The sequence below is a fragment of the Leptodactylus fuscus genome, chromosome 11, assembly GCF_031893055.1.
Source record: "Leptodactylus fuscus isolate aLepFus1 chromosome 11, aLepFus1.hap2, whole genome shotgun sequence".
In the NCBI taxonomy this organism is placed as follows: domain Eukaryota; kingdom Metazoa; phylum Chordata; class Amphibia; order Anura; family Leptodactylidae; genus Leptodactylus; species Leptodactylus fuscus.
In genome coordinates, this window is record NC_134275.1 from 5,080,477 (window position 1) to 5,140,034 (window position 59,558).

At 45.4% G+C, this 59,558-nt stretch overlaps 3 protein-coding genes across 4 annotated transcripts; 1 reads left to right on the forward strand and 2 right to left on the reverse strand.

Moving 5' to 3' along the window:
* Positions 1-4,217: 4,217 nt before the first annotated feature.
* On the reverse strand, positions 4,218-22,375 carry SLC25A43 (solute carrier family 25 member 43). Its single transcript, XM_075259459.1, has 5 exons — positions 22,102-22,375; positions 19,875-20,116; positions 16,463-16,635; positions 8,031-8,165; positions 4,218-6,668 (listed from the first exon to the last, which is right to left on the reverse strand). The coding sequence occupies exons 1-5, from the start codon at positions 22,371-22,373 to the stop codon at positions 6,462-6,464; spliced, it is 1,029 nt and encodes a 342-aa protein (XP_075115560.1). The 5' UTR covers positions 22,374-22,375; the 3' UTR covers positions 4,218-6,461.
* A 6,193-nt stretch (positions 22,376-28,568) lies between these two features.
* PGRMC1 (progesterone receptor membrane component 1) lies at positions 28,569-38,425 on the forward strand. 2 transcript variants are annotated; one of them, XM_075258854.1, is made up of 4 exons: positions 28,569-28,645; positions 29,530-29,848; positions 35,183-35,338; positions 36,009-38,425. In XM_075258854.1, exons 2-4 carry the CDS (start codon positions 29,578-29,580, stop codon positions 36,113-36,115), a joined length of 534 nt encoding a protein of 177 aa, XP_075114955.1. In that variant the 5' UTR covers positions 28,569-28,645; positions 29,530-29,577; the 3' UTR covers positions 36,116-38,425. The 2 variants fall into 2 exon arrangements, with proteins under 2 accessions (XP_075114955.1, XP_075114956.1); XM_075258855.1 differs by lacking the exon at positions 28,569-28,645 and adding an exon at positions 28,703-28,723.
* A 3,068-nt stretch (positions 38,426-41,493) lies between these two features.
* On the reverse strand, positions 41,494-46,648 carry LOC142184257 (A-kinase anchor protein 17B-like). Its single transcript, XM_075259025.1, has 4 exons — positions 45,893-46,648; positions 44,801-44,925; positions 44,042-44,273; positions 41,494-43,086 (listed from the first exon to the last, which is right to left on the reverse strand). Exons 1-4 carry the CDS (start codon positions 46,646-46,648, stop codon positions 41,494-41,496), a joined length of 2,706 nt encoding a protein of 901 aa, XP_075115126.1.
* Between the last annotated feature and the right edge of the window lie 12,910 nt (positions 46,649-59,558).

The following is a 59,558-nucleotide window of genomic DNA, read 5'->3' on the forward strand; positions in this document are numbered from 1 at the left end:
CCCTGTAGGCCGGACACAAGGCAGCTGTGCGGGGCCCCCTGTAGGCCGGACACACGGCAGCAGTGCGGGGCCCTCTGTAGGCCGGATACAAGGCAACTGTGCGGGGCCCTCTGTAGGCCGGACACAAGGCTGCTGTGCGGGGCCCTTTGTAGGCCGGACACAAGGCAGCTGTGCGGGGCCCTCTGTACGCCGGACACAAGGCAGCTGTGCGGGGCCCTCTGTAGGCCGGACACAAGGCAGCAGTGCGGGGCCCCCTGTAGGCCGGACACAAGGCAGCTGTGCGGGGCCCTCTGTAGGCCGGACACAAAGCAGCTGTGCGGGGCCCCCTGTAGGCCGGACACAAGGCAGCTGTGCGGGGCCCCCTGTAGGCCGGACACAAGGCAGCTGTGCGGGGCCCTCTGTAGGTCGGACACAAGGCTGCTGTGCGGGGCCCTCTGTAGGTCGGACACAAGGCAGCTGTGCGGGGCCCTCTGTAGGTCGGACACAAGGCAGCTGTGCGGGGCCCCCTGTAGGCCGGACACAAGGCAGCTGTGCGGGGCCCCCTGTAGGCCGGACACAAGGCAGCTGTGCGGGGCCCCCTGTAGGCCGGACACAAGGCAGCTGTGCGGGGCCCTCTGTAGGCCGGACACAACGCAGCTGTGCAGGGCCCTCTGTTGGCCGGACACAAGGCTGATGTGCGGGGCCCTCTGTAGGTCGGACACAAGGCAGCTGTGCGGGGCCCTCTGTAGGCCGGACACAAGGCAGCTGTGCGGGGCCCTCTGTAGGCCGGACACAAGGCAGCTGTGCGGGGCCCTCTGTAGGCCGGACACAAGGCAGCTGTGCAGGGCCCCCTGTAGGCCGGACACAAGGCAGCTGTGCGGGGCCCTCTGTAGGTCGGACACAAGGCAGCTGTGCGGGGCCCTCTGTAGGTCGGACACAAGGCAGCTGTGCGGGGCCCTCTGTAGGCCGGACACAAGGCAGCTGTGCGGGGCCCTCTGTAGGCCGGACACAAGGCAGCTGTGCGGGGCCCTCTGTAGGCCGGACACAAGGCAGCTGTGCGGGGCCCTCACTGTAGGCCGGACACAAGGCAGCTGTGCGGGGCCCTCTGTAGGCCGGACACAAGGCAGCTGTGCGGGGCCCTCTCTGTAGGCCGGACACAAGGCTGCTGTGCGGGGCCCTCTGTAGGCCGGACACAAGGCTGATGTGCGGGGCCCTCTGTAGGCCGGACACAAGGCAGCTGTGCGGGGCCCTCTGTAGGTCGGACACAAGGCAGCTGTGCGGGGCCCTCTGTAGGCCGGACACAAGGCAGCTGTGCGGGGCCCTCTGTAGGCCGGACACAAGGCAGCTGTGCGGGGCCCTCTGTAGGTCGGACACAAGGCAGCTGTGCGGGGCCCTCTGTAGGCCGGACACAAGGCAGCTGTGCGGGGCCCTCTGTAGGCCGGACACAAGGCAGCTGTGCGGGGCCCTCTGTAGGTCGGACACAAGGCAGCTGCGCGGGGCCCTCTGTAGGCCGGACACAAGGCAGCTGTGCGGGGCCCTCTGTAGGCCGGACACAAGGCAGCTGTGCGGGGCCCTCTCTGTAGGCCGGACACAAGGCTGCTGTGCGGGGCCCTCTGTAGGCCGGACACAAAGCAGCTGTGCGGGGCCCTCGCTGTAGGCCGGACACAAGGCAGCTGTGCGGGGCCCTCGCTGTAGGCCGGACACAAGGCAGCTGTGCGGGGCCCTCGCTGTAGGCCGGACACAAGGCAGCTGTGCGGGGCCCTCGCTGTAGGCCGGACACAAGGCAGCTGTGCGGGGCCCTCGCTGTAGGCCGGACACAAAGCAGCTGTGCGGGGCCCTCTGTAGGCCGGACACTAAGCTGCTGTGCGGGGCCCTCTGTAGGCCGGACACAAAGCAGCTGTGCGGGGCCCTCGCTGTAGGCCAGACACTAAGCTGCTGTGCGGGGCCCTCTGTAGGCCGGACACAAAGCAGCTGTGCGGGGCCCTCTGTAGGCCAGACACTAAGCTGCTGTGCGGGGCCCTCTGTAGGCCAGACACTAAGCTGCTGTGCGGGGCCCTCTGTAGGCCGGACACAAAGCAGCTGTGCGGGGCCCTCTGTAGGCCGGACACAAGGCAGCTGTGCGGGGCCCTCTGTAGGCCGGACACAAGGCAGCTGTGCGGGGCCCTCTGTAGGCCAGACACTAAGCTGCTGTGCGGGGCCCTCTGTAGGCCAGACACTAAGCTGCTGTGCGGGGCCCTCTGTAGGCCGGACACTAAGCTGCTGTGTGGGGCCCTCTGTAGGCCGGACACAAAGCAGCTGTGTGGGGCCCTCTGTAGGCCGGACACTAAGCTGCTGTGCGGGGCCCTCTGTAGGCCGGACACAAAGCAGCTGTGCGGGGCCCTCGCTGTAGGCCAGACACTAAGCTGCTGTGCGGGGCCCTCTGTAGGCCGGACACAAAGCAGCTGTGTGGGGCCCTCTGTAGGCCGGACACAAGGCAGCTGTGCGGGGCCCTCTGTAGGCCGGACACAGGGCAGCTGTGCGGGGCCCTCTGTAGGCCGGACACAAGGCAGCTGTGCGGGGCCCTCATTGGCCCATACTCTTGAATGAAGGGGTAGAGATGTTAATATAGTCAGGGTTAGGCCGTGCTCGAGTATTCTGTGGCCCAGTCCCTCAGTCACAAAATCTACGGCCGTGAGCATGAGCCCATAGAAAATGATGGGTTTGTATAGATTGCAGATAATATGTGGCCGGGAGCTGCGGCCGTGTCTGAGGCTTCACTGAACAGAAATGTCCTGGCGTAATTGTTGTATTCGGCGATTTCTAATGAAAACAGTGACTGAGACTTAACTGAGACTCCAAAGCCAATGTGAACATAACCCTAGGGGTACAACTAGGTATTGGATTCAATTCTATGACAAAACATACTAGGCCCAAGTTGGGTATAAGCTGGGTACAGTCTACTCCTGAGGACAAAGGACAGGGTTCTGACATTGCTCCAGGGCCAGATGTGAAGAGAACTGGATCCTGTTTTGAACCCTAGAACATGTCTGTTTGGGGTGCGGGTCCTTCACACGTTTATGGACAGTCCTGTTTTCAGCACAGTTATTAAGGGGGTTGTTGGTTTCATAGTTATTTTATTTAATACAGCCGCTATTGGGGCCATAAGCACAACAAGGCGCAGCTCATCTCTGCCATAGGCCTCTGTATTGAAAAAAACGCAAGGAGAACCTCATAGAGTTACTAACCACTTACTGACCACCCAAAATCATTGCAAAGTGGGCAGCAACATGGAGACTGTGCATCATCGGTATGGGGGAAAACCCGCACAGAGAGGGCAGAGACTGTTTATTACTATCCTCAGTGCTGCATGGACAACATGTGTATACGGGTCATGCTCCGGTCCTGGTGGTCACATGATGGACAGGGAGCTGCAGAATTGGAGAGTCTAAACCGAGATCTCACAAATTTGCATTTCCCCGCTAAGGGCCGTAATCGCAGCGCTAAAGCTCTGTGAAAAGAACCGCAGTGTGAACGCACTGCGGTTCTTTCTGCAGCGCTTTCAACAGAAAGTTCGCGGAGTTTTCCTCTGCGGACTTTCTGTTACAATTATATCTATGGGAAAGCCACTGGCGTTTCTGTAGATATAATTGACATGCTGCGATTTCTTCCGCAAAATGGGCATGGGATTCGCATGAGTCCCATCCCCTTTGCTTGCACTGTAAACCGCCGTGAATTTTCCCGCAGCGGAGATTGGGGTGTTTACGTCCCGTGGGGCCCCGGGCCTAAGGGCGGGTTCACACCTGCGCCCGTGTCCACTTCAGTCATTCCGGCAGGTTTCTGTCTTCTGCCCCGAGAAACTGGACAGGGGATTGAAACACGGCGGCAAGTTTTCAAACCTATTCACTTGAAAGTGACCGCCCGTGAGCGTTTTGTGCCTGTCCGCGGCGGACATGCAGGACTTTGTGTCCAGTTAAAAAAAAACAAAACGGTTTCACCGGACAGGCACAAAACGCTCACGGGTGGCACAACTGCATGTACCAAAATCTACGTGTCTGGTGCTGTGGGGGTGGGGAATGGCCTAGTCTTAGACTGGTCAGTATTACAGACACTTCATTGTAGTGCACAAACGCTCTCAATCCCCCCGGACAAATCTGAAAATAAAAGCAGTGACCTGACGGCTTGTTCTGGACAATAGAACTCACTCCCAACAAAGACGCAAAGACAACGCTCAAGTTGTGTTATAAAAATAATTTATTAGTGTTATTTACATAGCACAGCGGGGATTTAGTGGACGCGTAACATTACATATACTACAATTTGTACATCATTTGGCAATTGTCACATATCAACCATTGTCTGCCAAACACATATATAAATATACATATATCTCTATGTGTGTGTCTGTATAGACTATTCCGAGCTGTAACGTTCAATCAGTGGTAGAGTTTACACACCGTATACATGGAATAAACACAACTATATAGAATGTAGGAGACCAATGCAGAATACTGCTATAGTGGCAGATTGTAAACATTGCACAGTCAATACAGGTTGTGTATACTATACATAAGAACAAGTGCAGAGATACAATCCAGCAGGTTTACTCAGGATGCATAGTAGACAAGATGGCTGCTGTAACCTCATACTACAAAGTAAGAGGAACAGATATAGCGAATATAAAAGGTTGTTTACTCCTGGCAGCACCATTTACAATCCCAAATTAGGACTTGTTAAAGGGATTTGTGCACACAGATTGTTCTCACCAGTATTTATTGTCTTACCCTGATAGAACAACAATAGGCCAGGATTCTGAAGTGAGAGCCCCCCACCATTATCAGATAGGAATAAGGCTACCCAGGAAATGGACAGGTAGAATTGACCTGCTGCGATTTCCAAATCTGCATCAGTTTTGGAAGTCACGGTGTGTCGGCTGTGTGTACTTTTCGGCAGTCACTATATTCCCATCCGCTATATGTAGGGACTGTAGAGCGCTGCATTTTTTTCTGGGGAGTTTCTGTCGAGGCCAAATCACAGCGTTCACGCCACGTGGGGCTCAGGCCATCAAAATAAATCAGCCTACCTGGATTGAGGCTCCACATTGTTGCAGATTTTGCTGCATATCTGAGCCAAAGCCAAGAATGGCTAACTCCTGGTTTTGGCTCAAAAAACCGCAGCAAAATCTGCAACAATAAAGCTGCACTTCCACAATGTGGGGCCGAAGACTTAAGGTGCTTTTATTGGAGGTCAACCAAATTCTTATTTGCCTGCCAGCTATTCCTATAGTGCTGTTATGATGCTTGGTAATGTGCAGTATGACCTTTATCCTTTGCCACTAGCTGTAAAGGAACGTTAGACCTGGGAAATGCACAGAGAAATAATACAATCTCCCAGCCCTTCCTCCATTAATCTCTCCTTCCCCTTGGATTTATTTTGTCTCATGCATAAGTTGGTCTTGATGGACTGATGTCTTCATCCAACCTCATCTACTATGTAACTATGTGGTAGTTAAAAACTGAGAGATATACAATATAAGGGAAGGGTCACACTGCTGTTATCTAATGTCCGTTGCTCTCATCTGTCACCGTTGGGTGTCCCGTCTGCATTCACTGCAAGTCAAAAACATGATGGAAGGTTTCTTCTGTTCTGTTTTTTACTTTTCTGATGGAAGAGAAGGTCCTGCATGCAGGACCTTTTCCTCTATTACAAAAATAAACAAACATGATGGAAGACAGCACCAGACATGGATATAACATCATAGTCATTGGGAACGGACACAAATAGAGGGGGCTCTGCCTGCACCTGTTACTCTATTACCGTTTATGTCCGCAGCTGTCACCCTAGAACAGATGACAGAAATGGATTGTGATAAGAGTAGTGACTAAGGCCTGTGCATGGGTTTCCGTTCAGGGGACCACTTGGGAGACCCCCAAACAGAAACCTAATCCTCATAAAAAAGTGTTTACCTGAGAAGCCCGCTGACCTCAGACTATAATGGGGTTCGTGTGTTTTCCACTCGAGAGAGAAATCTGCAGCTTGCAGGACTTTTCTCTCCACATTTTTCATGCAGAGAGGGGAACGGAATGGGCCGAGCGCAGATGTGACCCGGGCCAAAGATGGAGCCGCCCAACAGGACATTCCCAGCTTTGTTCTCTGCAGCCTTTCCAGACGACTTGAGGATCGTGGAGAACATTCTCTGGACTGACTAGTGACTGAAGAGTGAGGGCTACCATATACTGTATCTTCTGGACTTTTAGCGTCCCTTTAATAGACACACAATCCTAACACATAATATGGCAGCCGATACTGCAATTGTATGAAAATAGAGCAAAGCCGTAGTAGTTTTGTGTTACAGGGGTCAGCCATGATATTTGACTAGAACGCAGTCTAATCGGCAGTGCCGTCTTATTGCCAGTTATTAAGAAAATAGAATATGAGTAAGAGTCCGGTGCTAGTCCAATAACAGTCCTCTATTATATATTCCGTTTGTTTCCTCTCCTACATACTCAGCTTTTTAGAGATGGATTCCCGTTTGCAAAATTTTTACGTCTTAAAAACTTGCGCAACTCTTCTAGTTCTCGGGGCGCAAGGCTCTGATCCACGCCAGGCGTCAGCTGATTACTCAGCGGGGAGACAATGTAACCGTTGCGATATAGAAAGAACCGCTTGCTGCACTCAAACGTGGTGAACATCAGACCGAAATAAGGCACGACCTGTCGGTACAAAGAATAATGGGCGTTAGTAGGCGGCACAGCTCGAAGTGTACAGAAACTTGTGCAAGAACAACATACGGGCCTGCTGCTTCTGAAACGTCCTAATTTTTTTTTCTACTAAGGAATTGTGAGCCATTGAATTCAGTTCCTCAGTACTTGCAACATAATTAGGCCCTGTTCACATTTGCGTTGACGTCTCTGTATGGAGACTCTGTCGCAGTTTGTGTCCAAAATTGCTGCAAGTCCAACTCTTCCATCTTCTGGTTTCAGTTTAAAAGAAGGGACACCTGATGGATCCCATTATAGTTACTATATGTGACCAATGTTGGTAGCCGTCCGCCTACCCGTTGTTCTGCTCCTCTGACGGATCAGAACAACGGATAGATCGATGCTAATGTGATACGGTAAGGCTGGTCATACTCATCCATTTTTCGTTGGCAATTGTGACAAGTCCCAGACCCCAGAAAGTTCCTGCATTCATAGTCGTATCCATAAGTAACTGATGGAGACAAAAGATGTCACCACTAAGATAGTTAGAGAAAATCTTTAAAACCTTGCAAAATTTTTAGTTTTGCACTGGGTTTTCGCAACCTGGGGCCCCGTCCTTAGACCGCTTTCACATGGTGCAGTTGGAAGACGTTAAAAGGATTCTACCACTAAAACCTTTTTTTTTGTGGATAAGACGTCGGAATAGTCTTTAGAAAGTCTATTCGTCTCTTACCTTTAGACGTGGTCTCCGCTGCGCCGTTCCTTAGAAATACCGGTTTTTACCGGAATGCAAATGAGTTCTCTCGCAGCGATGGGGGCGGGCCCGAGCGCTGCCAGAAAAGCCTCTCCAGCACTGCCTTCTTCTGCGTCAGCAGCGTCATCTTCAATATCTTCTTCCGGCGCAGGCTCGTAACTTCTGAGCAGAGCAGACTGCGCAGATGCACAGGCCACGGGAAAATGGCCACTAACAATACTGTGCAAGCAGCCATTTTCCCGTGGCCTGTGCAGTCTGCTCTGCTCAAGGCCCGAGGCCTAGAAGTTACGAGCCTGCGCCGGTAGAAGACATTGAAGATGACGCAGCGGACGCAGGAGAAGGCGGCACTGGAGACGCTTCTCTGGCAGCGGTGGGGACACCCCCATCGCTGTGGGAGAACTCATTTGCATACCGGTAAAAACCAGTATTTCTAAGGAACGGCACAGCCGAGATCACGTCTAAAGGTAAGAGACGAATAGACTTTTTAAAGGTTATTCCGACGTCTTATCCACAAAAAAAAAAAAAAAAAAAAAAAAGGTTTTAATGGTAGAATCCCTTTAACACTTATTATAACCTATGAAATGAAGATGACACCGGCCATAAGAAGCCATTAAAGTTACCTTAAGCAGATTCGCAGTCAGTCCACTCCACAGACTGTGTAAACCTTTTGTTTTCACTATTTGCCTAAAGCAATCCAGCATGCCATTGAAGTGGACGTCAACTCCCCCACAATGGGGAAGGATCTGACTCTGCGCCTGTGAAAATAGAAAGATAAGAACATTTACCATCATGAAAGACAAAAGGTCCTCAATGTAAATACTCAAATTACAGCAATGATGTGATGCAAATGGTCAAGGATCTTCTCATCTCACTTGTGAACATTCCCATGGGAGCAACTCAAGTGATCACAGTGGACTGGATCTCCAAGGTTCAAAGCAGATCACTGAAGAAACGTGAGAAACCTGACAAACCATCATATACCTGGTGTCAGTTCCCACTAGTGTTTGTCTTTCTGTCCACAGTCCAGTCATATTAAGGTCATATTTTGACGTCAACGTTAAATAACCAATGGCAGGAGGCGTGTGTCATCAGCCATCTGGGAGCACTCATCATTGTGGAAGGCACGATGGATCAGCACCAGTATGCATCTATCCTTGCGGACCATGTTCACCCCCTACATGCGAATTGTTTTTCCTCAGGATGATGGCATCTACCAGAAGGACAATGTGACGTGTCATAAAGCTCGCAGTGTACGTGCGTGGTGCGAGGAGCACCAGGATGAGTTTACCATACTCCCTTGGCCAGCAAATTCCCCGGACTTGAACCCAATGGAGAATCTGTGGGACCACCTCAATCAGGTTCTTCGTGCCATGGGTGCTCAACCACATAACCTAGCGCAGCTGGCCACGGCACTGGAGTCGGCATCGCTCAATATCCCAGTGACATCAGCACAACATCCCCTCTCGTCCTGCAGGTCTCGCAGCAGTCCGCTCTGCCAAAGGGGGTTATTCTGGATTGTGACAGGTGGTCCCATTAATGTGACTGGACTGTGTATACAGAGTCTCATCAGAGATTTTCTATAAAATGATAGCCAGCAGACATAGGCCTCATTTAACTCTCCCAAACAGTGTATTAAACATGGGGAGCCCATTGAACGCAGCCTAGCGATATAATATAGCCTCTACACGTTTCACTCCACCTAATATTAGGGGGGCATATCAGGAGACGGGTAGGCAGATATTACAGATAGGCCCCATCCAATCCTCTATGTGACTGCCATCATTTTTGTGGTCCATTGACCCTGATCTAATAGCTGGTTATGCCTTTCTGGTTATGTTTAGGTGTCATGTACATTTTGCACACTGCCACTCAAGAACAAACCTGATGGCGGCCTGTATAGTACAGACAAGGTAATGCCGCACAGAGCTCGGCTCCACTGCATAGTCTCCGGCTTGTGCGATAGATCTGGTTCTTCTTCTACACCCAGAACAGGTAATTCCAGTTTCTATCCAGAAGGACACAACTGCATATACAGGCCCAGATAACAGCCCTGGGAGTGAAACTAAGACGTCCAGCAAGGTGAACAGTCAGCAGGAAAGTGAGGAGTAGACGGAGCTCTGCAAGCTATAATAAGTACAGATAATACATACCTAGGCTAAGGTCGCAAGACCAGTTTGCTCTCTCACAATGAGCCATGATAGTACAAGAGTAAATAAACTAACACGGGTACTGAATGTCCCCAAGCCGCAAGGATGGCCAGCACAGGGGTTAGTACAGCTGCCTTATAGCACTGGGGTCCTGGGTTCAAATCCAATCCAGGGCAACATCTGCATGGAGTTTGTGTGTCCTCCCCGTATTCGCCTGGGTTTCTCCCACAAAAATATATGAACAAGTGACCTTTGTGGGTATTGGGGATGAGAGCCCGTACCCTGTTACAGCAGCCATTAACCCCACAGCGCTCCTTGTGCTTTGTCTCAGTGACAAGAGCGCATTACAAGGGTTTGTCATTTTCATTGGATGGTCCTGAAATCCCAAGGTGAATACATAGGGTAGTATATACAGTTGGGTGACCGATACCGCCCCTATACAGTAGGTAGCAGCTATTGAAAGATACTTAGAGCTGGTGCAGAAAGGTCCTTTATAAGTGGAAGCCATGAAAGGTGACCCAAGGTTGTTTTATTAAGGAGACCCAGTAGTGCGGTATAAATTAGCCTTTGCGTCCAGCAGGTGATTTTTTTTTTATGTCTGAAAACTTTATGTATCCAGGGTGTGGCATGAATGTTCATTCCAAACTGACATTCGGTGTAGACAAGTCTGTAGTGACATAAGCAGAATAGAAGACTAAGTACAATATCAATGTATCTGATGGAATATATACACAAGGGTTTGTAGGTTTAGGAGGAACTACAAAACAAACATAGCAGCTAAGTATAGGTTAAAATAAAAGATACACGGGATATACTCCCCTTACCGAACCCTACAAATCCCCTTTAAGCTGCAACCCCAACACAGACTGGTGCAGCGGTCAAATGTGCATGCTGGGTAACACTGCTGGCGGCATCTAAGTGGTTTCTTTGCATTTGCCCTCCTAAATATTCTATGTGATACCTTACCGTTCCTATTAAGACCCTTCCCACTTCCGCAGTGGTCTCTGCACTTTATGGTGCCTGTCATACATAAATGTGACTGCTTAGCCCAGTGATCAGACAGGGATGCCGAGGCTTCTGGGAAGTGACTGCATGCAGCATTATTTGCATCGTTACGACATTTTTTTGGGTCTAGGGGTACACTGAGGATTTTTTAGCAAACAGCGACTTAGCCAATCCCTGGCCGCAGTGGTGAGCTGCTACAGAGGGGGATGGAAACGTAACTGCTCAGCCAATGTTACGAGGGACCAAGAAGTACCGAGACCAGCAGGGAACAAATACAGCGAGCATTGCAATAGGAACCACTTTTTTTAATTCAACTATAATTTTTATTAAAAGATATTTTCAATACAAATTCCAAAAAAATAGAAACACAAAAACAGAAGGTAAAAGGCAAATACCCCCAACCCCAAACAGAGTGAGATGCAATCACATAATCAAAGCCCCAGGGGCCTACTACAAAGAAAGAAAATAAAAGGAGGGGGAGGGGGGCAAAGATGAGACAAAAGACAAGGGAAAACAACAGGAGGAAGGAAGGGGGGGAGGGAGGTCCGGACTTAAAAACCCTGCAGGATACAATAAGTGTCCCAAATAGACTGAAAGGGTATTATTAAGGCCTCGTTCACATCTGCGTTGGTATTCCATCCGGGGGAGTCCGCATGTGGACCCCCCTAACAGAATAATGAATGCAAGTGCAAGCGGTGTGCAGTGAAAGCACACGGACCCCATAGACTATAATGGGGTCCATGTGCTTGCCACCAGATCTCCACAGGGATCATGTGAACAGGAAAGTAGTTCCCAATCTACTTTCCTGTCTGCATGATTTGTGCGGGCAGCGTGCGGCAAGCACACGGACCCGATTATAGTCTATGGGGTCCGTGTGCTTTCACTGCACAGCACTTGCAGTTGCATTCGGTAGTCCATTCGGAGGGTCCCCATACAGACTCCCTGAACGGATTACCAAACGCAGATGTGCACAAAGGGCAAGACTCGCAGTCAGATACTTAAGACTCCGAACATCTTACATCCTGGTTGGCAATTCCGGACCAGCTTAGGGGGGTGGGCTAGACTCTTCCAATGTTTAGCTCTGAGAGTCTTAGCCGCTCTGTAAAGGTATAGGAATATTCTGGACATGATCCCACCCAGGTGTCTACGAGGGAAGCCAAGGAGGTAAACAAGGGGATCAAGAGGGACCCCCTCAAGAGCAAGTGTCAGAGCCTTCACCTCCCTCCAAAAGCCCAAAATCAGAGGACACGTCCAGAAAATGTGGTGAAGGGTACACACTGCAGTTTGACAGCACCTGCACCCCGGGGGGAATTGCAGGGTTGAAGGTGTGAAGGAGAGCAGGGGTATGACACCGGTGCAGCAACTGCTTATACTGGGCCCCTCGGAAAGTCACACGTGGAGAAAACTCCTGGGCACGAGACCCTTCAATCTGCCACTGTCCCCGAGAGATAGGTCTCCCCACTGCCTCCTCCCATATAGACATACACCAGTGGCACAGGAGGGAATCCCCAGTAGGGGAGGGATTGTTGTTTTGTTTTTTGTAGCATTACGAGATATTTTTGCATTCTTGTTTTCTTTACATTTTACACAGCTGCCAAGTTTTTGGAATTGGGGTTGTCTATAGGGCTGTACAGTCATGATCATTACAGCACAGCTTACGTAAAAAATACACCATTTCTTTTAGCCAAGTGCTTGGTTATATCTCAGTGGCAGGGTTGCAAAGTTCACGCTGACAGAGCCTGGTCAAAGGTGAGTGGAAGTTCTTTTAGCGGGATGGGAACCACCTACACCTTCCATAGAAACACGGATAATAATGTCTTTGCAAAGGTCGACGAACAAGCAGACGGGTGGGTTGCAGATTGCAGGGTTTGGGTGTCAGACCCCCACAGATTGCAAACTGAAAGGTTATCCTATGGGTAGGTCATCAGTATAAGAACTTCATTTGGGTCGGATATTCGTAACAGAATAGTCCGTCATGGCGATGCCGTCAACAATGTAAGGGCTTGTGCGCTCAGCCCCTTTCAGGTCAATTCTGTTTAAATCACAGACTACATGTTCACCCATTGATTGTAATGGGCACATACAGGCACCTATTCTATACAGGCAGACATGATCTATTCTGGTCACATGTTTTGTTTTTAGAGATAGGGGGCAACTTTCTATAGATCGCCTCAGGCAGCAGAGAGGCTCGGTTCACCCCTGGGAATGGTAACGCCCTATTGTCAATTTATTCACAAATCTGTAGGAGAAATAACAGGGATCAAAACATGTGGAATTATAAAAAAAGAGGCTCTAAAATTGTTATTTTATTGGGAATACAAGTATTTACTAAAACAGACATTTCGGGAACGGCCCTTCACAAGGAGTAATATTATACGGAGCGTTTGTTTTTGGGATGGGACTTGAGGACATGAAAATAAAAATTCTAGATACAACTAAAAATGATGAATAGAACGAACTGCAATGGTCCACAGGATTTGTACGGCCTTTGATAACTTCAGAGACAATAACGATAGTACATGATGCGATATGTAAATTTCACGTGTCGTCTGTATGGAGCAGGACATACAAACCTTCATAGCAGATCAGTTCAACAGGTTAACCAAACATGTCCTGTGATGTGTCACAACTGCGATATTAAGGTGTCACGCCTCGGATATGGTCTATGGGTGCAGGTCATTTATGTAAGCACAGATCTATTTGGCAGGAGCGGTGGTCTGTACACAAAGGACATGGGAACTGTAGGCTTGTGTCCTGGCCAAAGTCCAGAATAGTTGACATTCCCAGGAGGCTCTTGTGAAATTTCAGACGTCCTGCTCAATTGTGTTTGTAAATAGCCTTAACTAATGAGCCACAGGCATCCCCTTTAATAATGTATATGTAGTGGTGTCACTGCCCACCTATGGCCGCCACCAGAGAAAACAAGAATCAGGCATTTTGGATTTTAATTTGTGCATCTATTACACAGGCAGGGCCAATTGTTGCTTTTCTGCTGCACAAGGCGAAAACTACTTCAGGCCGACAGGCCGCAGCCCGCCTCCTGTGAGACTCAATGTAGTAGCTGCAGGAGCGGAGGGGAATGGCTGCTGCTTCTTCTTAATGGCAGTCGGGTAAAGAGGCGGCACTGGTGTCATCCCTCCAGGAACTCCGCTATCTGCCGCCTGAGGCAAGAGACTCATTCTGCCTAATAAAAGAGGCGACCTTGCACTCAGGGACGGTAACGCGCTCCCTCCACACAAGCTAACTTCACTTACTACTGATTTTCCTCCAGAGTTAAGCCTGGGGTTAATGGGCTTGTAGCTTATATTGTTAGAATGTTCTTAAAGGGTATGTCCACACAATTACGATTTCTCTGCACACTCGCCACAAAATCCACACGTGAAATGAGGAGGTCGCAGATTTTCAGAAAACTGAACTTACCAAAGGTTTGTATTTAAGAATATGATCTTTGTGCATAGTTGGTGAATATAGACTCAGGCCATGTTCACATCTGTGTCGCAGGCTCGAAGGAGACTCCGTCACAATGGCCACCTGATTTCCTGACTTTTGCACATTTCCATTCTGGTGCAGAGTGGAAATAGATTTCCCAGTCCCTGCACCAGTCCTATAGGATAAGACAATCTTAATACATCTGCCCCAATGAGTAGATAAGGTGCAAGTGAAAAAAAGGAGACACCTTGACAGCACAAGACGCTCTGACTGTAGGTCCATGCAACAGCTGTCAAGGGCATTAGGACTGAGCCATAACCTTCTGTACATGAGCGCCATCTAGTGGCCAATTTATGTTCTACACCAATCTGTCCAATCACCCCAGGGCAGTGAGAGATTAGGGAATGTAATCCCTGTACTGAAGCACTTAGAGCGCCATCGTGTGTCCCATACATGACATCAGCTACTCATGCACAAGGCAAACACTTATCGGATTATGCTGCATATAGCATACGTCTTACTGACCAGATCTGCATGCTTTATTATAATATACAGTATGGTATCTACTACAGAGAAGCTTGTATTACATGTGAGTATACCTATGTAGCATAGAGTTTATTAATTCAGTAGCAAATTGTCACAGGGGGGAAATTAAAACATGGCCAAAAAAAAAAAAGGGGGGGGGGGGGCTGGAAATGTTTTTATGCTTTTCCATGGCATCCTGGGTTGAAAAGGAGAATATTCTGAAGCCCAGTCAGTATCAGAAAAAGCAAGATTAACTCTGTGACAATACATTGGGTTAGACTTTAGGAAACCCATCTTAAGGTCGGGGGCCCCACGGGAAGTAAACGATGCGATTTGCCCGCGGCGGAGACACTGCAAGAAAAATCACGGCGTTTTACAGTGCAAGCAAAGGGGATGGGATTCATGCGAATCCCATGTCCACTTTGCGGAAAAAAACGCAGTGCGGACACTCTTCGATTTGCAAAGTTGTTGCGGCTTTGCAAATCGCAGCAGGTCAATTATATCTACGGAAACGCCGGCGGCTTCCCCGTAGATATAATGATAAGAGAAAGTCTGCGGAGGAAAACTCTGTGAACTTTCTCTTCAAAGTGCTGCAGAAAGAACAGCAGTGCGATCACACAGCGGATCTTCCCACAGCGCTTTATCATTGTGTTTACAGCCCGTAGGGTCTTAGCTTAAGGGTAAGTTCACATGGAGATTTTTGGTCAGGATTTTGAGGCCGTATCCACCTCCAAAGTCCTGACCAAAAAGACGGGTCCCATTGAAATCCATGGGAGCTGCTCAGGAGTTTTTTTCCAGGAGCCGTTTGTTCCGGCTCCTGGAAAAAGAACGGATCTGCTCATTCTTTAGGCCGTTTCGCCTCGCAATTCGCGCTGAAGACGCCTCCTCCCGACTAGACCCATTCATTGGGCCTAATTCGGAGCACAGTGCGTGGCTGGATTCTGGTGTACTGCACCAGCTTTCAATCATGGCTACCTGGTTTTTGGTCCAGATCCTGAGGCGGCCTCATCCTCAGATTCCAGACCAAAAAAACTCTGTCTGAACTTACCCTAAGGCTAAGGCCACATATAGCAAAAGGAAGCTTATAAATACGCTGCTGACACATGCAGTAACAAGGCTTGTTGATTTTCCACTATGTTTTTCCTTTTTGCTTCCCCCTCCATAAAAGTCCATGGTTTTGAAAAGTCTGTTCCCAGTCTGTGTGCAGCGACCAACCACAGTAAAGGTATATGGTACGTCGCACCTTATAGGTTTTATGACATGTTGCAAACATTTAGAATATATTATAATTTAGAGTAGAAAACTGACATGAAATGATAATTGAAATCTACACCACCTATGAACTGGTGAAGTGCAGGCATATAGGATGGATTTATGAGTAGGGGTCTGTCTCTGCCAGTGCAGAAGTTACTGAGACTGGAGCTGAAACCGCTTAGGAGACGGAAACCTGGTAGTCAGCGTGCGCCCGTGAGCATTTTGTGGTCTCCGCGGTTGGACCCCCAACAATCTGACACTTATCCCCTAATCATAGTCTGTAATAGCACAACCCCTTTAAGAGGAGTCATCACAAATGTGCATGTGCATGAGAGTCAATAGCTGTCCAATGCTCTTTCAGATGACAGCTATCTAAGGATTATAGCTACCACTTGTACAAGCCTTTTAAAGATGGCCTCCCATGTCCTCCGACATCGGCAGTATTATATACTGCTAGAAAGCTGACAGAGAACTCAGTGCGCTGTCAGCATCAGCACCGGGGCGCGTACCAGCAGAGATATTGGTGCATTCATTTAGGCACAGATATCCCTCCACCGTCAGGAGGACGACCCTTACAGCTCAGCATCCTCGGGGGTAGGCATTCCTCACACCCCAGCGCGGACACCAAACAGGAAGGATTACAAGTTTTCAGTTCACATACAAATATCATGTAAGCTAAGAAAGCATTTTACCTGCATTTTTCTTTTGACAGTTTCAAAGGGAAAAGATATTGTCTGCGCCACCCCGGCAGCCAGGCATCCATTTACAAAGTGTTGGAGAGGAGATAAGCGATCACCGGGCTTCTGCCAAACCTTATCCAAACTCAAATTCATGAAGAACAACCCCGCTGAGAATGGAACGGCTCCTGAATGGGACAGTTGTTCGATATTCGTTATCACGTAAAAATATAAACATTATAATAATCCTAAAAGTCTAGTAATATTAATATTGTAGCCCTTATGCTTATTATATAACAAGGCTGTCACAAGCAGAGCATTGTCTTTGCAGATGATGATACCGTATATTATCCCTGGTCATACTATAGTGCAGGAAACACTGGCTGTATTCAGTATGGGGCCGATCCTACAAACCATGCCAAATCCTGTTCTGGCTCCAGGCCCAGAAATGCTGCATTGGCAAATGCTTCTGCTGAACGTTTAGGGTTAAATAAGCCACAGTATTACATGTCCATTTACAAATGAGTGAACAGATTTTATCCATTTAAATTTTTTTTCGTGCATGTAATGTACATGCAGTGGAGTGGTGCGCGTGTAATGTGCATGCAGTGGGGTGGTGCGCGTGTAATGTGCATGCAGTGGGGTGGTGCGCGTGTAATGTGCATGCAGTGGGGTGGTGCGCGTGTAATGTGCATGCAGTGGGGTGGTGCGCGTGTAATGTGCATGCAGTGGGGTGGTGCGCGTGTAATGTGCATGCAGTGGGGTGGTGCGCGTGTAATGTGCATGCAGTGGGGTGGTGCGCGTGTAATGTGCATGCAGTGGGGTGGTGCGCGTGTAATGTGCATGCAGTGGGGTGGTGAGCGTGTAATGTGCATGCAGTGGGGTGGTGAGCGTGTAATGTGCATGCAGTGGGGTGGTGCGCGTGTAATGTGCATGCAGTGGGGTGGTGCGCGTGTAATGTGCATGCAGTGGGGTGGTGCGCGTGTAATGTGCATGCAGTGGGGTGGTGCGCGTGTAATGTGCATGCAGTGGGGTGGTGCGCGTGTAATGTGCATGCAGTGGGGTGGTGCGCGTGTAATGTGCATGCAGTGGGGTGGTGCGCGTGTAATGTGCATGCAGTGGGGTGGTGCGCGTGTAATGTGCATGCAGTGGGGTGGTGCGCGTGTAATGTGCATGCAGTGGGGTGGTGCGCGTGTAATGTGCATGCAGTGGGGTGGTGCGCGTGTAATGTGCATGCAGTGGGGTGGTGCGCGTGTAATGTGCATGCAGTGGGGTGGTGCGCGTGTAATGTGCATGCAGTGGGGTGGTGCGCGTGTAATGTGCATGCAGTGGGGTGGTGCGCGTGTAATGTGCATGCAGTGGGGTGGTGCGCGTGTAATGTGCATGCAGTGGGGTGGTGCGCGTGTAATGTGCATGCAGTGGGGTGGTGCGCGTGTAATGTGCATGCAGTGGGGTGGTGCGCGTGTAATGTGCATGCAGTGGGGTGGTGCGCGTGTAATGTGCATGCAGTGGGGTGGTGCGCGTGTAATGTGCATGCAGTGGGGTGGTGCGCGTGTAATGTGCATGCAGTGGGGTGGTGCGCGTGTAATGTGCATGCAGTGGGGTGGTGCGCGTGTAATGTGCATGCAGTGGGGTGGTGCGCGTGTAATGTGCATGCAGTGGGGTGGTGCGCGTGTAATGTGCATGCAGTGGGGTGGTGCGCGTGTAATGTGCATGCAGTGGGGTGGTGCGCGTGTAATGTGCATGCAGTGGGGTGGTGCGCGTGTAATGTGCATGCAGTGGGGTGGTGCGCGTGTAATGTGCATGCAGTGGGGTGGTGCGCGTGTAATGTGCATGCAGTGGGGTGGTGCGCGTGTAATGTGCATGCAGTGGGGTGGTGCGCGTGTAATGTGCATGCAGTGGGGTGGTGCGCGTGTAATGTGCATGCAGTGGGGTGGTGCGCGTGTAATGTGCATGCAGTGGGGTGGTGCGCGTGTAATGTGCATGCAGTGGGGTGGTGCGCGTGTAATGTGCATGCAGTGGGGTGGTGCGCGTGTAATGTGCATGCAGTGGGGTGGTGCGCGTGTAATGTGCATGCAGTGGGGTGGTGCGCGTGTAATGTGCATGCAGTGGGGTGGTGCGCGTGTAATGTGCATGCAGTGGGGTGGTGCGCGTGTAATGTGCATGCAGTGGGGTGGTGCGCGTGTAATGTGCATGCAGTGGGGTGGTGCGCGTGTAATGTGCATGCAGTGGGGTGGTGCGCGTGTAATGTGCATGCAGTGGGGTGGTGAATGTGTAATGTGCATGCAGTGGGGTGGTGAATGTGTAATGTGCATGCAGTGGGGTGGTGAATGTGTAATGTGCATGCAGTGGGGTGGTGAATGTGTAATGTGCATGCAGTGGGGTGGTGAATGTGTAATGTGCATGCAGTGGAGTGGTGCGTGTGTAATGTGCAGGCAGTGGAGTTGTGTGCGTGTGTCATTTTAATTCACCTGTACATATTATATGCAAAGAATTGTAAGGACTGTAAATAATAAAAGTCAGTCATGTCCCGTTATATTAGGACAGTTTTACAACCATGAACTCTTCTGTGCAAATGTGCCCCTTGTATGGCATTACAAATACAAAATGTTACCCTTTATGAACCCTCTTATATGCAGCCCTATATGTAGTGCATTTCCGACACGCCCTACAACCGTGCACCCTCAGCGAAGCTAAGCATGCAGGTGGTCTGAATGGGGAGAAGGGAGAAAGCCAAGTCTGGCAGCGACTTATCTTCCTTGTCAACAAAAGCATCAGGTATGTTACAATACAAAATGTATAAGAATAAGTTCACACAGAGTTTTTTGGTCAGGGTTTTGAGGCCGTATCCGCCTCAAAACCCTGACCAAAAAGATGGCTGCCACTGAAATCAATGGGAGCCGCTCCGGTCTTTTTTGCAGGAGCCGTTTCTTCTGGCTCCCAGAAAAAAGAAGCGACATGCTCATTCTTCGGGCCGAGCCCTGAAGACACTCTCTCCTCCGGACTAGGCCTCCACCTCAGGTTCCAATCCAAAAAACCCCGTGTGAACTTACCCTAATTCTTTCCCGCACAACATCTGTCAGTATGTCCCTATACACATTAGTTCAGGTTCAGCCACCATTAATCTAATGCGCATGAACATCTTAAAGATGAATTCTGGTCATTCAAAGTTATTTCCTATCCATAAGATACGAGATAACTGATGGGTGGAGGTCTGACCACTGGGATTCCCATTGTCATGAGATCGGGGCCTTGTGTGCTCCAAATGTACAGAGGAGGAATTATACGGATCCCCCAGGACCTCAGTTTGCTATACAAGTATACAAATAAAGAGTACGAGTATACAATGTAACCTTGGAGAAGGTGTAAATGTGAAAAACAAAAAAAGAAATCATAATAGGGCGGCAGGTCTGCTTTTACATCTTACCGAGAATCGAAAGCGAAACCCCTCGATATAAAGAGCAAAATCCTTCCTGATAATAGACGCAGCACAAGGCATGAACTATTCCTCTATAGGTGGGCTCCAGGCTGTTCTGGACAATGAGACGAGTCTTGACGACATCGGTGGGATAGATTACCACGGCCGCCAACATCCCGGCCACGCTGCCTGCAACTATAGCCTGCCATTGGGAGATCTGTCCTAAGTCATCCATGAAAAGGACGGTTAACCTAGAAAAAAATGGCAGAGACGAAGATGAGAAAGTTAAGCAGAATAAGCCTACGTAGCCCGAGAAAATGCACCATGTAAACACAGCCTTACTCTCTCCTATTTAAGAGATGATTGTTTACTTGCTGCCTGATACATATAGGTCACTGCTTGACAGGTGCCGTTGCCATAGTCTATGTCATTCACTTCACCAGACAGTGGTTTTGACGAGGAACATTCAGTTCTATTATGTTCATTACAGGTCTGCTTATTCCATTCACTGCAGAGCTTTATACAGGATCCATAACTATACACAGCACATATAGAAAGAGTTCACAGATCGCACCGAGCGTTCCTGTTCAGTGCGGATTGTGATTCACATGCAGATATTTCTTTGACATGCCCACATGCCAGGGATGACAGGCTGCAGGCAGTGCTGCCCGACGTTATGTTGTGTGGCTGACGTCTGCAACACATGACCCTGCTGTGGTTAGGATTGGAGGACAGAGAGGTGTTCTGAGAGCCGTCCCTCCCTCACTGGCACACACACTTAACCTTTAGTAACCCAGAAACATTGGGGAAATAAACATAACTGAGGAGGATAACGACATGTGCACCCATCACCTTATAGAACTGCAACAATGTAATCAAAAGAATCATAATAACAATAATACACTGATGGGAATTAATAAATACTTACATTATGGCAAATAAACAGAACACCACAAGTGAAATAGGAAACCAAATTATTAAAGGGATCTATAGGGATCAAGTGAAGTCTGCAGGACCTTTCTCCAGCTCCACATTCACTGAGTGAATCTCGGCTACCTCCACTACTCCAAATGAAGTGAATAGAAGCCCTGACCAGTCCCATCCACATTCAGCTCGGCTGTGATCACATTAAATGGGGAGCAGGAGAAAGTCTTGCAGCCTTCGATTTGTGGGATAACCCCTTTAAAGAGGACCCTTCACCAACATCAGTTAATAGGTACCACGTCACTGTTTCTCACAGTTACAATTTTTTGTAGCAAATCCCATCCACACATTGCAGAAAAAATGCACACAGTGGAAATGCTGCGATTTCCAAAACCATCGCATTTTTTGGAAATCGCAGCAGGTCATTGATACCTATGGAAATGCTGGCGGTTTCTCTATAGGTAAAATTGAAGCAGAAAGTCCGAGAGGAAAATTCTGAGGTTTCTCTGCAAAAAGCACTGTGGGAAAAATGCAGAGGAAATGCATCACGCTTTTTTGCTGAGGGTGCCCTAGCCCCTATTCACATCTGCATTTGGGTTTTTGTTCGGGGAGTTCAACTGAGGACCCCCTTTGAATGCAAATCTATATGCATTAAAAAACGGTTAGCTAAACAAACCCATGGATCCCATAGATTGTAATGGGGTCCATGTGGTTTCCACACAAAAGAAAACTGCTGCTTGTATAAGTGACCACCACTCTGTTAATGTCTATGATACTGATGGTGCTATTCATTGGAGAACTCCTTTATCATGGCACATAACTCCATATACAAATCAACAAGATCCTGTATACACTGCAGCCTCTGTACACATAGGTTATATAGGTGGACACTTGTATGTAAACAAACAAGGATGCAAATACATATATGCACACAGGACTGAGCACATACAAAGTAACTCATTCTGTATAGTATGCCAATCTATATGGATACACCTATAACATCATGCCCCCTACCCTGCACATAGACAAGGTCTGATCAGTCTGTACAGTATGCCAGCCTATATGGATACACCTATAACATCATGCCCCCTACCCTGCACATATACAAGGTCTGATCAGTCTGTACCGTATGCCAATCTATATGGATACACCTATAACATCATGCCCCCTACCCTGCACATAGACAAGGTCTGATCAGTCTGTACAGTATGCCAGCCTATATGGATCCACCTATGGCAATGTGTGACATCTGAGGTCTGTATAGGGGGGATGGAGACCCCACAGCGCCCTGTAACAAGGGGCTCACACTTACTTGTGGTAAGCAGACAGCTGCACTGTACTATAGGGGAAGAGGCGCAGGCAGGCAGTCAGGTTACCCTTCCAAAAAGCCCTGAGCCCCTCCGCTCTGTACAGCGCCGGGAAGGTGCCCAGGAAGCCTCGCTTGGAGTGATAAGTCCCCACTTGTGTGAGTATCTTCAGCACGTCCAGCGGGGCAGTGGCAGAGCGGCTCAGCACCCCGGCTACTCCGGCACACAGTGTGCTCTGCCAGGAGGTCAGTCTGGAGTCCCGCTTTAAGGTCGCCATACTGGAGCCTGCACTAGCCACAGCACAAAGCGCAGCGACCTGCAGCTGTCAGAGCCGCTCTCATAACAGCGCCTGATTGGCTGCACAGCCCCAGGGAACCTTTACTCTCATTGGACAATGTGGCGATAAGGACCGCCCCTTCTACTGGCACCGACCAATCACACGCTGCTCTGGTTGCATCAATGGAATGTAAACGTAGGCTGAGTGACGTAATACATACATGTGTAATGGCGGGTCCCGTCACCACAGCCCCTGCCTTGTATACATAGAGGTGTAATGGCGGGGCCTGTCACTGCCCAGTGTGTTGTGCTTCACCAGTGACCTGTATACCGTCCAGGCGAGCCAGTGTATACTATCAATGCGGTGGTCCTATGCAGTACAGTCAAGTTACCAGCAGAGGGCGCCATAACTGAGCTGTAGTACTTATGGCTACCACTGGAGGCGCTATTCTCCATTGTGAGGAGAGGACACACGGAGTAAGGGCTCGTTCACACGGAGTAAACGCGCCGCGTATGTACGCACCGTAAAAACCCGCGGCGTACACGCGTTTACGGGACGTTTGCGCTGTGATTTTGACGGTGCATGTTTGCGGTCGCGTTAGCGCCGCGTTAGCGCGACCGGAAACATGCACCGTTAAAATCGCGGCGCTAACGTCCCGTAAACGCGGCACATTGTGTGCCGCGTTTACTCCGTGTGAATAGGCTTATGGTGAGGAATTTCAGCGCTGGGAAAAAAAGCCCCCCATTGACTTCAATGGGTTCCTCAGCAGAAAAAGGAACCGGAGGCTTTTTTCTCAGCGCTGAAATTCCACACCAAATTCCTCCGTGTGAACAGACCCTTACACTATGAGGATATGCCACTGACTTAGTACTTCATGGCGTTATGTGGGCACCCAGACATATAACACATGCTGGCACTGGAAGTTGTGGCACTACGGCTGGTTCATCTCCCCGACAGAGCCCGTCTGCTAAAACCGCTGGGTGTTCGTCAGGTTTCAGTATAAAACCAATAGAAAGAAAAATCCGCCTACGCAGACGGGACACTTGCCTATGTGAGCGCCATATAGCAGTATATCAGCACCACTAGGATCCTGTCCTTACCGATAATCTTCAGGCTATTCAGTAGTGTCTGGCGCTGCGGCGACTGAACAAACCACGATGTCCGCAGCAGTATCGAGCAGAACGCTTCAACCGGAATCCGCTTCCAAATCAGCTCCAAACTCTGTCCATTGTATTCAATGAGAGGCAAAGACTGACGCAGGATCCGAAAAAATAATCATCCTACATGATCGAGCGAGCAAAGAGTTCTGGAGTATGAGGAGGAATCTGCAGAGAAAGTCTGACGCAAATGTCTCTACATCTTCTGAGGTGTGAGCGGCCGCGAGGCCTAAAGAGCGGACCCATCCCACAAACATCACACGTAGGAATTTGATCCTGATTTGGGGGCAGATTGTGCCATAGGTTTGGGGAGATGGGATCGGAGTAAGCTGCTGACGGGGCCTCTGGCAATGGCCGATCTCCTGCCACAACCAGCAGGATCCTTCTCCCCAAACTCCCTCTCTCTCCCTTAAAGGGGTTTTATCATGAACAAGAGGCCCCCAAACAGGGGTATGATCTGATACTGGATCAGCTATAACATAGTCCTGGAAAACCCCTTTAAACCGGATGGAGACCTCCTCACTTTCACAACCAGACACATCTGCTGTCCTGAAAGGGTTAATATGTCAGTTTTTATCTTATTTTTTTGGTTAGAATGTTTAGCATCGTGTGATGTGATACTAAAATATCTTATTACTTCCCTTTTCTGTTACTGGTAATTTTATATATGGGACACAGTTTTATATCTCCCAGGGGACAGGACTAGACGTTGCAGTGGGGCTAGTGGTGGTTTTTTTTCCCCCTTCATTTGTTTTGCACGTTCTGCATCACCTATAAGGCCATAAAGAAAACCTTTGGGGGACATTCCAGCATTACATTGATTTATTCATGATTTCCCCTAAAACTGGGGCTCCCCGAGTGGAGAGGAAGTGGTGAATGATAGATGCAGATCATCAGTACTCATGGAGGCGCTCATTGTGCCCATGGTCATGCACAGGGGTTCATCCTGGACAGGCGACCTGCATGCCGGGTGGTATGTGATAGGGACATCACCGGGTGTGGAGGTCATTATGGTAAATATGGGGACACTGAGTGCCATTAGGTATAAACTAGTGGTGGTAAGCCATGAAAACTGCAGAGCATGCCCCCCGATATACACATACTGCAGGGTGAGAACCCCTGCTCTAGACCCACCACACATATTGCAGGTTGAGAACCCCTGCCCTAGACCCCCCCACACATACCGCAGGATGAGAACCCCTGCCCTAGACCCCCACACACATACCGCAGGATGAGAACCCCTGCTCTAGACCCACCACACATACCGCAGGATGAGAACCCCTGCTCTAGACCCACCACACATACCGCAGGATGAGAACCCCTGCTCTAGACCCACCACACATACCGCAGGATGAGAACCCCTGCTCTAGACCCACCACACATACCACAGGATGAGAACCCCTGCTCTAGACCCACCACACATACCACAGGATGAGAACCCCTGCTCTAGACCCACCACACATACCGCAGGATGAGAACCCCTGCTGTAGACCCACCACACATACCGCAGGATGAGAACCCCTGCTGTAGACCCACCACACATATTGCAGGATGAGAACCCCTGCTCTAGACCCACCACACATACCGCAGGATGAGAACCCCTGCTCTAGACCCACCACACATATTGCAGGTTGAGAACCCCTGCCCTAGACCCCCACACACATACCGCAGGATGAGAACCCCTGCCCTAGACCCCCACACACATACCGCAGGATGAGAACCCCTGCCCTAGACCCCCCCCACACATACCGCAGGATGAGAACCCCTGCTGTAGACCCACCACACATATTGCAGGATGAGAACCCCTGCTCTAGACCCACCACACATACCGCAGGATGAGAACCCCTGCTGTAGACCCACCACACATACCGCAGGATGAGAACCCCTGCCCTAGACCCCCCCCACACATACCGCAGGATGAGAACCCCTGCCCTAGACCCCCACACACATACCGCAGGATGAGAACCCCTGCTCTAGACCCACCACACATACCGCAGGATGAGAACCCCTGCTCTAGACCCACCACACATACCGCAGGATGAGAACCCCTGCTCTAGACCCACCACACATACCGCAGGATGAGAACCCCTGCTCTAGACCCACCACACATACTGCAGACTTCCCATTTCACATCTGTTGTTCTCGGAGAAACTTCCTCCTGAATCTCCCAGCCTGAGCCAAGCAAACGTCACAGTGATAACATGGAGGACTCTACTAGTATCAAAATAGATAAGTGAAACTCCCCTTCCCGACACCAATAAGTCTGTCTGTAATACTCTCTTACTTGCTATATACTACATCTTATACTGCATATATACTGTATACTCAAAGCTGTGTATTTTGAAGCACATTTGCCACCTAGTGGACAGTAGGGGAACATGTTTTGTTTTTTAACTGTAGATTTATTGAAAGTTTTGATAATATTTAATACAACAAAAGAAAGAAAGAAGCAAAGAACAGAAGAGAAAGGCCTAACCGCCAGATCCCAAATAAAATACAACCAAAGTACACAATCAACACAGCACAATAAACACACGGGCACAGAGGGGGCGGATTATGGTGCGGAATCCACGTCACAATCTGCCCCCTCACAATGGTGGTCTATGGAGACCACTAGCATGTTGTCGCTAACAGAAAAAGAAGCGGGCTGCCCTTTCTTCAGGCGGATTCTGCGGCTTGTCGAGCCGCAGCGACCACCTCGCGGCAGCAACCTCTGGGGTTGGCCCATTCATCAAGCGACAGTCGTGGTAGGCGGATTTTGGCCCGAGAGTGACAAGTCAATCCCTCCTGTTCCCCAAAGGGGCCATGGACAGGTACCTAGCTAAATCTTACCCTAATAAACATCTCTCTTTGGACCTCCCTCCCCTCCACTCGCTAGTAAACTACTGCTCTCAAAATTGCAAAATCCAAAGCTACAGTGAACTACAAGAGTGTACTGGGCATGTGCAGCACACTCTGCTGTTTGGAAATCCAAGATGGTGCTTGGAGCATGTGCAGTATGCTCGGCCGTGACTGAAGAGGCTGAGTGTACTGCACATGCGCGGGATTTCAAGATAGGCAGACGTCAGAGAGGCGCTGAGATGCTATTGGTGACACGAGCAGGAAGAGTACGGGGGAAACCTCTACAGACAGTAGAGGACGATAAATAGGCTGCTCCAGCAATGAAGCGGCTGCACCCTGCGAAGATTCTGCAGCTAAAGAGGAAAAGTCACTGCACTCACAATCTACAGGATGCGTCCTGACAACAGGCCTGTATAAGATACAACACAGTGAGAATAGTTAGGTGTTTGGTGCAATGATAGACTCCCGATAATAAAGATACAAGTTTTCCAATAAACTTTCTATATCAATTCCTTCTGGTTTTCTAGATGTCTGCTTGCCGCCAGTGCTCAAAACTCAGCCCATGGTCATGTGATGGACACACAGGTGCACGGCGCGTGACAGTCACAGCGCAGTAATCAGACATGTTTTGTAGTGAGCCGTGCATCAGTGTTCATCCCATGATCATGGACTGTCTATCACATGACCACGGACTGTATATCACATGACTATGGACTGTATATCACATGACCATGGCCTGTATATCACATGACCACGGACTGTATATCACATGACCATGGCCTGTATATCACATGACCATGGCCTGTATATCACATGACCACGGACTGTATATCACATGACCACGGACTGTATATCACATGACCATGGACTGTATATCACATGACCATGGACTGTATATCACATGACCACGGACTGTATATCACATGACCACGGACTGTATATCACATGACCATGGACTATATATCACATGACCACGGACTGTATATCACATGACCACGGACTGTATATCACATGACTATGGACTGTATATCACATGACTATGGACTGTACATCACATGACTATGGACTGTATATCACATGACTATGGACTATATATCACATGACCACGGACTGTATATCACATGACTATGGACTGTACATCACATGACTATGGACTGTATATCACATGACTATGGACTATATATCACATGACCACGGACTGTATATCACATGACTATGGACTATATATCACATGACCACGGACTGTATATCACATGACCACGGAGTGTATATCACATGACTATGGACTGTATATCACATGACTATGGACTGTATATCACATGACCATGAACTGTATATCACATGACTATGGACTGTATATCACATGACCACGGACTGTATATCACATGACCATGGACTATATATCACATGACCACGGACTGTATATCACATGACCACGGACTGTATATCACATGACTATGGACTATATATCACATGACCATGGACTGTATATCACATGACTATGGACTGTATATCACATGACCACGGACTGTATATCACATGACTATGGACTATATATCACATGACCACGGACTGTATATCACATGACTATGGACTATATATCACATGACCACGGACTGTATATCACATGACCACGGACTGTATATCACATGACTATGGACTATATATCACATGACCACGGACTGTATATCACATGACTATGGACTATATATCACATGACCACGGAGTGTATATCACATGACTATGGACTGAAGCACTGAAAGTAAACACAATATAACAAAAAAGGTATCAACTGAGGACTTCTCTCAAAAAATTTCTTTCACATTATAACAAGCAGAGATCTAGAAGAATTGATACTGGAAATATTTTGGAAAACTGTAGAACTTTTCATTTTTGGAACAATTTTTCTTGACAATCCCTTTAAGCAGTTGTCTCCTATTTTAGAATTGATAGTCCCTAGGATTCTCCTCTCCTGGCATCTCTTGTGGGTAGAACCTCCTTAGCCCTATAATGGAGAGTTCCCCTGTATATGAGAGATCCAGCCGGGCGCCTATGGTTTATATACAGTCCGCACTGTGAGGAGAGGGCAAAGTCTCCCAATCTCTCCCCTCATGTGCGCCACGTCTGGGCGCGCTGCGACTTTTGACCTGGAACACGACGGTGAAGGGAAGAGCCGAGAGAACAAACCCCTTCCTGTGAGGCAGAGCCGGCCGATCCCTCCTGAGTGCGGGCAGAGCTGCGGAGGAGAGGCGGTGCAAGGCTGCTGAGTGCAAGGTAGTGCTGGTGTGTGCAGGGCTCGTGAGTGTGCAGTGCAGGGCTGGCGTGTGCAGGGCTCGTGAGTGTGCAGTGCTGGTGTGTGCAGGGCTCGTGAGTGTGCAGGGGCTCCGGGGGCACAGTGCATGGAAGTTATTGTTACCAGTGCATGGACTTGTTATTATTTCCAGTGCATGGACATGTTATTATTTCCAGTGCATGGACATGTTATTATTTCCAGTGCATGGACATGTTATTATTTCCAGTGCATGGACATGTTATTGTTACCAGTGCATGGACATGTTATTGTTACCAGTGCATGGACATGTTATTGTTACCAGTGCATGGACATGTTATTGTTACCAGTGCATGGACTTGTTATTATTTCCAGTGCATGGACATGTTATTATTTCCAGTGCATGGACATGTTATTATTTCCAGTGCATGGACATGTTATTGTTACCAGTGCATGGACATGTTATTGTTACCAGTGCATGGACATGTTATTGTTACCAGTGCATGGACATGTTATTGTTACCAGTGCATGGACATGTTATTGTTACCAGTGCATGGACATGTTATTGTTACCAGTGCATGGACATGTTATTGTTACCAGTGCATGGACATGTTATTGTTACCAGTGCATGGACATGTTATTGTTACCAGTGCATGGACTTGTTATTGTTACCAGTGCATGGACATGTTATTGTTACCAGTGCATGGACTTGTTATTGTTACCAGTGCATGGACATGTTATTGTTTCCAGTGCCCTCATTAATATGAGAGCGTTCACACAAGCCAGAATTCTTGCAAATATTAATCACAAACCTGGCTGGTGTGAATACACCCCTCTGCATTCCTATGTAGCTGCCATAACTATAGAGCGTCTATTTGTCTTCCTGCAGGTCTGATCTTCGCTGAGTTCCCTGTGACTACCTGTAATATTACTAACCATGTCTGAGGAAGGCATCTTGACTGAGATCTTCACCTCTCCCCTCAATATCTGCCTACTCCTCCTATGTCTCTACCTGCTCTACAAGATCCTGAGGGGGGACCAACCCCAGCAGGAGGAGGCCAGAGAGGAGCAGCTGCCCAAAATGAAGAGGAGAGACTTCACCCTGGCACAGCTGAAGGAGTACGATGGCACCCAGAACCCCCGGATCCTCATGGCCATTAATGGCAAGGTGTTTGATGTGACCAGGGGCAAGAAGTTTTATGGACCAGGTGAGAAATCCTGCAGGTTATGGAGAAGTAAAACTCCTGGGGCTGATGACATCACATTGATATCGGTTCTTGTAATCCATAGGACACACAGAACATCACACTGCACAATAGTAATCTGACACTTACACTTTTTTTTGGAAAAAATCCTTAGTCATGGCTTATAATTGGGTTACGGCCAGCTTTGGTTGTGGACGCTCTGCCGCGAGTGTTTACCTGCTACGGCCTTGAACTTTTAGACTTATCTCACATGTCTACAGTCAATGTGGGCCGAAAGTCATAGCAGAGTAAAGGGGAATCTCAGGGATGAAGCGAGATGTGTGTTTGTCTCTATATATATATATATATATATATATATATATATATATATATATATATATATATGTGTGTGTGTGTATATATATAGTGTTAAATGAGTTTTCCCATGAACCGATAATATTAAATTAAGTTTGTACAAATGTAAATGATTTTTAGTGTTGTAAAGTATAACTAAACTCCGATAATTTTTGATTTTCTGGCAGTTTTTGTGTCTTAAACACATTTGTAATTTAATTTATTAACTCATTTTGGCTCCTTTTTGTGAAGTCCTGCATTTTTCAGACTCTCTCTCTTGCTTCTGCATATCTTGAGTATTGTATGTGACAATGAGGGTCCCTTCAAATGGTTAAATCTCAGGCTCGGTTCACATCTGCATTTGGGAATTCCGTTCCCCTCTCCGCGTGAAAAATGCGCAGAGAAAACCGCCACAAATAGCACTTTTCTCTCTGCATTTTGCATCTGGAAACTGAGCAGAAACTACACGGACCCCATTATAGTCTCTGGGGTCTGCAGGTTTCCTAAGGTGTGGATTAGGTTTCCGTTCGGGGGGGGCCCAAGTAGACTCCCCCAAACACATAATAGAACCTATAGAATGAGCAAATAGGAAGCGGGGACAGCTCTCAATAAAGAATGAAGGGAAAGTGTGAAAGGCATGCAGGATTTCACAGAAAGGAGCCAACATTTGTTAATAAAGTAGATTACAAAATGTATTCATGACAGAATATTGTAAATTGTCTGAAAATGTAGTTATACTTTAAAGCTTTTCCCTAAACAGTCTTGTGTCTTGGCAGTGCCATCAGTAGACACAGCCATGAACCCTCTATGATCTGGCCATGATTTCCTTATTGTGGCCGGGTTATCTTCGCATGCCACGGTCCCTGCCTGCTGCCGTGTTCTTGCACGAGAAGATCAAGAATAGAAACATTTTTTAAACAAATGCAAAACCTGTAATTATTTATATTTGCAAAAATGTTTAACTTTTGTCTACGAATTTCAATATGGTTTTGTTTTTGGGTAAACCCCCTTATACCCTCTTTAAGTTCTGTTGGAGGGTTATGGGTAGAACTTTAAAGGGGGTATCGCATGAAACGAGAACGGAAGGACCTGTCTCCCGCTGACCGCGGTGGTTGTGACTGGTGGCGGACAGTCCTGTGCAGTGGGAGCGCCGGAGAGCTGAGTGCTGTATTTCGGTTATCTCCAACGCTCCCACCACTAGTCACACTCGTATTCTGCTTGGCTGCAGACAGACTAAGCGTGCAGTGGGAGAAAGGTCCTTCCAGTCTTGGTTCATGGGGGTAACCCCTTTTATTTGGTTTGGTCAGTGCCATAGTCAGCAATTCAGACCAGGAGTGATATATAGTGCACTGCAAAAGTGCTGGTTGCACGTATAGAAAGCCCTTCTCTGTATAAGGGTCTGTTCATATGGAGGAATTTGGGGACGGATTTCGCCCTGGAATCTTTTTTCAATGGGAGGCAGAGACAGGAAAAAGAAGCGCCCTGCTCGATCTTGCGTCTGATGATGGATAGTAAGTGGTAACGTCTCTCAGTATGGAGAAACGGGTCCGGGGACTTATTAGACCACGCATGCCCTGCTAAGTATTCTGGTAAGGAATGCAAATAAGACCCTGGACTATCCCTTTAAGGCTGTGTGCACACCATGCAGTTGGCACTGTGTAAATACAAATATATTCTGAGTTCACACCCAGCGAAGACAATGGTTTGGTGTTGGGTCAGTGTGATTTCTTTTCTGTTTTTAATCTTCAGATTATTCTTTTATTTCTAAGCAGAATCCTGGCACGGATCGTTCCTCCATTCTGCTACTTCTCAGGTGCTCGGGGTCAGATTTCAATGTCTTGGCATAACCTGTTTCTCCAGTTTGTTATGTGACATTTATCCATTGTCTTTAGTTATTAGATTGAGTTTTATACACACGAGAACGTTGCATGACTAGTAAAAAGTAAGACCTGGGATAAAATCGAAACCAAACCTACAAGTTGCATTCAGTCAATCCGGCTACAAAGGTCTGTATTACACCATCGCGCTCTTGTGGTCCTAGCAGGGGGACGGTTCTGGTTTTACTCCTGGGCTGGCGTTTTGTATCCATTTTCTGTTTCGTTACATCAGATCTAATGACAAGGCTGAATCCATCTCATGACCCCAATGGCGGTGTCTGGTTTTTGCGTCATTTTATTGGACACAATAGAGCTGCCTGCTGCGCCATCTTATCCAGCTTTTCTCAACGCTGCCCAATCTGGTCTCACATTCACCCACAACAATATTTTTAAACAATTTATCACATTTTCTTGTGGACGCTGTTGCATAGGAATGTACTGGATCTGAACGCTGAACCCTGTAGTCAGACAGGTAAAATAAAGATATGACTTCATTCCTGCCAGACCTGCTCGGCCGCTCCTTCTACCTGTTCCATGTGTGACATGCAGATTTTGTGGTAGATTTAGATGATGGTGCATATCCCTATACCCCAATAGCCCCCTCTCTACTTCCATATTACCTTACGACTAGTGATGATAGCGACTCCTCCATTTATCCAGATGCTTCCCTAAATATTTTGTGTTTTAAAGGGATATGTCATTTGGACTGACCCCTTTAAAGGGGTATTTCCATTTTATAATGTGACAGACCTCCACATATCCTGTCCATGAAGGGGGTTAATCCATGTGTCCCCTTTAAACACTGTAAGTGTATGGATCGGTTCCTTGCAAAGCTGGGTGGCTGGGAATGGCGCAGAAAAAATCAGGATGGTGGCCGCATCATTGTCCATAGCCCATTGTTATGCAATCCTTTAATGTATTAGAGCTGCAATATGTTGCACCTGTGTAATGGCTTCTAGCACTGTGTGTATCAGGCTGCCCGTGTGAAGATACTGCGAATTTAGTGACATGGGGCCACCGGTAAGGGACCACGTGCATGCAATTTGTGCGGCGTCCTCTTTTTGGTGCATGTGAAGTCTTTGTGCTACAATTATATAAGGCCCAGTTCACATCTGTGCATGGGTTTCCATTTTCCAAACAGAAACCTAATCCACATTAAAAAGCGGATACCTTAAGAAACCCGCGGACCCCATAGACTGTAATGGGGTCCATGTGGTTTCCGCACAAAAACTGCAAAGAGAAAAGTTCTGCTTGCTGGAGAGGCGAACATAATGGCCCGAACGGAGATGTGACCCAGCCTAAATTCTATATCTGCATTGCTTCTTAGTAAATGTGAAGAGCAATGCCTCAGCCCTGTGCCCCGCTAGCACTGACCGCCCTGATAAGAACAGAGATTTCCTAACAGTTAGTTGAACGTTGCAGTGATTTGCGAAACAATTGAAGGCAGAGACCTTAGAGCTTTGAACTCTGATATAACTTTAGTAAAGCTATAATGTGGAGATCTTCTTATCTGTGTAGTCTGGCGGGTTAATGATTAACTTAAAGTAAAACTCTGATTTTTATTTTTGATAGGATTAGTAAATTAGCAATTATCATTTTTCACTATTAACCATTTCACGTCGTCCTGCTGTAATTTACTCATTTGGATCACAACTTCCAATTGGTCGTAAAATGTGACAGAGTCAGAGTATTGCTGAAATGCAGCGGCATAAAGTCTGTCCGTCTTGTACCAGTTGAAGTTTTGACTCCCAATCTTGCTTGGAAATTTAGGGACAAATTTGCTGCTATGGTTGTGCTTAGAATATGATGCAAAGTATGTCACATTTGGTGTATTTTTGATACAATTGTTGCAGTCAGTTTGAGGTCATATTTTCAGACGGCTTGTGTAACTTTACTAACCCCGAGCAATAATCTTCTGTCCGTATTATGGTTCATAGAGTCACGTGTTTGGCCCTGTTTTGTCCTCATATCCAGGTCAATAGACCCATGGTGCGGCTGGAACACTTGGCCATAATGTGAATGTATAAGAACACCTGCAATACCCTCTTGTAATACCGGCCTCGGGGATGTTTCATATATGGGGGAACTTTATTAGGATTGTCGTTTATTGTAAACTCTTCTATATACATCTCTTTGCCCTGGTGTTATTGAATAGATATCATTAAATGTAATAAAATCTAATTTACTGCAGTCATTTACTACTTATTTATGTGTAATGTAAATTGCACAACCCTGAACAAACCTTCATTTTACCAACCGTGTAAAAGCCAGACTGAAGGGTGTGATGAAGCATGCCGAGAGCTAAGGCCCGATCACACGTCGAGGCACCAGATAACTTCAGATAACTCCCATCAGGTTTGGCCAGTTGGGTGCGGCCCTCCATATTGTTGCCACCACTTGTCTCCACAAGCCCAGAATCTTTTACAAGCTACAAGTATTTAGCTCATAATTCCTTTATTGGAAGGGCTTTTAAGTTCACCCTCAGGCTCTGTTCACACCAGTCTTCAAACTCCGTTTGGGGTTTCTGTCCCTGAATCGTCTGGTAAAATGCATAAAGAAAAGTCCTTCGGGTGGAGCCGACTGCGCATGCCCGCAGCCACAAAAAAAGTAAGTAAGCGGCCATTTTCTTGTGGCCTGTGGGCATGGGCAGTCGGCTCGACCTGAGGCCTAGAAGTTTGACCCCTAGCGCTGGAAGAAGACATGTGAAGAAGATGGAGGCGGTGCTGGAGAGTTTTCTCGCAGCATTGGTGACGCCTCCAGTGCTGTTTGAGTGCAGAGGACCGCCCCCAGTGCTGCGAGAGAACTCATTTGCATACCGATGAAAAACGGGATTTCTACCGAACGGCGGCGCGGAGAAGACATCTAAAGGTAGGAGAAGAATAGACTTTCTTAAGGCTATTCCTACGTGTTAGTCAAAAAAAATAGCTTTTTAATGATAGGATCCCTTTAAGTATTCCAGCACCTATAGCAGAACATTTTTCAGACCTCTATATAATCTTGAATGCCTTCAGACTCTCCAAAAGTATTTCCTGTGTGTCGTATAGTGAAGTACCAGACATGACTGACACAATGTTACTGATTGATCTGATACATTGCTGAGATCCAGATGGAATTCTTCTATTTTCAGAGGGACCTTATGGCGTGTTTGCCGGCCGTGACGCCTCACGTGGACTGGCCACCTTCTGCCTCGATAAAGAAGCTTTGACAGACACATACGATGACCTGTCCGATCTGACCGCTTCCCAGAGGGAGACCCTGAGTGACTGGGAATCACAATTTACCTGTAAGTTATAAACTTTCCAACCTACCAATAAACACTCACATGATAGGATGTGGTTGTCTCTAAGTAGACCTGAGTCCCAGGGCTGTATAATGGGTGAAACCCAATCCTAAATCTGAGAACAAATGGTGTAATATCTCCAGGAATCTAAAACAAAATCTGCTTTAGGCCGAGACCACGTGTGGTTTGGCATCACTGTGAATCCCATCCATACATTGTGGGGAACTCTGTGCCAAGGACATGACCATTGCGGTTTTGGAAATCGCAGCATGTCATTTATACCTGTGGCAATACTGGTGGACATGTCGCACCCTCACGGATCTTTAAATGATGAGCAATTCTCAGGATAGGTCATCACTTAAAAAGTCTTGGAAAACCCCAAAATGACTTCAGAGTCTGCTGGATTCTATAGGATCCTGCCGTATACACTTTTATATAATACATGTGTACAATATGCCGTTGTCTCCTCTACATGTATATCGCTTCCTCATCAACATCTCTGCTTTAGATCCTTCATTGTGTACTTGTAAATGCAGATCTTTTAATGTGATGACCACACACATGCACGACTCCTTATAAAACAGGGCTGAGATACAGCGAAGTCTATGGAGCCGTGCACATGTGCCGTCTTTACGTGACGTCTATTGATTGTCTCCGTTGCTCCATTTTCCAGTTAAATACCATCATGTCGGGAAGCTACTGAGGGATGGAGAGGAACCCACAGAATACACAGATGAAGAAGATGCAAAAAATTCTTCAGACCAGAAGAAGAAAAACTAAAGACAGCAAATCTCCCAAGTAACCTGTAACATTCCAGAGCATGCATTGTAATTGCTTTAGCATTGGACCACAATCTTATGTGCACATGTAAATGCAAGCAATCGTGATCCAGAATGTTACTGCAGCACCTTGTGTGAACAAGCTTTCTTCTATCCCTGTATAAAGGGGGTTCCCGGGTTAAAAATATCAATAACCCATCCAACGACGGGTCATCAATATCAGATCAGTGAGGGTCCAACATCAGCCCCTCCCTTTGGCATCTAATATGCAGAGAATAGAGCAGGCAGCGGACAGCATTATTCTCTGTGCAGTGACTGAAGCGAGTCGCTGTAACTTGGATAAACTGGAAACAATCTGCAGTACTGCGTCTGACCACTACACCGAGAACAGCGCTGTCTGCTTCCTGCTCCATTCTCTGTGTATCAGCTACTGAGAACAGATGATCTACAGGGGTGCCAGGTGTCCGACCTCCACCGATCCGATATCGATGACCTACTGTTAGGATAGGTCATCTGTATTTTTAGCCTGGAAACACCCTTTCATTACCAGATTCCCTGATACAAGTAGAACACTAAATAACGTAAAATATTTCATGGATGACCAAAGGCAGCAGAATCTTTGACAAAACAAGTTTTGTTCTGTTTTAGAAATAGCTGCAAAGCTTTCTTGTAACCTGGTAAGTCCTGGGACACACGCAGGGTTTATTAGAAAGGACATTAATATAGTTACAATATGTCAATAATATCACGATAATGGGGGCCCCGACACCCTGCACCCCCACTGATTAAGCGATCACTGAAACAGAACAGCGCCACCTACAGGGTAGTGGTCATGAGCGGTACTGCAGCGCTGCCCCTATCAATATTGCTCATCAGTCCTAAAGCTAGGTCATTAATGCCCAATAAAACCGCTTTAATCTCGTATTACACCAGTGTCCTTGTTCTCTTATAACAAGCCCTAATGGCGGCATTAGATGGCGCCTCCTAGCTTTTTACCCCAATGGTTAGCTATAGGATAGAAACCTTATAGAGATATGATGTACGTTATATAAATACATAATAAGCCTGACAAACTATCGGTAACAGCTTAGGACTCGATGGGAAATCTCATCCTATAAAAGCTACAATTGTGAAACGCTAATATTTGCATCCGATCCGAGGCCTCACCTCCCCCGAGCAGTCCGTGTTTCGGTGCCTTACCTGCTTGTCTTATATTCCTCCACAAGTGATTTGTTTTTGAGGTTTTCTGGCGTCTCGATATGTTTTGCAGCCGTGATCTTGGCAATACCATGCACCTGATCTGCAGGGTCGGGGTAGAGATCCGGGTATAGCAAAGATCAGGGGGCGCTCGGCCATTACAACACATTATAGTCCTGGTCTGTGCACTGTATTACAGATCCATACAGTGCGGCCCAGTAATACCGCCATATACATGAGGCCTTATCAGTAGATCCCCATGTATACATTGTGAGCACACAGTATACGCCTAATAGTAGGCTGAAATGCAGTATATACAGAGCCTTAACGGTATAGGAGCCATCGTATAGACAAATAATGTTTGGTTTTTTAACACTTTAATGTCTGACAGTCTATTCGCTGTCTATTGTCCAGGGTCAGGAGATTGTGATCCTACAGCCAGTTGTACTACAGTTGTTATTAACTTCTCGCTTGCCTTGGGATCCCTGTTTTTGGTGAGAACACATAAGCCTTACAACCATTTCCATTCTTCCATAGGGTTGCTGTGCCTGTCTTTCGGTTGCTTCTTTATTTTCCGGACCTCTTTTGAGGCCGTTTTTGTACGGACCCTGTACATGATGGTATAAGTAGATGTAATCCCTATATCATTCCAGTACATAGAATTAAAAATGGCAATTTTGCTGGGACACCTGAAGATCCCCCTGTTATATTCCAGAATGGGGGATCAGCAATTCATATACGGCTTGTCTAATCCGGACAAACCTTTAAGATCTTTGGGTTACATTACTATTGATATGTGGTATTTAGAGATGAGCAAGTAGTATTCGATGGAAGACCTCCCCGCCATAGGAATGCGTGTAAGCGGCCGAACACCAAGGGGTTTAAGCGCAGTGAATATTTGATGCGTTTAACCGCTTGGTATTCAGCCGCTTACACGCATACCTATGGCGGGGAGGTCTTCAATTGAATTGTACTTGCTCATCTCTAGTGGTATTTTGTGATCTGACTGTGACGGATGTTCATATAAAAGATGCAGAAATGGAAATAAAAGCCATCGCACCTGATGTAACGAGTGAGATGAGAAGCACAATGTATCAATCCTGCGCATGTTTGGGTAATAAAATTCTCTTTCATAAGTTCTCGGATCTTCTTTCTTGCTTTACACTTTTGTCCCTGTGCCCGAAAGTCAAATATCTGCTGAAATTTATATTAAAACTAAACCTTTATGGCATCGTGTCCTATAAATTATAGGAGGGAAATCTGTTTTTATACTATATAATTGCTGTATTTTTTTAGCCAGATACAATGTCGGACATGCGGGACTTTGTGTCTGGTTAAAATAAACAGTTTCGCTGCGGGGAGACAGAAGACGCTCACGGGCGGCCACTTTGCAAACCCATTGGGGTTTGACAACTGACCGCCGGGTTTCCGTCTCCTGTTCAGTTTCTCGGGGCAGAAGACGGAAACCTGCAAAGTGGAGACCGGACGTGGGTGTGAACCCGCCCTAACTCAATCCAGCCGAAATGAGTCTGTTCTGTCACATGGAGAGAAGTGGAGGTATCAGCGCGTGGGGTCTAGATGTGACTATAGTGTATCGCCACCCACGAAAATTCTGATCAGTCTGACCTATTTGGATAAATACTTGACTATAATTCTACAAAATCTAATTCATTTTTTTTAATTGCAATTTTAATGTTACAAAACAACATCATAGGAATAAACGGCAAAAAGCATCAGGAATAAGAGAAATAAGAAGGACAAAAGACGGAATAGAGGGAGCGGGCAGGACAAGACATAAGGAGGGTGAAGGGTAGGAAAGATCAGAGACCTTGGAGGATATCAAAATCTAATTCTAATTCTGCAAAATCAGGTCTAACTAGAACTCATGCGGCTTTGAAGACTAACGGGACGTTTGCGCCGCGATTTTGATGGTACATGTTTGTGGTCGCGTTAATGCGGCGCTAACGTGACCGCAAACATGCACCGTCAAAATCACGGCGCAAACGTCCCGTACACGCGGCACATTGCGTGCCGCGTTTACTCCATGTGAACGAGCCCAAAGTGCTTGGTGTGATTTAGATTTCTCTTTTGTCCATTCACTTTGCTCATTCTTTGCAGTGTTTTATAGACCTGCCTAAAACTTATGCAGTATCCGTTCTCTGTTCTCTTTTTCCCGGTCTGTCCCCTACAGATCGAAAGCATGATCCCGGGCTGCAATGACACGAGGACACGCGACACGCGGCTTATAGCTAATGAATATTTATAATGCACAACTATAAATAGCTGCAAAGTCAATAAAAGGTGAATAACATGCGAATGACATCTGCTTTATTCTGTTTACCTGTAAATATGCATCATCAAACATCAAACATGGATTCCCTTCCAGCGTGGCACTTTGCGTGTTGCAGATATTACCGCTCTGTCTTTACTGCATAGCTGAAAGCAAAACTATTCATTCTGGATAAAGATATTCATTTGCCGCACCTGGATTCTTGATGGCTGTGAAAACCAGTGCGGTCCCATCCCGTGCATCCATGTAAATGCTGCAGCCAGTCGCTTACTCAGTGGTCTCGTGCCATACATACAAGCATCAATGCTCAGGCCATAGATAAGCTGCACCAAGACTGGCTGTGACCACTATAGGGGTCTTACAGGAGCAATGGGACATTAAACAGGTAATGCTTTTGTTTTTTGACCACGGCTTTGAGGCTCAGGCCCCAAAACTGCAGACGAGACATGGTTGACCCCTGCATAGACCCCAAAACAGCGAGGCTTCCCATTACAGTCATGCCAACACCACCTTATCGAGCAGTCAGATTCCTTTCTAGCATTTGTGTAGTGTCATTTGTCAGTCCATTGCCTTCTACTGAAAAAAAAAAAAAAAATGGTGTAATTTTGGGGGGGTTTGCACCATAAACTGTAGAATCCAATATGGCAGCCAGACTGGATAATACACAGATCATCTGATATATATACAGTAAAACCTCAACTATCCAAAATTGCAATAAAAATTGGTCTTCTAGAGAGGTGGTTGAAATGGGAAACAGAAGTGTAGTCTGGGTACGGGGGCGGATTTCTCAAAGGGGTGGTCCATTGGAGAGGTGACCGTGGGCCCAAACCTTCCCACACAGGCATACACAAGGCCTCTTCCTAATTTGGATTGTCCTCAGATCAACATTGTAGATTATTACCTGCACAAAGCCCCGGCCTCAAACCCATCTTATGTCTTTGGTGTTACCTAAATACATCCCAAGCCCCAGACTTTCTTGCCCAATCTCAGTGCCTGACCCCACAACTGCTAGTTTGGCTGAACAGACAAAATCCCATAAGCACATTGCAGAATCTTGTGGAAGACCTTTGAGGAGCGGAGACCACAACAGAGGACCTAACTCTATATTAGAAGGAGTCTGTCACCAGAATCCAGCCTATACATCCAATCCATCTCCCCAGATAGATAGGTTACCTGAATCTAATGGGTTTCTCTTGTGAATCGGTGCCTTGTTTTTGCCAATTTGCAAATTAGCTCTCAAGGGTGTTGTCACTTCTTTGGAGGACTGGTAAAGCCTTCATTGCTCCAAAGAGCTCAGTTGCATATTGAAAAGAACATGGCAATATATCCCTGGAATCCAACATGGTCATATAGGTGTGATGGTCACATATAATATTGGAAGCTGAGCGCGGTTCTTTCCATCTCTGATGTGCAATTGTTGGGAATAAATTCACTTAGTGTCAGGTAATGTATTCCCCAATTTTCGAGTTGTTGGCATAATGTAGTAAACGCTTCCCAAGCAATGTCCAATATCCCTCAATATGATAATGAATGAGAAGAAGACAATGGATCTGGTACAGACAAAGTTATTTTATTATCCGGAGTCTCCTGGTTTTCTAGCAGGTCATATAAAAGTATCCTTGTTTTCTTGTAAAGACTTTGTACACTTTTACACCGAATTCCGCCAATGTCTTGTTGCAATTCCTTTGAACATGCAATAGAACAATAGAAGAAGTTTACTGCAAAAGTATACACACCCTGTAAACATTTAGGAGCAATTTCTTGAAAACCGTAGACATTAAACTAATGACATTGAACTATTTGTCAATTCAGCGTTCTTTTGGTAGGAACATCACATAAGGCACTATGGAATGCTTATTGTCATCCAATAGGGGAATGATGTTCCCGTTTGTCTAACTTTTGCATTTATCCCGCTTGTAGAAGTGATTCTCCCATTCCCAATAATCAGAGTACGAACTTTTCCCGAGACCGCCGACCTTCTTGTTTTCTGCCTTTTGATGACTGGATCCCAGACTACAGCTTGTCTGAGTGTCATCGGCATCCCATGTGGACTCTTCATGTTCACTGGAGTCCGACACATCTTCTGCGTAGCCGTGCTGCCACTGCTTCGAGGGGTTTGCATTAGAATCAGAGGCTCCGACCTTGTGCACCTTACGTCTTGGCTTGCCGTTAGCTTGGTGTTGCCAGATGTTTCCTTTGTGCGGATAAGAATCACTCGAGCTGCTCTCACTTTCAGAACTCGAGTACATTTCTTTATTGACTTTTTTCCCTTCCAAAAGACACGTGCGATTTTTTAACTTTGATCTTTTTCTTTTCCAAGATGTCCGAACCTTGACCTCTGCGTCGGAATCCGAGTCCGATGTGTCAGAGTCGTATTGTAAAGCTGGTTTCTTTCTATGGACGTGAGTCTGTTTATACCTTGAATGTTTTTTCAATCGGTGGCAATAGGAATATAATAAGTGATCCAAGAGATCCTCATGGTGGCAGAACTGAGGATGTCCCGAAACACTGTTGCGTTTTAATTTCTTGAGCTGTTTGATTCTCCTTTGCCTCCTTGAGGTTCTTCTAATGTTAGCGGGTTTCCCTGAGATTTCGCTGAGCTCCTCGCTGAAGTATTCCGACGTGCTACTTATCTCCTCCAGAACTTCTTTTAGTTCACTGTTGGGGACTGAGCTAAGACTACCGTCCTCGTCCTCGTCCCATGTTCTTTTACAGGACCCCCCCTCTAAGGTCTTTATCAAATGAGGCTTTGCCGTTTTAATCCCTGGAGCTTCATGTTCACTCTCAAGATCCTTGTAAGGTTCAGTAGCGTCTTTTCTTCGATCTAATGGCGCTTGTGAATTCTCCCCTGGCTGTTTAGTAGGGGCTTCCCATTTGCCGCTATCCTCTTCTGATTCTTCGTCCAATTCGGGCATAAAGTTCATTTCTGCAAAATGGCCATTGAGGTTCTGGAGCTTTATCTGGAAGCTGTTCCCTTTCCAGCGCACCACTCGGCGGCACCATGGGTTGTTTGGACTTTCCTTGGTTTCCAGAAATAATCTGGCATACTCTGGATAATGGTAATAATTCAATAAGTAGTTAATAAATTCATCCGTTTCGTAAATTTTCCGTTTTTTGGATGATCCGTTGGTGGGATCGTCTTGGGCCAGTTTGATAATTCGTTGACTACAATAAGCCATTGGCTTTGTTTGCTCTTTACAAGTTTCGCCTTGAAAGTATGGCTGGTCATCGGCTAAATTCTGCTCATTGGTTTCCGCCATCGAGTCCTTGCTAGGTCCACGCTGGTGTTCCTCAGAATCTTCCTTGGATATTGTAATTTCCACTTCGTCTTCAGGGAAGATTTCTGTTTCCTGGTAATGACTTTCATCCTCATCCAAGAAAGGAAAACCCATGATCTCGGAGTATGGGGACACGGAACAGTCACTGAGCCCTGGAAAGTCACAGTTCATTTGCTCTTCCTCAAGTTTATTGACTTGAACCAAATCCTTCAGAGACAAAATATGGATATATAGTTAATGTGCTATATAATGGTGAGTAAGTCTGACAACTGCAGAGTGGAAACAGATTCCGAAATTTTCATAACTCCTAGTATAAGCAACATACAGCTAATAAACCTCCTCTATCTCATCCTTCATTGCGCCAGAGGTCTGTGGTCCCTTAGGTCTTTGTATATAACTGGTGTAGATTCTCCATTCTGGCACCCATGGGTGCACTCGATTTATTAAAAAATTCGGAGCCTCTGTATAATACAGGTGCATGTCACACCCGTTAGAGCCTTTAAGACTGGTGTGACAGTCGGAGCAAAGTGGATATGGAATTCTAGTGAATCCCATGCCCACTTTGCTGCAAAAACTGTGCTGCGTGCATGACGCGATTTCCAAAACCGGTGCAGTTTAGGAAATCGCAGCATGTCAATTATACCTACGGATACGCCGGCGGTTTTCCCCTTGGTTAGAATTGAAACAGAAATTCTGCAGAGGAGACCTCTTCGAACTTACGGAAGAACCGTGATGTGTTGCCGCTGCAGTTTTTCCCCCGGCAAATTTTTGCTGCGGGATGCCACGTGCCACCTTAGTCTCAAAGGGATTATCCCTCACAGATCCGATGATCGCAGCAGGACTCAGCACATGGATTGTTTGCAACTCAATATTAAGCACCGTCACTATATAATGTATGGCGTTCATCCAAATGCTACGATCTATTGAGATAGTCGATCGGTGAGGGTGCCGGGTGTCAGAACAACACTTGCCTAAGGATAGGCCATTAATATCATCGACTCTGCAAATCCCTTTAACTACGTGCCTGACTTCTTGGAGATCTCACTATCCATTTCATCTTATCAGAACTGCACAGAAACCACATGACGCGTTTCCACTGAAGAACATCTGCATTTTCTGGTAACTCCACCGTGCACCTGCAGAACCCATAGCAAACACTTACATTAACCTTATCCAGGATTGCTGTGAGGAGGTTTATTGACTCGAGGCGCCTCTGAGCAAGGAGCAGTTTCCGGTCCTGCCATTCTTGTGTGTCCTCTTCTTCTTCTGCAGGATATTTCTCTTGCGCCGGCTGCAGCGCCTTCAGCTCGTTCTGTTTTTGTTTCTGCAGTTTTCGTTTTAGCCGGGCCCTTCTTTTCCTCGCTCTCGCCTTTCTCTCCTCAAGTTTTCGTTTTCTGGATAAAATGGAGAAACGTAAGGTCTTCCGATTTTATACAACATACGTAGAGTGTCTGTATACTGTCTATCACTAGTTACTAACACTGCTTATGGGCAAGACGTTTTATAGGACTTAGATATCGACGACCTATTCTTGGGGTAGGTCCTTGTATGAAGTACGGGAGGAGGGATCTGACACCCGGTAGTGACGTCGCCGCTACCCAACATGTGATGGACTTGTATAGATCCACTACAATGGCCGGCTCTACAATAGGACGTGCTTCATAATCTGCGGTCCTCTGCTATGGCCCAGACACATTATATATACAAGACATTACTCCACTTAGTTTAATAACCATCATGACACAGAAGGAGAATAAGGTTGAGTGATCTGGAAAGATCGGATCCCGATCGGCGATCAAGCAGATTTCATGATCAGGATCGGCTGGAAAATGATCGGAAATCGGATTTTAAAATCGATCCTGAAATCTCAAGATCGTCTCAACCCTAAAAGTGCCCCATTTACTAGACCTGGAGCCCCCACCTCTCCGCCTCCTCCTCTTCTTTCTCTTGTTTCCGCTGCTGCTCCAGCTCTTGTAGTTTCAGTCGCTCCGCCGTCCGCTTGTTTACGGCCTCCGCACCAAAGTGATCGGTTTCATCAACAGATATCTGAGAAACAAGATCAGAAATACGGTAAATGAAATATCTTCTCCTCGGACAAAGCTTCCCTTACTCTATATAGGAGAACTGGACATTTGGCTAAGCGGAGCATACACCCCTATGGGGGGATCAGGTCTGATCAATGTGTCCAAACGAGGTTTCTTCTACAGGACTCCTAGGAGAGACAGTAAGAGTCCTGCGCTGCTTTCCTATGCACAGTGATGGACTACTCTCCTTGGGTCACTCGCTGTGTATGGGCCGAGTCATCAGGACTCTCGCTGTCTCTCCTAGGAGTCCTGTCATATAAACCTATACAGCACAAACTCGGCTTTTCTTCCTCTACTATATCCTGCTCTCGGAACGGCAGAATTCACCTGACAGCTTCACTTTAAGTTTATTTTGGACCTAAATGAGTTCATATTTTAATGGTCGTGGATAACAAACATAAAACCTGACCTTAAAGGGGATGTAAAGGATATTTTAATACTGATGTAGGAGGTCGGGGAGGGTTAAACAAAAAAAAAAAAAAAAAAAGATAAATCCATACTCCCCTGTCCTTAGGGTGCCGGTGTCCCACAATGCTGTCCATTCCAGCCGCGCCCTGGAGCTTGTGCAGGCAGAAGTCCTTGCACACATGACCCCTGAGGCCAATCACTGGAAAGGAGCTGGGACAACACCGGTGGCATATTCGAGTGAGGTCCCGGGTCCTCTCCTGCGACCATGGTGGCCACTGATTGGAGAAGACTGCTGGAACAAGCTCCGGGGCACCGGTGGACCGGACACCAACAGGGGAAAACCGGAGTGCATGGGACAGGTGAGTATTGTAAGGTTGCAACTTCCCCAACCTTCTGCCCCCCCGACCCATATCCAGGACATCCCCTTTAAGGACGACACTGGTAAAGATTACAGCAAAAACCCCAAACCATCACTCCTCTAGTACCACACGTACTAGTTAAATGTTCCCCTGATCGCTCACCTTAATATCACACGCCAGAGACTTTCCATCGTCTGCAGTGAACATGAGCTTCATCCCCTGTAGAGATCGCAGAGCGTCTACCGCACACGACGGGTTTTCATACTGAAGAAAAGCATCAAAAGGTTGCAGAACACTCGGACCCGGCTGGTTCCCATTACCGTCTTCTCTGTACGGATCAAGCATAGGTATGTCCATGTTTACAATATTCCCAAATTTTTCAAAAGCGCTCCTTAACACCCCTTCACTCGGCTTTTCCGTGTTCGAACCCAATTCTAAAAACCATTTACACGGCAAACCCTCCAAATAGATACAAGATGGCGTGGTATAATTCTCCGCATTGTCCTCCGGGTTGTCTTCTTTTTTGGTCAGTAACCTCTTGGTGGTGTCATTGGCTGGAGGGTCAGCAGGGGCCTCCGTTACGATCATGTGTAAGGGTTTGCTCAGGCAACCGATTTTTAAGTTCTGGCTGTTAAGTTTTTCTAAAAATCTACAAGCCAAATGTTTCGTGTCCGTTTCACCTTCAATTCGGGTAAACTCCTTTGTGGTTCTGGAAACCCGAAGAGAAGTGAAATTGTCCGGAGCAACCACATTCTTCAACTCTTCCAAGATGTCCCAGTTAGATATCGCTCTGCCTTGTTCGGTTTCGTCTGGAAGGATTATTGAGATGATTAACTTTGCCTTGGGTTTAAGGTAAAGGTGGTGGGTGGCGCTCAACGCCACGGCTTCGGAGTCATCGTATACCGGAGTGATTATCATCGTGGTCAAGGGACCTGAGACAAAACAGAAGAAACTATATTAGACTTGCCAATGTCTTATAATAATAATAGGTTAAACCACACGGTGCCTTGAGGCAATCTTCAAGGCTTAATATAGTAGTTTCTGGGCTCTTAGCCATGTTTCCGGGAGTGTGGCCACAGTGTCCTTGTTACCATGATGGCCGCACCTGGTGTTGGCGCATTTCCGAATCTTTCTATGTTTAATGTAACTTTAGCTTCTGCGTATTAATCTTATAACGTCTGGACTCTCCCCCAGAACTGCGTTGAATGGCGATCAGAAGTTAGGCCTCATTAAAAGTGTCTTATGAGATTTCCAAGGCCATATGAGCAAGATGTGCTAATATGATCAGATGCTAAGATGGCGGACGCAGTGTTCACGTGCTAAGTCTTGTAGAATGTCCGCTCAGTTTTTAGCCAATTGTGTTGCATGTTTGATACAATGTACTTTGTGCACCTCTGCAGTCAGGCCAGGGCTACATGGCAACATTGTACAACCAAACATCATCATGTTGCCCTGTGACCCCTTTACCATTGTAGATGAATGGAGTCGCCTTGCAACCTGAGCACTGTTGTATTTTTTTTTGTATTCGGTTTGCCATGGAACTCCATTCACTTACAGGTCACAGGGCAATATATAGATCTATGGCCATGGGAATCAGTTATAGTGGCCATATAGTCATAGCCTAAGGCTAAGACCCCACATAGCGAACTGCACCCCCATTGGGAAAAACCGTGGCGGAAATGCATGGCGTTTTTTCCTGCAGCGCTTGTCACAGAAAGGAAAACTCTGCGTACCTTCTGTTTCTATTATACTTATAGCGTTTTTATAGGTATAATTGACATGCTGCAATTTCCAAAAATATGACGGTTTTTGAAATCACTGTGTGTCTGCTGCGGATATTTTTCTGCAATGTGTGGACAGGATTAGCCAGAATCCCAGGTACCGTAAAATGCTGCGGTGTTTGATGCGGCGTTCCTGCTACGTGGGGCCTAGGCCTAAAGTGCATTGCATTAATAAAGTTACGTATGGCATATGATATAATCCTAAAAATCTCAAGCCAATGAGAGGACTGATCAGCCCTGAGAGAGAAGCTACAGACCGCAGCATCATGGTGAAAGGATGTTTTGTACTTGCAGCCAGATTGCTGATACCAATACATATCAGATAAGTGCCGCCATACTGATGTCAGTCACCGTGTCATTACTATAAGCTGCACATTCATAAGCCACTGCAATAACTGCTAGAAGGAAACAGACTCCCTTAGGCTTCCAAAAACTGCTTCCATGTTGCGGAAATGCAGCTTTTTTTGTTGCAGTTTTTTGAGCTGAAGCCAAAAACAATAGGAATGATACAGCAAGTTCTTATATGTCTTCCTTTTGCTCAATCCACTGGCTCAAAGAACCATAACAAAATCTGCAACAAAAAAGCTGCATCTCCGCAACGTGGGGCTTTAGCCTCAGAAACCAATTGAGTCGGTGGTTTGGCCCTGCAATTTATGGCTGAAGCCCCTCGTTGTGGAAACTCAGCTTTTTTTTGTTGCAGATTTTGCTGCAGTTTTGTGAGCCAAAGCCAAGAGCGGATTGAGCAGAAGATAGAAATATAAGAGACTTCCTATAGCTTTCCCTTTCCTCTTGTAGCCTCAGCCTTTAGCTTATTTTTTCTTTAACCTTAATTGACTCGCCTACATAATCCAACTAATTGTTATGACGGATTTGCTGCGATACATGAACAGAAGTATATCCAATGTCACCCGCTTATCTAAGGGAACCGCGGTTCTTTCAGTCTAAGAAATAATACCGTTCTTTAATAGCCTTGAACCTGAATAATAGACGGCTAATATATCTGATAGGAAGATGGTAAACAAGAGACTGGCGGGGAATTAGAAGATCTCAGAGCGCAGCGGCAAATAACAAAGACAATGCAGGAGAGGATAAATAGAGATAATTATATAGCGCGGCCTCGGAGGAGACGCAACATCTGGCGCCGCTTTATTTATTGTCCTGAGAAGATAAAACATTGCAAATATATCACAGAGCAAATGGAACAAAATCCCTGAAATAAAACCAATATCAACATGGCACTTATCTCCTATCTATCTATCTATCTATCTATCTATCTATCTCCTATCTATCTATCTATCTCCTATCTATCTATCTATCTATCTATCTATCTATCTATCTCCTATCTATCTATCTATCTATCTATCTATCTCCTATCTATCTATCTATCTATCTATCTCCTATCTATCTGTCTATCTATCTATCTATCTATCTATCTCCTATCTATCTATCTATCTATCTATCTATCTATCTATTATCTATCTATCTATCTATCTATCTATCTATCTATCTATGTATCTTCTATCTATCTATCTATCTATCTATCTATCTATCTATCTCCTATCTATCTATCTCCTATCTATCTAGCTAGCTAGCTATCTATCTCCTATCTATCTATCTATCTCCTATCTATCTATCTATCTATCTATCTATCTATCTATCTCCTATCTATCTATCTATCTCCTATCTATCTATCTCCTATCTATCTATCTATCTATCTATCTATCTATCTATCTATCTATCTCCTATCTATCTATCTATCTATCTCCTATCTATCTATCTATCTATCTATCTATCTATCATCTATCTATCTCCTATCTATCTATCTATCTATCTATCTATCTATCTATCTATCTATCTCCTATCTATCTATCTATCTATCTCCTATCTATCTATCTATCATCTATCTATCTCCTATCTATCTATCTCCTATCTATCTATCTATCTATCTATCTATCTATCTATCTATCTCCTATCTATCTATCTATCTATCTATCTATCTCCTATCTATCTATCTATCTATCTATCTATCTATCTCCTATCTATCTATCTATCTATCTCCTATCTATCTATCTCCTATCTATCTATCTCCTATCTATCTATCTATCTATCTATCTATCTATCTATCTATCTATCTCCTATCTATCTATCTATCTATCTATCTATCTATCTATCTATCTCCTATCTATCTATCTATCTATCTATCTATCTATCTCCTACCTATCTATCTATCTATCTATCTATCTATCTATCTCCTATCTATCTATCTATCTATCTATCTATCTATCTATCTATCTATCTCCTATCTATCTATCATCTATCTATCTCCTATCTATCTATCTATCTATCTATCTATCTATCTATCTATCTATCTATCTCCTATCTATCTATCTATCTATCATCTATCTATCTATCTATCTATCTCCTATCTATCTATCTATCTATCTATCTATCTCCTATCTATCTATCTATCTATCTATCTATCTATCTATCTATCTCCTATCTATCTATCTATCTCCTATCTATCTATCTATCTATCTATCTATCTATCTATCTATTATCTATCTATCTATCTATCTATCTATCTATCTATCTATGTATCTTCTATCTATCTATCTATCTATCTATCTATCTATCTCCTATCTATCTATCTCCTATCTATCTAGCTAGCTAGCTATCTATCTCCTATCTATCTATCTATCTCCTATCTATCTATCTATCTATCTATCTATCTATCTATCTCCTATCTATCTATCTATCTCCTATCTATCTATCTCCTATCTATCTATCTATCTATCTATCTATCTATCTATCTATCTATCTATCTCCTATCTATCTATCTATCTATCTATCTCCTATCTATCTATCTATCTATCTATCTATCTATCATCTATCTATCTCCTATCTATCTATCTATCTATCTATCTATCTATCTATCTATCTCCTATCTATCTATCTATCTATCTCCTATCTATCTATCTATCATCTATCTATCTCCTATCTATCTATCTCCTATCTATCTATCTATCTATCTATCTATCTATCTATCTATCTATCTCCTATCTATCTATCTATCTATCTATCTATCTCCTATCTATCTATCTATCTATCTATCTATCTCCTATCTATCTATCTATCTATCTCCTATCTATCTATCTCCTATCTATCTATCTCCTATCTATCTATCTATCTATCTATCTATCTATCTATCTCCTATCTATCTATCTATCTATCTATCTATCTATCTCCTATCTATCTATCTATCTATCTATCTATCTATCTATCTCCTACCTATCTATCTATCTATCTATCTATCTATCTATCTATCTATCTATCTCCTATCTATCTATCTATCTATCTATCTATCTATCTATCTATCTATCTCCTATCTATCTATCATCTATCTATCTCCTATCTATCTATCTATCTATCTATCTATCTATCTATCTATCTATCTCCTATCTATCTATCTATCTATCATCTATCTATCTATCTATCTATCTCCTATCTATCTATCTATCTATCTATCTATCTCCTATCTATCTATCTATCTATCTATCTATCTATCTATCTATCTCCTATCTATCTATCTATCTATCTATCTCCTATCTATCTATCTATCTATCTATCTATCTATCTCCTATCTATCTATCTATCTATCTATCTATCTCCTATCTATCTATCTATCTATCTATCTATCTATCTATCTCCTATCTATCTATCTATCTATCTATCTATCTATCTATCTATCTATCTCCTATCTATCTATCTATCTATCTCCTAATCTATCTATCTATCTATCTATCTATCTATCTATCTTCTATCTATCTATCTATCTATCTATCTCCTATCTATCTATCTATCTATCTATCTATCTCCTATCTATCTATCTATCTATCTATCTATCTATCTATCTATCTCCTATCTATCTATCTATCTATCTATCTATCTCCTATCTATCTATCTATCTATCTATCTATCTATCTATCTATCTATCTCCTATCTATCTATCTATCTATCTATCTATCTATCTATCTCCTATCTATCTATCTCCTATCTATCTATCTATCTATCTATCTCCTATCTATCTATCTATCTATCTATCTATCTCCTATCTATCTATCTATCTATCTATCTATCTATCTCCTATCTATCTATCTATCTATCTATCTCCTATCTATCTATCTATCTATCTCCTATCTATCTATCTATCTATCTATCTATCTATCTCCTATCTATCTATCTATCTATCTATCTATCTCCTATCTATCTATCTATCTATCTATCTATCTCCTATCTATCTATCTATCTATCTATCTATCTCCTATCTATCTATCTATCTATCTATCTATCTCCTATCTATCTATCTATCTATCTATCTATCTCCTATCTATCTATCTATCTATCTATCTATCTATCTCCTATCTATCTATCTATCTATCTATCTATCTCCTATCTATCTATCTATCTATCTATCTATCTCCTATCTATCTATCTATCTATCTATCTATCTATCTATCTATCTATCTCCTATCTATCTATCTATCTATCTATCTATCTCCTATCTATCTATCTATCTATCTATCTCCTATCTATCTATCTATCTATCTATCTATCTATCTCCTATCTATCTATCTATCTATCTATCTATCTATCTATCTATCTCCTATCTATCTATCTATCTATCTATCTATCTCCTATCTATCTATCTATCTATCTATCTATCTATCTATCTATCTCCTATCTATCTATCTATCTATCTATCTATCTCCTATCTATCTATCTATCTATCTATCTATCTCCTATCTATCTATCTATCTATCTATCTATCTATCTATGATCTATCTATCTATCTATCTCCTATCTATCTATCTATCTATCTCCTATCTATCTATCTCCTATCTATCTATCTATCTATCTATCTATCTATCATCTATCTATCTATCTATCTATCTATCTATCTATCTATCTCCTATCTATCTATCTATCTCCTATCTATCTATCTATCTATCTATCTATCTATCTCCTATCTATCTATCTCCTATCTATCTATCTATCTATCTATCTATCTATCTATCTATCTATCATCTATCTATCTATCTATCTATCTATCTCCTATCTATCTATCTCCTATCTATCTATCTATCTATCTATCTATCTATCTATCATCTATCTATCTCCTATCTATCTATCTCCTATCTATCTATCTATCTATCTATCTATCTCCTATCTATCTATCTATCTATCTATCTATCTATCTCCTATCTATCTATCTATCTATCTATCTATCTATCTATCTCCTATCTATCTATCTATCTATCTATCTATCTATCTCCTATCTATCTATCTATCTATCTATCTATCTATCTATCTATCTATCTCCTATCTATCTATCTATCTCCTATCTATCTATCTATCTATCTATCTATCTCCTATCTATCTATCTCCTATCTATCTATCTCCTATCTATCTATCTATCTATCTATCTATCTATCTATCTATCTCCTATCTATCTATCTATCTCCTATCTATCTATCTATCTATCTATCTATCTCCTATCTATCTATCTATCTATCTATCTATCTCCTATCTATCTATCTATCTATCTATCTATCTATCTATCTATCTCCTATCTATCTATCTATCTATCTATCTATCTATCTAACTCCTATCTATCTATCATCTATCTATCTCCTATCTATCTATTTATCTATCTATCTATCTATCTATCTATCTATCTATCTCCTATCTATCTATCTATCTATCTATCTATCTATCTATCTATCATCTATCTATCTATCTATCTCCTATCTATCTATCTATCTATCTATCTATCTATCTCCTATCTATCTATCTATCTATCTATCTATCTATCTATCTCCTAATCTATCTATCTATCTATCTATCTATCTATCTATCTATCTCCTATCTATCTATCTATCTATCTATCTATCTATCTATCTATCTCCTATCTATCTATCTATCTCCTATCTATCTATCTATCTATCTATCTATCTATCTATCTCCTATCTATCTATCTATCTATCTATCTATCTATCTATCTATCTATCTCCTATCTATCTATCTATCTATCTATCTATCTATCTCCTATCTATCTATCTATCTATCTCCTATCTATCTATCTATCTATCTATCTATCTATCTCCTATCTATCTATCTATCTATCTATCTATCTATCTCCTATCTATCTATCTATCTATCTATCTATCTATCTATGATCTATCTATCTATCTATCTATCTCCTATCTATCTATCTATCTATCTATCTATCTATCTATCTATCTATCTATCTATCTATCTATCTATCCATCCATCCATCCATACTATACAGACATTATCTGCCGTGGACAACTGCTTTCCATTCTGCATATTCCTGGTACTGGCTAAGTGCAGGGAGTCAGTTACCTCTCTGTGGGAACAATTTAGTGGCCCCCTTTATTACCTCTTTAAGCATGAGGGCATATTATGCAGTCAGTGACCGGATGCACGTGGCCATCGGTCCTACAAGTGGTCAGGGCTTCAGTAGTGGATGTTGTCAGCATCATATCTAAGCCCCAATTCACATCTACGTTCGGGTCATTCTGTTCCCCTCCCTCCATGAAAAATGCAGAGAGAAGAGCACTAAAAGCAGCATTTTTCATGCGGAAACGACACGGACCCCATTATAGACTATGGCAGGGGTAGGGAACCTTCGGCTCTCCAGCTGCTGTGAAACTACAACTCCCAACATGCTGCATTCATTTCCATGGGAGTTTCAAGAACAGCAGAGCCAGTATGCATGCTGGGAGTTGTAGTTCTACAACAGCTGGAGAGCCGAAGGTTCCCTATCCCTGGTCTATGGCGTCTGCAGGTTTCCTTAGGTAACTGCTTTTTTATGTGGATAGGTTTCTACTTGGGGACCTCCCTGAATAGAAACCCATGTGCAGGTATGAACCAGGCTTTACATCCTCACTCTTATTACTATTGTGCAAAAAAAGATTCAATCAGACTTATATGAACCACAAGTGTTTGGATGTGATGCACCGCAGCTCCAGCCCTCCTTACCATATGCTGTAATAACTACATTGTTACACAGAATCCTGGCCTGATCCTGCACAGCTGTGTCCACCCATCTCTATATATAATATATACTTTGACTTTGCCACATTTTGCCATTAGATCACACTTAATGCAAAGTGTTGAGGCTGCAAATACACAAAGTGAACGTCCAGATGATCACCCTGACACCCGGCTGGTGCCGGAGCCTGCGCTTCCCTTTGTAAAAGGATTACAAGAAAACAGGAACTTAAGTGCGAGCAACGGCACATCCCTTAATGTAAAGTCAGAAAGGAATTCCTAGACGATCGGCTGACAGCATGAAATTACCTTCACGACTTACCTTGGCCGTGTACGGATCTGCAGGTATAAGCGCAGCGCACAGGGCTGGAGGCAGAGCTGGCAGGTGGAATATGTGTGAACAGCTTCCTGCTTTTGCAGAAAGCGATTCTAATATTAGTTTATGAAAAACACAGGGGGTTTACCGACGCCCGCTCACTGGCTCCTGCACCGCATCTGCCAGGTAATTGACAGCCTGGAGAATCCCTGGGCAGCCACTTTACCTCTGACATGTCACTAGCACTGGCGGATTTAACATCCTCATCGAAACTGAAGAGATCTTCCATTTTTAACGTGGACATAAAAATCCGGGGTGCAGGACATGGATGGACGGAAAGCGACTATTATTTGTTAACCTATCTAAGGCTAACGGATGGACATTTACTATACTCTCCATTATTACAGTCCGTTTTTTTCTGCGTTTTTTTCAGAAAGAAGAAACGCAAAAAAGCAAAAAAGGACAATAACGGATACTAAGTGATACATTAATTGAAACTATTATCTATTCTAGACTGTGTCCAAGAGCATGGTCCAGTCTGCAGGCAGCAGATTACAGAACAGAGGAGATGACCAGATGGGTATACTATTTATTTTATTAGTTTACTTCTATAGCGCCATCATATTCCGCAGCGCTGTACAGACATTGTCAGTCGCCGTCCCATACAAGGCTCACAATCTACAGTCCCTATCAGTATGTCTTTGGAGTGTGGGAGGAAACCGGAGTACCCGGAGGAAACCCACACAAACATGGGGAAAACATACAAACTCCTTGCAGATGATGTCCTTGGCAGGATTTGAACCCAGGACTCCAGCGTGTATACTATGAAACCTCCACTTTGAGAAGACCCCTTCTTTCTAAATAACGGGGTTTTTTTGGGACTTATTTTTGCACCTCTGTTTTCTGTATGTAGCCTAAGTCTTCCACCATTGTTTAAGTGACATCTTCCACGTTGTCGCACGTTCTCTGCAGGATTTAGGAGCAGTTTTCTGGAGTGAGAAGCGAAGCCTCAGTAGGAGAATATGGGAAATCGTTTCATATTATTGCTATTTGTCCAATGCCTTATAACATGTGCTCAGTTGCTCCTCAGCAAACAGTCGGTCTCGGTGCAGCCGAACAAAGTGTCAGATTATTTCCAGGATTTATATGCCTCACTTTGTAGAAGACAAGCAATATATGCAGTACATGTGCGGTGCGATTACTATAGTACATGAGGCAGAATAGATGTCACTGTGTGCATGGTCCATAGGGCACAATTCAGTATAGAAATCTGCAATACACGGACTCACAGACATTCTTACCCGTCCCGTGTACCTGTAGCAGCTGCATCGGGTCCTGTTACCTGGCTCGGTCTTTAGGGTTCCTCAGCTCCACAATTCTCTGCCATAGCTTATGGCTTGTCGTCCAGTTATAGAATTGGCAGGTGATACACGGCCATCAGTATACAACACTCTTGTATATATAATTGCCAGTATGTGACATAGGCCTACAGGCAGCTTGACGGTGCACGGGCTGCAGACAAATAGGGGAACACTGCCCCTGCTGGACAGTATAAGAAATGCGCCTAAAGAGGAACGCGAACAGCTGGAACACACGGATAACGAAACATGTACTTTATAAAGTCTATTAAACTGCACCCCAAGATATTGTATAGGAGGGAGCTATTGTGTATTGCACGGATATCACACTAACTCCTTCATTTCTATGGGTCCGTACACATGACTGTGAACAGTGTCGGACTGGGATGTCTAGGGCCCACCAGTGGAATTGTTTCTAGGGGCCCAGCATCAGGACCCTGCTGACCAGCGGTACCGAGACAGGGCAGCTAAAGGTAATAACATGTCGGGAGCCATTCTGCTCACCCATTATACCATGTGGAACAACGCACTACCTAAACCTACTGCAACAGCCTGGATGGCAAGTGAACAGCGCGGCTCCTGGAGTTGTTACCATTACCTGTAGCTGCTCTGTCCTGGAAAGCTGATCTGCAGAGGAGCAACCCATGTGGCAGGCGGGAGGAGTAAAATAAATAAAAAGCATACTCCTCTGACATTCTGTGAGGGGGACATTAAACTGTGCGATGCATTTTAAAGGGGTTGTTCAAATTAATGTTAATCTTTTTTACATCCTTTGCTCAGTATAGGCCATAAAGGCCTGATCAGTAGGGGGCTGACACATGGTCCCATCAGCTGTACGGAGCCACTTGTTCTGTACACAATGCAGGCCTAGAAGCAGAAAACTCCATCCGCGCCTTCACTGCAGCTCAGCTCCCACTGACTGCAATAAGTGCCAAGATGCAGTGAAGGTGCCGGCTGATATACAGTAGACTGAACTTTCTGCTTCTGGCCCCATTTTGTGTATAGGATTGGTGCCAGAAGTGGCTCCGTACAGCTTATCAGTCCAAGGGCTGGGTATCAGCCCCGTACAGATCAGGTATCTCTGGCCTATCCTGAGAATAAACCATAACAAATTATGCCTGGACAACCCTTTAATATAAACCTGGTAATGTGCGACACTTTAAAGAGGTTGTCGAGTATAATCTTTTTCTTTCTTTCTTTTTTTTTTATAATTAGCCTAAGGGAGGTGAACCCATCCCACCCCCTCAAAAAACATACTAAACATACTCGCATAGCTCCAGTGCTCCAATGTCCTCCCAGCACAGTCCGGTCCTGCAGCTCTGCTGTCTTCTTGAAATCCTCACAAGGCTTTGATGTCCCAGGTCCCTTCTCTTAGGATGCTGATTTGCCTCAGAGGTCACGTGCAGAGGGAACTTCAGCTGGAAGAAAAGAGAGTTGGATGACCGAACCGCGCTGAGAAACACTGGGGACAGGAGAGAAAGTTTAGGGGATTTTTTTCACCTGCAATTAAAAAAAAAAATTGTTATCCTGCACAACCCCTTTAATGTTCCTCAGGCTATTGGCTTCCATCACTGCAGGACATTAAACTGGGGGCAACTAGAGGCGGACAGGTCCCCCTCCAGCTACTTCCACGGTTTAATGTTCTCCTCCAGTGATCCCCATTGTTTAATGTTCCCCTTCAGTTGTCCCTAGTTTAATGTCCCTCTTAATGTCCCCCTAGTTTAAGAGCCCCCTTTCATCCGCCCCCCTCCATCTCTTCCCCCAGTTTCATGCCCCCACACCTTCAGTATTATATGCACCACAGTAGGGGCCCCCCCACAGCCCGGTTATTATACTTACCTTAAGTCTCACGTCCCATGAAGAGCAGCCGCGCGTCCTCCTCCATCTTCTGGCTGCAAGTGCTGATGACGTTAGTCATCAGCGTCTGTGTCGGGGCAGAGGTCACTCTGCAGTCAGCGTAGGCTATGGTCCGTGCAACCGCGGCTTGCGCTGACAGCTTTCAGCAGTAAGTACATTTGTATATACCGCTGAAAGCAGCTATCGCTCACTAACAAGGAATCCTGTACCGGATTCCCCGTTAGTGAGTGATATAGGTGCGCGGGAGGTATGCAGATGCCCCTGACCAATGTATCTGAAAAAATGCACACTAGTAGTCGGGACTCGGGGACCACCGGGGGATTCCCCGGTTCCCTGGTGGGCCAGTCCAACCCTGACTGTGAATTACATGGTCCCGTGTGCGGGCCGATAGTCCGGGCTCCAAAATATATAACAGGACCTAATCCTGTCCGATTCTGCGGCCCATGTTTCCGTGGCTCTTATTCATTTAATGAACAAATCTGCATGAGCAGAGCCTGTGTATGGGTGGCAGATGGGTGGAACGGTGAATGGTGGCGCCCGGAGCTGGTATTGGTGTCTTTATAGCATTATTACCTCCATACTGTACATTGTTACCTGTCATCCTACTTAGTGATCGGATGCGTTTTTTGTATAAGTCTGCATGTCTATAGCTGTCACTGAATAGGACCATCCGCTGGATTCCTAAGCCCAGAATGAGACATTGCTTAAATGAATAAAACACAAATTATATTGAATATTTTCCCAGAAAAATTGCTGAGCCCCTCCTGCTCTGTAACATATTGTCTGTAGATGGGACTGGATTTTCAGTGTGATAGGTTCCCTGACTGATACTCAAAGGGTTAAAGGGTTATTTTCATCTCAGTAAGTCACCGCCAAGATTCCTGAGACTCCCGACCACCAAGCTAATAGGACTGCTCTCTGTATATACTATATACATAACCCACCAAGGTGAATGGGAGCGACAGAGACCGTACAGTCTATTTGGTTACGTTGTTTCTATGGCCGTCATTCACAGCGCAGATCGGTGTCCGGTTCTCCCTATCTCAGCAGTAACTTGTCAGGATTGAAGCACTTGGACTCCGATACATACTTTGTTGCATTATCTTAGGGCAGATTTCCAGTTTGGCAGGAATTGTACAATCTGTTGCGATATGTAAACAGTTAATCCTATTGCATGTGTAAATGTCTATTTATTTAAGGCACAAGCAGCCTTGTTTTCTTGTTAGCTGAGATCTAGTCCCAGAGATACGTCTCCAGACACATGGCCGGGTCTCCAGGCTCATTGTCATGGCAGTAATACAGAGGTGTTGAGGGAACGCTGGATTGTCATCGCTGCAGAGATTTCGTTTCACTGACTAGAAACCACATTTTTGCACTTGTTTGTTTCAATTATTTTGGATACTCAGCAGAATAAACAGAGTTCAGTTCAGGTTCTGGAGAAG

What these genes read in the sequence shown, in the direction of transcription:
- SLC25A43 (XM_075259459.1), bottom strand. Translation starts at nt 22,373, where the DNA reads ATGGCGACCTTAAAGCGGGACTCCAGACTGACCTCCTGGCAGAGCACA. An exon ending in GGTTTCGCTTTCGATTCTCG is followed by an intron (nt 16,636 to 19,874) that starts GTAAGATGTAAA and finishes TGTCCCATTCAG; the next exon opens with GAGCCGTTCCATTCTCAGCG. An exon ending in TGACTGCGAATCTGCTTAAG is followed by an intron (nt 6,669 to 8,030) that starts GTAACTTTAATG and finishes TTGTACCGACAG; the next exon opens with GTCGTGCCTTATTTCGGTCT.
- LOC142184257 (XM_075259025.1), bottom strand. Translation starts at nt 46,648, where the DNA reads ATGATAATCACTCCGGTATACGATGACTCCGAAGCCGTGGCGTTGAGC. An exon ending in GAAGAGGAGGAGGCGGAGAG is followed by an intron (nt 44,274 to 44,800) that starts GTGGGGGCTCCA and finishes CATTTTATCCAG; the next exon opens with AAAACGAAAACTTGAGGAGA. An exon ending in CAATCCTGGATAAGGTTAAT is followed by an intron (nt 43,087 to 44,041) that starts GTAAGTGTTTGC and finishes TTGTCTCTGAAG; the next exon opens with GATTTGGTTCAAGTCAATAA.
- PGRMC1 (XM_075258854.1), top strand. Translation starts at nt 29,578, where the DNA reads ATGTCTGAGGAAGGCATCTTGACTGAGATCTTCACCTCTCCCCTCAAT. An exon ending in CAAGAAGTTTTATGGACCAG is followed by an intron (nt 29,849 to 35,182) that starts GTGAGAAATCCT and finishes TTCTATTTTCAG; the next exon opens with AGGGACCTTATGGCGTGTTT. An exon ending in CTGGGAATCACAATTTACCT is followed by an intron (nt 35,339 to 36,008) that starts GTAAGTTATAAA and finishes TCCATTTTCCAG; the next exon opens with TTAAATACCATCATGTCGGG.